Consider the following 72,089-nt stretch of genomic DNA (forward strand, 5'->3'; position numbering starts at 1 on the left):
CAATTCCACAATCCTCCTGATTTTTCTTGATCAACAAAGTTCGAAAACTTTGATTCAAGGAATACATGGTTATGTAATCTAAACTCTCATTTCAATCATTGAGACATTCTCAGAGGACGCTATGTAGCCGTTATTCACAGAACGATTCACGTCAGAGCAATTCTCAAAGTGATTGAAACTTTTCATGACTTTCGTCACTAGGTGAAGATAAACTTGATCAAAGCGAAACGCTTTACCAACACACGATTTCGAGATAAAAGATAAGCAATGAATGCTCAGCTCGAAATGTCAAATGTGTATGATCTAGTCTATATAGCATACGAATTTTGTCTCATAAGAAGTAAGAGATAGAAGAGATAGACTTTTGAGTGATAGATAAGTTCAAGTCTCCACATACATTTTTGTTGATGAAGTTCCACGGTTCCTTGTATAAATCTTCGTCGTTGTATGATGAATAGCCATGGAGTCCTTGAGCACAACTACACTTTTCTATCCTAGTCCGAGACTTAGCTATGTAGGCTAGAAATCAAGACTTATAGTTTTGATCACTAAAATTGACAAACATGCTTGAGATAGCAACGCATACGATGTTGACCGAGCTATGCTCTAACAATCTCCCCCTTTGTCAATTTTAGTGACAAAACTATTAATACATATGGAATACAAAAAAGATTATCTTTAGTGGCTCCTATTCCATAGTCTAATCTTCAACGTTCCTTGAAATCTTCGTCCTTCCAAGTACTCCAATGATCCCAAAGGTTGTAAGTTTAGCACCATCGTTGTTGAAGATCCGTAGCTATAACAATGAGAGAAATCGAGATTCTCGATCATTATTATACAGTGTCATAGTATTATTATATAACATCAAAGTCCAATTGTATCACGACTTTAACAATAATACTACGGTGATATGTATCACTCCCCCTTAGTCAATACTCCATCTCGATCATGGAAACCACTCCCCCTTACACAATGATCCGAAAACCATATGTATTTGTAGTGTGAACTACAATATTTCTCCCCCTTTTGTCAATAAAATTGGCAAAGGTACAAGAATGGGATCATAATGAAATTTCCACAAGAGACATTTCATGACCAAAAGAAAAATACATACCAACTTAATTTAGACGCAATCTAATAGACGAAGCTAACAACATTCATCAAGGAGTTTTAAGATACAAGATAACCCTATAAAATTCCACAGCCGCACTCCCCGCAAGATATTACCATTAAGCACAAGTTCAAAAGAACTCTCCCCCATTTGATATCATTCCCGAGAGAACAACAAGAGCGACCTTAGTTTCGAAAGAAAAGAAGGATTTTTTATTGGACACCAAAAACCGTAGGAATGATTTTCTATATCCAAAGCTCAACCAAATTAATCACAAGTAAACCCATGATTAATTCAATTTGAATACGCAACTAAATCAAACCACAAAAGTGATAAATTTAATTGAAAGTGCTCAACATAAGTAAATTCATGAAGCTACGACTAAGTCAATCACACAGAGATGACTAACTTAACCGTTCAAATACTCAACATAAGGAAAACCTTACGGAATATATGACTACATTAACCAAAGAACATGATAGTATAGCTTTCATATACTCAACACAAGAACTTGTGGAATATATGAAAACTCAACTAGATTAATTACAAGAGAACCTATAATTAATCTAATTGGAATACAAATAACCAAACTAATCACCGAAGTAATCAATTTAATTATTTTGGGCTCAACATAGAAGAACTTATGGAACCCCGACTAAGTTCATCATAGAATATGACAACCTTATCCGTACATGTACTCGACATAAGAAAGAAAACTTATGGAGTACAAACTAAATAACCAAACAGGTTGATTAATTTAGTTCTTAATGCTCGACATATAACATCTTATGGAACAACCAACAAAGCTAAGGTAAATCGACTTAGTTGTAAGGTGCTCAACATAAGACACACAATGGAGTCTTCACGGTAAAACATAATAAAATGGATCAATGAAGATCAAAACCGTGGATAACATACAAGTATCTATTCTATTTTCCATCATAACGACATAATAGACTTTATCCTTGATGAACAAAAGATTTTATCCTATTTTCCATCAAATTAATGATTACATAGGCTTAAATTTTGTATATGTCAAAAGTCCATTCGTCCTTTCATCAATACGAATACCGATTCATGAACGACTTTACTTTTGACTGCAATATGGGACCTTCAAGTTCACGGACGTAAACAATACATATCCCATAAAAATATTGCAATATCACAAACCATTAAAATACTACAATAAACATCATCCTCCAAATATTTTTAGAATTTAATACCAATAAACCTAAAAAATAACACAAGAAGATGAAAACAAAAATAGCCATGTGTAGTCACAATCATCGCTATTCAAAGCACTAGTTATTCTTCCTACTAATCCAAAAAGAAGACTTACTAGGCATATAAGACTCAGTTTTCCTTAATGCTTTCATACCTCTAAAATGGTCCATCAAAGTAGGAGTCACTGATATCCTTGACCCTGTTGACCGTAGAGACACCATGTTCAAAAGTTAGAACGTTAACTTTTCGATCAATAGTGCGAGCATAATGACGAGCCTTTGCACAGTCAATGATAACTTTCTTCTGATTTCTGATCAAGATATTCTGAGTACCAAGGATTTTCGCATGTCCATCAATCAGCTGGTTTATCTGCAATTTAAGGTTAGTCAGTTCGTTCTTAACTTCATCCTGAACACGAATCAAATCCTTGACAGATTCACCAATCCAAGTGTTATACTCTTTTCTTTCAAGCATCTTCTTCCGTATAAACTCTTGACCAGAATCACATCCTTTGAGATCATCCTCAACCATTAGGTTAACTTATTCTTTGGGAACAGTTTCCATAGAGCTCATTTCTGAAGAAAAATGAGGCACCTATAATATTTATATATGTTCGTGAATGCCCTGGCTAGAAACCCTATATTTCCTTGAGGAGATACAGGCATTTGTGGCCGACCAAGAATGACCCTAGAAAGAGATACTGTGCAGTTTCCAAAACGTCCACCATCCGAAAATAAAATGATACTAGAGAAGATCATTACAACAAGGGATATACAATCCTAGAGAAAATATAGTACAATACTTGAGCATCTCTCAAATCCTTATCCTTGTATCTCTCAAGTTAGACACAAGGATAGAACATTCTGCTGCTAGGTAGAAGAGGGAAACATAGTCTCACCATCGGTTCTGAGAGAGTACCTATAAATTCTTCTACGATATATTATCACAACAATTCTTATCCTCTCACTGCAGCTTCTAGGAAGAAAGGTGTGTCTCGCAGTCCTTTTGAGAATCACAGTCGGGAAACCCTTCTGATGACAAAGTCTATGACCTCTAGAAATAGGTTCTAGGGGATTTTCTGAAATTCGTCTCCACACACCAGACTTAGATTTATCAGATATGTTCTTATAAGCACAGGACATACTCTCATTGGTAGTACGAGAATTTACAAATGTCATGTAATGATTTCTAGGAGAGAGATCATTCTTATAAGATACCTGGTTTCCTATGAAAGGGACCTTCACTGTAGTAGTCGTTCGACTATTTACTCCATTGACAGTAGAAAGAAACAACTTGTGGAGTTCAGAAACACGTTTCTTTCTAGCAAAACAGTGGATAGCATAGTGATTTCCTTTTCCACAGAAGGTACATATTCGTGGAGGGGAAGCAACAACTGGCACTTGTTTAAACTTCATAGCCACAGGAGAAGATTGTAAGTTATGAAAACTTTTCTTGACACAATCTTCTCTTGGAGAAAATTTCATTCTGTACGGTAACTCGTGAGAATTAGTTTGTGCAGAAGAGTTTTTCTTTAAAACAAAGTTTTCCTTCCAAGGATTTGCATTGTCCATGGGCTAAGACAAGCGATGCTTCAAGTTTCTCCCTCTCAACACGAAGTCTGTCTAGATCAGATGAATGCGTATTGATCAAACAATTTTCTCTAATTGAACCTTCTTTGACCAGCTTTTCACGATCACAAATCTTTTCATGTTGTATGTTGTTTTCTTGAAGAAGTTTCTCAATTTCCTTAGAGAAAGACCCTATAATGTTATAGAGTACCTGTTCACGATCAATAGACTTTTCAAATTCATCAATGATCTGAATAAACACACACTGATTACAAGTTCGTTCTCTGATACCAATTGAAAAAGCGGGGGGTCTAACAACACCACCCAATATTTCGTTTGGCAATCTGAATAGACAAACTCCAATATACTTTCTAGAGAATCAACTAGACAGTCAGACTTAATCTAGAGTAAAGTATATCAAAGAGTTTAATATCTCTATTTCAACACAATCAAAGTTAAACAGAAACAAGTCCGTAAACCTGATTTTAGTGTGAAGCTTTTGAAACAAAAGTCTTTTGTTTTAATCACAACCTATTCAATATCCACCGTGCATAAACCTCTTTAAGCAACAATCACTAAAGGAATATTTCAACACAGTGTCCACTTGAAATAGGGTTAGTCCAGACTGGTCTAACAATGTGAAAATAAAAAAAACAATTGTTCAAGATCAATCAAGTCTTATCCAACAAACAAGGTCGGATTTAACAACTATGATTGACTAACGTACAACCTGTATTATTGCAATTATATAAATAAAATATAACACGGAAAAGAAATAACACAGACACCAGATTTTGTTAACGAGGAAACCGCAAATGCAGAAAACCCCCGGAACCTAGTCCAGAATAAACACACACTGATTATAAGTTGTTACACCAAATTCCTACTACCTATTCGGACTAGATGTAATACCTTCTTCAGCACTTGTAGAACTCCTAGCAGAATACCGATTCTCTTTAGGAACTCTTCACTCAAATCTTCTAGTAGAACCCAAAGTTCTCTTTAGAAGATACACCACAACGATCGATACGATTTGATATTTTGTTTGCACAAAACACCAGTTTGATTTCCCTTTAGATGTGAATCAAGGTTTTGGAAATTTTGTGTTTATTTTTATAAAAACAATTACTAGGTAAAAGTAATATCAAAACAAACTTGTAGATTAGGGTTTTAACTTACAATCAGTATGCGTACACATAAGGAGTCCGTGAACCTGATTTCCGTAAGTAAACTTGGGTGATTCCAAAGATCAATTTCCAAGTTTAAGAAAACCCTAATAAATCTACCACAAGAACAACTAGAATAAATCTAGAGATATATTGTTTAAACTTCTCAAGGATTTTTACGAGATGCCTCAAGAGAAGTTTTTCTTTCTAGTCTCCGATTTCGACTAACAAGTGTTGGTATACGATCGGAAACTGAAATCTATCAAAACCTAGGGTTTATGATCAACAACTCTTGAATGGTTTTATATCAGAAGAGAAAACCTTAAAATAGACAAGAGGTGAAAAACCTAGATTATAAGTTGTATGATCAATCACGAAGATTAAATCCAACTTGTCTTTGTGATCCCTAATACAAAGACTTTTATCTCACTCTCGTTCACGAAGAACGGAAGACGTGGAAAACAACCTGCAGAGCTTACGCCAATTTTCCAAAGGGATGAAAAACTTGTAAACTCACGAACTCCTTATTTATAATGAACAATAGCTTGGAAGCTAAGCAAAGCTATTTTCCTTTTACACGACTCTCCTAAATATGAGAGTCGTTCCTAAGTTAAAACTCTTGCCAAAATAATTAAATAAATAACTTATTTAGCAAAGATTATATTTATGTGAATAAATTACATTTTAACTTAGGCAGGTATCACAAACACTTTAATATGGTAATCAAAAGTGTTTGGACCAATAGCTAACTTGCCTAGATAAGGAAACATCACCAACTTGACCAAAAATCCCTTTTAGTCACGTATTGGGCCCAAGTTCGCGGACCGCTCCAAAGCCCATGGAATGTTTCCTACTAATGAACTTAAATCACTCATAACTTTGTCGTTATAACTCGGAATTGAGTGATTCTTGGCTCATTGGATTCGCAAGCTCATTCACTATAACATGAGATCCTTTATAGGGATAAAGGTTATTATCACCAAGGTCATGAATCAAATAAACTCAAGTATATATTACATAAATGTACATTTACCGTCATAGGAATTGTTCCATAGAGTGAGCATTTATCTCGATAGATTAGAAAGGTAGAATTGAACAAGAATCCAATTGAAATCAATCAAATACCTTTGTTGATGAAGTACTTGTTGATGTCTTCTTGTAGCCTTCAATCTTCATCCTTTAAGGATAGCTTCGATTCAACTTCTTAGACCTAAATTAGTCCGAAACTATCTTTAGTATGCTAAATCAAGAATGCATTTTGGCAACTAAAATTGACAACTAACTTGACATACCAACGCTAGTGGGTTCAACCGAGCAGTGCTCTAACAAGTATGTAGGAGAATGAAGAGGATATTGAGGACAACGTTGATGCATCTGATGGATATGGACCTGCTGCTTCTAGTGGTAGTGATGATGGTGCTGATACTGAGGAAGAAGGATTTGGTATTGAAGAGGATGGCTCTGAGTAGTCATCTCCAGGAAGTTAGAAACAGAAGGTTCTTTAGGTTTGGTGGTAAACTTAAAGATAACTAACAAGTTTTTCATCAACCTGTCTTTATGATTCCTTCAATTAGTCTTATTGATGCATGTTTCATAAAAAAAAAATTGACTTGTGGTCTAGGCAAACGATGTAGGAAGCAGTTTTCATGAATCTGTGATAGAAGTATTGAATATGTATGCTTGTTTGATGTTTGTGTAGCTGGTTTTTTGTGACGGACCGGAAAATTACGCCTAGCGCACCTGGCCGCGCAGGCCATAACTTCCCTGGTGCACCATTATTAAACTATTTACCGGGTCTTAAAGCTAGGAAAATGCACGTCCATTTGCCCTTGCAAGCATGCTCGAAGAGCATGATGTATCTAACTGAGCTTCCACACCATTCCATCTTACCCCCTGTTCTGCAAAGGGTTTAAAGCCATTGAGGCTATGGCCAATGCATTTTTATGTGCATCTCTGGCCTTTGGGTCCTTTCTAGGCATAAAACATGACGTGAGCTTGCACATAGGCCATTGCGGCCTATTTCCAACTCTTTACTTAGCTCAGGCATTGCTGAGTGTATGCACTTTCCTTGCTCTTTCCAAGGGTGCATCAATCAGGTTCATGTCGTACCCTCTTTAGGCTTATGCAAGCTCCTCTAACTTTCATATCGATGTAGCTTACTTTCGAGGCCATGCCCAAGGTGTCATTGTTATATGCCTAAGTCGAACACCTTGATAGGAAGTATGAGCATCAAAGAAATGGAATGAAACTTTCCTCATCAAATATGACCACAATCATCTCTTGCATCGCATTACCGAGCCATATGATATGAGAGGCCAATATGTCGCAATCATCTCACAATTAGATGATATGAGCGACAAAGTGTTGGATCGGCAATGTTGCAACTCATTGCGACTTCCTACGTACCCTTCCTTACTCAAAAGGGATCAAGCACAATCCGTAGTTCATCCTCGAAGGGACAGAAACTTTAAGCCAACTCGTTTGCAAGGCCGTGGCCAAGCAATAATAGTAATGGCCTAGTCTGTGTAGGCCTTTCTATCAAAATACATCCAAGTGATGCATATTTAGTCCGCGACATGGCATATTGATGCCTAATATCCTATGCCCCATTGGCAAGGCTGCACAACTATAATTGAGGCCTAAGCATCATTTATACTTTTTTGGCTAAGCTATGAAGCTTATTTGGTGCATGGTCCGCATATGCACCTTCAACCAACTTCCCCTCCCTATATATGTTAACTTCACATTTTTACAACTTAAATTAAGGGAGCAAAATTCATTCATCAACTCCCAAGGACGTGATGGCTGCACATGACTACCCTGGCCAAATGCAATATACGGCCGTGATGGCTGTATTTCCAGCTTTGGCCCATAGGTCACTCCAATGTCCAACCGTGATAGTTGTACATTGCTAAGGCCAGCCTGCTCTTGGCATGTTTCGATATTGGCCATAGGCCAATGACCTGCGTAATGCGCCATTGTGGAGCTACTTTGTTTAGTCCAGCCACCCAACTGGCATGAAGCACCTTTGGTGCGAGATTGACTCTTGGCCAATACAACTTACAACTTGTACCCTCTTAGTGCGATATTGGCCCTTGGACAATATATCTTCGTAATGCGCCTTACTTAGCGCCACACTAGCTCTAGGCTAATGTTCCTCTTAACATGCAATGGAGCTTGAGAAGAAGCTTCATCTCATGCCATGGCACATCATTGAGCATGCGCATGCTAAAAACACAAGGTGTTACATTTTTTCCGGGGTTATTTTGTTGTTGATAAAGTTTGTTGTTGTCAGTCTGGAGATCTCTTAGGTACTTAGGAAGAGATCTAGCATGAGGTTTATTGAAAGTGCAGATGTTGATTTCGGTTGTAATGAAATGGTTTTTTTTTTTTGGTACTAATGCTTTGATAATAAGATATTAAGTTATGGATGTTTAATGAAACAAGTTCAGTTGTTTTAGTTTGATATTGTGACTTGAGATAATGGTTTGATTAAATCAAAGGACTTATGAGGTGCGCAAGGTAACTAATACAAACGGATAACAAGGTATTGATTAATCTGAAGATGACATGAAACAGATTGTAGGTATGATTAATAGATGAAAGCATTTGAAAAATTTCTGGAAAACATACTTATGTCATGATAACGGAGCAAAGCTCAAATTTCGGAGGTAGTGGTGTATAAAATTTAGTAACGTCTAGTTATCTATCTTTCTACTCCCCTCCATTTTTTTTTTTGAAAACATAACAATTTTGTTTTATTGGTTATTATTGTGATGCAATCATATCAGAAATATAAACGCCTAGGAAAAGAAAAATTCGTTGTCGACTAAACACAGAAAACGTTGCGTTTGTAACCCATCAAAGACACATCGGTTACTTGGTTAGTACAATTGGAATGATTTTTTGGGCACTACTCAAAAATGGTGGGGGACTACTAAGTGATAAAATATCTACCCTATAATTATAAGGGGTGTCCTAAATTGTGGAAATGCCTAACCTACCCTTAACCTATATATATTTAACCACCTCCTTCCATCACCACCACCTATATTATAACCACCTCCTCCCATCACCACCGCCGCTCACCACCACTGACCACCTCGAACCACCACCACAACCACCTCTATGTATAACTTAATTTAAATCATTAACAAAACAAAATCAAAATCAAAATTATAACAAACCCATTAATTGTCATTCATTTTTGGTTGAAAAAATGAGAAGTAATCATCAAAATGAGTTGAAAATGGAAGTTGCAGAGAGAAGTTCGGTTAGGAATTATCTAAAAAACTTTGTCGAACTAGCCGAACTCAACTTTAATGGAGGTTTTTCTTTCAGAGAAAAGTTCGGTTACGTCGCAATTTTTTTTTCCTAGCCGAACTTTTAGTTCGGTTACGTCGCAATTTTTTTCTCCTAGCCGAACTTTTCTCCGAAAACCTATATATTGAGTTCGGTTACGTCGCAAATTTTTTCATTTTATTTTCCCAGCCGAAATTTTAGTTCGGTTGCGTCGCAATTTTTTTCTCCTAACCGAACTTTTCTCTGAAAGGAAAAACTCCATTAAAGCTGAGTTCGGCTACCTGTATTTTTAGAAACATTAGCCGAACTACACTTGCAGATGAGTTCGGCTACCTGTTATTCAAATGTCGTAGCCGAACTTTGTTAACTAAACCGAAATCAATTTGTAAATTTTTCATTTTTAGGAATGTTTTGGCCAATTCAAGCACCATTAACTAAATTTGAAGTATTCGTGAGTACGCAAAACATCATACTCTTGTTGTGGCTCTTAAAGAAAAAGATCTAACTTTTTTTCTTCCAAAACCCTCATCTTGATTATCATCTTCATCTTCTTCTTCTCCCTCTCAATAATTCTTATTTTGAAAAAAAAAACAAATTATTAATTTAATCTCACTAATCATTAATTAACTCACTAATCATTAATTAACTCACTAATCAATACGCTAACTAATTTTATTACCAAGGGCAAGTTTGGTATTAAAAAAATTAGATAAGGGGTGACTCAAAATTACTTCAAATATCCACCCAAAAAATGAAGAGTAGTCCCCCTCCATTTTTGGGTGATGCCCAAAAAATCGTTCTACAATTGAGGCAATCTCATTTGTGTAAGGTCATACAGTCTGAGCCTGGGGTACCATGTGGCGATAATGCGCGGGAATATTAGTAAAGGGAAAAATACGGTTTAGTCCAAAAATCAGTCCAAAAGTACAGTTTAGTCCAGCCCGAGTTAACTAGGTACAAATTAGTCCAAAATATAGAAAGTACACTAATAACCCTTATTATTTACAATTTAGTCCAAATATTTGCAGTTTAGTCATCAATGACTCATGATAATGTCAGCAATTTTAAATAATATATAAATAATATATAAATAATTAAAAAACAATATATCTTTCGAACCGCTCGTCCAAAATTCACAAAATTTATATATTCGGAAATCTCTTTCCGATATCTACAAAAAGAGTACCCATATGACTATATAATTTTCATTTTCTTAGAATTTTAATTTACACTTGTTGTGTACAACTATGTACACCGCTGCAAATATCAAGAAAATCGAACATCCATACCCATATAACAGGAAATATATCCATGAGGAGTTCCAAACAAATGTGCCAACACGTTATTAACGCTATCCATCTTATGCACGACTCGATCTGACAAAAGAAAAAATGGAAAAAAAATGAGGGGTTCCGAACAAATGGGAAAGAAAATAAGTAAACCAACAAAGGAAAATCCATAATGCCGAACGATAAATGTTATATGCATAGTTTTACTAATCAGTATGAATCTGGTAAAAAAGCTCGTCGCAAACCTAAGTTATTTCAAATCTCCCATGTATTTATTACATAGGAGCAACAAATTTTAAATAGTGGTTTATGTGGTCATGATAAGAAATACGAAATTAAAAATTCTACTTTAAAAGTTGAGGAGGAATGTATTTCGTAGGAAACTGAACTCACATGACAAAAACTCAGTAAACTTTCATCACATGACAAACTCAAAATACATTGGATAGATGATCCAGATGAATTGCGTCCTGCAAAGTTAAAAAATTGTTAGTTATGGAAAGAGCACCAACATCACTGTCTCTACTCTCAGCATCATTGGATTTCCATGCAGCAGGAGTAGCTTGTACACCCTATTTTTACGCAAGCATAAGCTTATGGAGTGAATTTTTTTACACGCGTACCCGTTTGTACACCCTAGTTATTTAGGCAACATTAGCTTACGAAGTCATTTTTTTCACACATACACCCTAGTTATTGATGCATGCATAAGCTTATGGAGTCAATTCTTGTACATGTGTAGCAGTTTGTACATCCAATTTATTTACCCTAGGATACGCTAATAGTCATTTTTTTCCACATGTGTACCAGTTTGTACACCCTAGTTTTATGCAAGCATAAGCTTATGGAGTCAATGTTTTACATATTTACCAGTTTGTACACCTTAGTCATCTACGCAAAGCATAGCTTATAGGCTCTTCTATATCACAGGTTGCACACATATCAAATTAACTCTATGGGGAAATGCAAAATTGAGAACAACAATAACCCGAAATCTATGCAAAATGAGAATATACTCGTAACATATTACTTATCATAAAGTCGTCACATTAAGCAAATGGTAGCCGCAATCTCAAAACTATATTGATTATAGTGTGTAACTTCAGTTTATTCCCTCAAATTTATATTTTAAACATGTTGGACCGTACTGTGTTTTGTGTGTAATAATTCTAAAGAAATGCATGCACATAGGACAGCTTCTAGTTTGTGTGTATCCCATATGACAAAATCTCAAAACCTACATTACTAGCAGCAGTTTCAGATCTAATATGCATACCAATGATAAAAAGAGCGGTTTTCCAAACACCAGTAGTGGCTCAGGAAAAAAATCCAACATTTGGAAGTGAAGAATTGAATTTTACTAACTTGCATCCGCTATTTTCCTTTTCACCCATGTTTTATCGAATATGTATAAGTACAACAATGAAGACTGCAATTCAACGAACACCAGCTACTATACATTTATAAGCAAGTCTTTACCGCCCAATTAAACTGCAACAAAGATAACAAGTAAGTGAATGCAGAAACTATCCAAAGTACAACAGTAGATATAATGACGATCAAAGAAGAGATTGCAGTCGCCGACATTAGTAGGCTATTAAAAAAGTAAATGAAATTCAAAATATCTGGCCAATTGGTCACCTCTTGGATGAGATAAAATTAACAAAAAGACCACTGAAGCTCCATCCGAAGTACACTAAACAAATGATTCTTAGACAACTCGCTAACCACAAATTTTAATCGTGACTGTCCAATTAAAGGATTCAAAGCAAAATTTGATGTACGAAATATAAGCGAACATGTATCTACCCACAAAAGTCTATCATCTATACCCACAAAACATGCATATATTATTGAGATAGCATAGTGGTGTACAACTATGTACACACCTATAAAAAATCTAAAATATCCATCCACACCCAAAAATTTTAATCTAATAAAGAAGCAAGAAAATCAACATGTGCATTCATCAACAATTAACAGGTTTACGATTATGTGCACATCAACGATCAACAGGTGTACAACTATGTGCAATTAACAATAAACAGGTGTACAATTATGTACACATCAAAATCAGTATGTATACAATTATGTACACACTAAAAATCAATATGGGTACAACTATGTGCACATTAAAAACCTTAGCATCAACTATGAAATTCATTTCAAAATTTAAAGTTCCTAAAAATGTAAGAACAATCCAAAGGAAAGGAATCAATCTAAAATTTTGTTGAAGATTTCATGGTTGCTAAAAGAGGTTACCAATATTAGCAGGTACCAATATTGCAAATAATTTGGCGGAAATCCATAATTAACATGAGAGACTGAGAGTCACGAGTCTACTTACTAACCAATCCCCGAAATAATCCCATTGTCTATGAATATTAAAAGACCGAACATGGAGTCATTTTACCTGCAAAGAGGTACTCCAGTAGTCATTAGTACTACATCAATAGATGGACAAAAAGTGACAAAAGCTTTAAAGCATCTTGAGACCACCAATATTAAATAGGAGGTAAAACTAAGAGAGTCATAGGAGGTATGCATTTGTCATGAAAATGAGGAAGTTGTATCTATTCGACATGATATTACATCCCTGCAAATGGCAACATGTAAAAACAATCAAAAAAACAAATGACAAATACACTTGACGGTATTCTTAAAAGTATACATGATACGTATGTGAATTCGCGAGAGCATGAGTTGGCTTCATGATTAGGATGGATAAAGAGGAGAGACATTTCATAATACCTTGGATACAATAAGGAAAATTTTCCACCATATTTGTAACCGTCCAAGGTCTTAAGGTGCAGTCAAGAAACAATTTCACAACTACTGTTTCTTTTTTAACATGTATCTTTGCAATTTCCTTATTAGTAGAAAATGACCTTCCAAAATGCAATACTAGCTGCTAAGACTCATAGTTCCCCATATTGGAACACTAAAGCCTTTGCATTCATAAGATTAGAATGACCGGGTAGATAGTTTAAATTTGCTCCCACAAATTTGGACTAAACAGTTGTGTTCCAGAATCAACAAAGACATTTGTTTCTATATATCAATTCTGGTCGAAAATGATCACATGCACCTGTAGTTAAGGATAAACCAAACTTTTAGAGAATTTTAATTTTGGATTCACAATAAAGAGTTTGAAATCAAATACATCAATTTAAGATTAAGTATGCTTCAAACAATTCATACTCTATTTTACCCTAAACAGTCTGATAGGATTTTTCACGGAGATAAAAAATCGTACAAGCACCTAACATATTTTTTAAACAATGAGATCACAGATCAAAACAAACCTATAATATATAATCAAAAATTGAATAAAAGGAAGAAGAAATCAGTAAGCATGCATCAAATCGAGAAACAGATCAAACCTAAAATCGAAGAAGAGGAAATCAATCAAATAAACATAAAATGAAAAGCTCAAACGCTAACCTAAAGTACGAATCTCTGGTAAACAAAAATGGCACAGAATCGCGTCCATCTCTCTTGCGTCTGTCTCTCTTTTTCTCCAATTTTTTGTCTAAGATTTGGAAAATGAATACGGAAGCATGAAAAGGGTAACGAGGGTAATAAGAAAAGACTGTATTTTTTAAATCGGTTGAAATTTGGTCTAACCCGTCTGAATTTGGATTAAACCGTACACACGTTGGAAAACAAGGATTAAAGAATACCGGACTTGAGGGGGGTAAGACTAGACTGTCTAAAGCCTAACTAATTTGGGATTAAACGTTAATTTCTACATTAGTAAAACATCTGCAGCTCATTCTTACGGGGATTGGCATGAAATGAAGTAAACGTTTGCAGATACATGAAAATGCAAACATTCACCTAAAAACTGAAATACTTGTTCAGTTCTTCTGCAAAAAAAGGAAAAGAAAAAGAAAAAGAAAACTCTCTTTAAATTCAGTCTCTTCTAAAAATCCAACGCTGTGGAGTCTTGTTAAGGATAATACATTGGAACGAACCCAAATCAACTCTCTGTAAGTTCAATATTCGTCAGGATTTCATTATAGAAACCCTAGAATCTGTAGTTTCTTCTTCTTCGTTTTGTTTTAATTACATAAAATTCTTCATAGATTAGATGTCCAATTGCGATCCTATAAACCGAATTGGAAATTAGTTTTCATGTTTAGGTTCTGCTTCATAATTGATGTTATTCAGAATGTGTATTCAGATGATCGTCAAGTGTTTGACTGGGTGATTTTGATTCTTATAGCGTCTTTGATTTTATAGGATTTGGATAACTCAAATTTGATAATGGATACGGTCAAGAATGTGTTTTCAGTTGATCTACTAGAAAGATATGCAGCAAAAGGTCATGGTGTTATTACTTGTATGGCTGCTGGAAATGATGTTATTGTATTGGGAACAAGTAAAGGATGGGTTATTCGACATGATTTTGGAATGGGCGAATCTTATGGTTTGTTTCTTTAACGAATTTAGAATTCTTTCTCTTAATTTGACCTGAAGTGTATTTTTGTCTAGTTAATTTTGTGGCTTTAGTTAATTGATATGTCTTTGTTTGCAGATCTTGATCTTTCTGCTGGTAATAGAACTGGAGAACAACCTGTGCATAGAATATTTGTTGATCCAGGAGGTAGTCATTGTATAGCTGTTGTATTTAGTGGTGGAGATGTTGATATATACTATACGCATGCTAAATGGAGTAAGCCTCGCATCTTAAACAAATTGAAAGGTGTTGTTGTAAATACGGTTGCTTGGAATAGGCAACAGATAACAGAAGGTAATTGTGAATAATTGGTGTTTGACTTTCCCTTTGGTTTAATTGGTCACGTTGGTTTTGTATTCTTAATTTTGTTTGTCACGTTTGATATTTTGATAAATTTAGCTTCTACACGAGAAATCATTCTCGGGACGGATAATGGTCAGCTTTATGAAATGTCTGTCGATGAAAAGGATAAGAAGGAGAAGTATATAAATAATTTATATGAACTGTCAGAGCTCCCTGAGGCCTTCATGGGTTTGCAGGTATTTATTTATATTTGTGAAACATTATAGCAAAAGCTAGTTAACCTTTCTCGAAAACCACAGCTATATGCAGCACTTGTAACAACATCCCTGGTAACTTAGCCTGGCTCAAGCCGAAGTAACACTGTAATCAACCAGAACCATATGCAAAAAGAACTCATTTTCTTCAGTTCCATGTTTTTTTTTTCTTTTGTTTGCAATGTTCTTTATCCTCTTGCATGCTCTCTTACTCCCTGGGAAGGAGCTATGTACTAGCTCGGGCTATAGCACTGCACACCCCATCCTGGGAACTTTGGTATTTACCAAAGATGTTTTTATGAATAGTTTGGATTTTAGTAAGATTAGTATAGCCCACATGAGATTTTCTTTCCAATTCAATAGTAACTTAGCCCACCTAGATTCAACTTCCCAGCTTCATCACTGCTTGCTCATACGGTAGAATTATGACCCGAGCTCATCTCACTTGTGAGGGAATTCTTCTGTATTTTCCAGTATTAAAAGTTAAGGAGCCTGCTTTGTCCTTCAACTTTTTGGGGGTGTTGCAATCTACATGTAGTTATTTCATTGGGCTTTGAATATCATGCTATTGTTGAAGTGTCTTCAAATTGCTATTGTGTTTTACAGATGGAAGTTGCTTCTCTCGGTAATGCAACTAGATATTACGTGATGGCTGTTACTCCAACACGACTTTATTCTTTTACTGGCATTGGAGCACTGGATGTAAGTATAGAAATTTCTTTAGGTTTCCGTTTCTGTATCAATGTCTACTTGGACATACTAGGAAGGTCTCTAGCTCTAACTGTTATACATCTATAATGAAGTACTATGTGGGTTTCTTCATTCAAAATTTTCCTAACTGTTAATAAGTAAACGCTTAATTTTTTAAATTTCATCAGCACACGAGCTCTGTTTCCAAATGAAAAGAATCTTTTTGAGATAATTGCTTGCGCAAAGATTCTGTGATAACTTTATGTAGACTCAAAATTTTAATATTTGCATCCAAATTTCACCAATATATTGATAATCTCCTTTATCATATGGAAATTTGATACTTGTTCTGAAACTTTATCTTAATTGATGCTTGTGAATCTGCAGACAGTTTTCGCCAGTTACTCAGATCGAGCAGTACATTTTATGGAACTTCCAGGAGATATACCAAATAGGCAAGGTTTTTGATTGACAGCTCTATATTGAAGTTATTAGAGCCAGAAACATTTCGCATGTTTGTCTATAGTATCTTACATATAATAGATGAGTATAAAATATTAAAATACTTATGTTAATTCTTACTCTTGCTCCTACGGTCTTACCAAATATCCAGTACATAATTTTGACTGTAAAGCAAAACATGAAACTCCTAGAACTGTTTCCATTTGTAGCATTTGCATTTTTATCAGAGTCCATTATATCTCTAGGCATTATCTATATGGTTCCAGATGTTTCGGGTTCAATGTTAGTGTTTAGAAACTTATACTATGCTAATGTTTTCAGTTTCATCTCTCATATCCATGTTCCATACTATTTCAACCGCGATTTTCAAACACACTTCTCTCTGTAGCCAGGGACGCTCTTCTTTTTAGTTGATTAACATTTACCTCAAGATCGACACTCCAAATCATGTTCAGTGTATTATGCTAAACGTGGTTGCTATTTACTTGATTTTTGAACTCAGTAATTCTTAACGATTTTCCTCTTATAATTTTTTGTTTAGTTTAGGAAACTAAAAGTTTTTCTCAATTCACCTGTGCTGCAGTGAGTTATACTTCTTTATCAAGCAACGTAGAGCTGTACATTTTGCCTGGCTTTCTGGGGCAGGTATCTATCATGGTGACCTGAATTTTGGAGCACAACACAGGTAAAATGACACGTTGTACTATCTCATGTAACATGTAACTGATAAATTGCTACGATATGGTAAATTTTATGTTTCTCACAGTTTAGATGGTTGCTTCGGGTTTGAATTGATTCTTATTGGTATTTAATTTTGGAAAATTCTTGAGCAGCTCATCCAATGGAGACGAAAATTTTGTGGAGAATAAGGCCTTGTTGAGCTATTCAAAATTGAGTGACGGTGGAGAAGCAGTAAAACCTAGATCGCTTGCTGTATCCGAATTTCATTATCTGATTCTCATAGGAGATAAAGTCAAGGTGCGGAATAGACACTGTTGCCTCTTTTTTTTGGTCTTGGACAATTGGTCAAAAGAGTAGATTTTACGTTATGAACCCTGTTTGTGAAACCTTGCCATGAATCCTCTATTTTTGAAAAACATGTCAACAAAGATAATTTATAGCCCTTTAAAAATTGTTTTTCATGGGTTATGAACTTTTAATGGTGTGTAGGTTGTCAACAGAATTAGCGAAAACATTATCGAGGAACTGCAGTTTGATCACGCTTCAGAATCAGCTTCAAGGGCAATTATTGGATTGTGTGGTGATGCCACGGCTGGTTTGTTCTACGCTTATGACCAGAATTCCATCTTTCAGGTTCATTACTTGAGTTAATTGAGGATCTGCTATTATATCTTTTACCTTCACTAAGATTTTAGTGTACTGAGCAAGAGAAATTGCAGGTATCTGTTCAAGATGAAGGACGAGATATGTGGCAGGTTTATCTGGATTTGAAGGAATATGCTACAGCTTTAGCCAATTGCCGAGACCCTTTCCAGAGAGACCAAGTATATCTGGTGCAGGTAATGAGAGAAATTAATATTCAGTTGCAACTTAATTAAACATCAGGTAACAGTGACCAAAATAGTTGAGAGAAAAGGAAATATAATTTAGGCAATCTTATTATCTTTATCATCAGACTTGTAGCTACCCTTCTAATCGCAGTCATCTTTTTATCTTCTCTCTTTTGAACATTCATAAGTGTCATAACTTGTTTGCAGGCTGAGGCTGCTTTCTCTACTAAAGATTTCTTCAGAGCAGCGTCCTTCTATTCTAAGGTAAGTCTTTTATTGTACATTTTTCTATTTATAATCGTTAGAAAATTCTCATATATGAGTTATATATTAGACTTTACACTTCAATAACCATAAGAAGTTGGGGTGCCTAGGTACCTTTTTTTACAGCTAGGTTTTAGACTATGATACTTTTACTGAGGAATTATATCAGGTTGTCTGGCTCGTTGTATTTAAGATGGCTGTTGGTTACACTTGTTGTGGGAAGAAAATACCAGTCTTAAGAAGGGATTAGGCAATAGAAAATACATCCTCCTTACCGCTTCCATAAGCATGCTTTTAAAACATGTTTTCTTGAAGTTGTATGGCTTGATTCTCTACATTTCCACAAGATGAATAGTTTTTGTAACTGTCATACATATTTGTTGCAGATCAGTTACTTGTTATCATTTGAAGAGATCACACTGAAGTTTATAAGTATTAACGAACAGGTAAGTGATCTTCCATTAAAAGTTGAAGTTACATGTCATGTCTTAATACCTCTCAGACATGAGAATATCACTATTTTATAAGTAGAGGGTCTAATCCATCTGAGGAAATTATTCTTTCTTATGGTGCATTATGCATTTGGGGACTTAATCTGAAAACGGTCCTTATGGAGTTCGATTGGTTATATATCCAGTTCTTCATGATGTTACTAACATGTCCACATCTTTGTTGAGACCCTCGTCTGAAACTGTAGATAGCAAAGGATAAGCTAAGTAACAAAGTATTATAAGGAGATTTCATCTTAGTATGGGTTTGTTACTTGGAGGTTAATTTGAACTTTATGAAGTTACTATTAAAAGTTAAAACACTAAATGGATAGAAAAATTCACAATATATAAGAGGAACTAAATCGGCACACATCTTAGGAAGGTCTAATAGCATCAGCAGTTAGCAGCATAAACTTGAAGAAGCGCTTAAAGTGTTTGCAGTCCTTGCTGAGCATCAATTGCAGTTGCAACTAAATTGAAAGATTTTGCTCTATCTGTGTTACTGTTCTAGAAGTTATCTTTCAACGCATTGAAAACCTAGTCTCAGTTTTCTTCATATCATGCTCGAAGAGATTAGTTGACTAGTACTTATTTCAGGTGGCAAGTATTCGTGGAAAGATAATCATATCGTATATGCATTATTATACGATAGTAGTCTTGCTGATGCCTCTTTTGGGCTTTAGTATTAGTTGTCAATTATTCAATCTTGATGTTACCAATATAAAACTATGTTAATGTTCAAGTGTCTTTGTTTTTATTGCAGGATGCTTTAAGAACTTTTTTATTGCGGAAACTTGACAATCTTAGGAAAGATGATAAGTGTCAAATAACTATGATATCCACGTGGGCTACTGAGTTGTACTTGGATAAGGTAAGAAACTGATTTCTATCTTGCATACAAACATACATTTGCACAGCTCCTTTGGTACTCATGATCACATATGATTGCTTTGGCTTAGTTTGAGGCTGTCTTGTGTTAGAGTTAAACCTTATATCAGTAAGCTTAGGCCTTAATCTTCATATTGATGGTATGAAACTGCTAGTTACACCCTTGGCTGAAGATACCAGGCCTGTAATGAATGATCGGAGTTATGCGTCAGCTCACGTCTAAGTTTCAATGAGGATGTTGCCGTTCAAATTGTCAGTTTCTGACTGATGCTTCCTTTATCTGTTGCAACTTTTTAGATCAATCGGTTATTATTGGAGGATGACACAGCTTCAAATAACCACAGCTCAGAGTACTATTCCATCATTCAGGAGTTCCGAGCTTTTCTCAGTGATAGCAAAGATGTACTGGATGAGGTGACCACTATGACGCTATTAGAAAGGTATGATTGTGTTGTACACAGTTTACTTACCAAACCTGCATATTCTTTCATGTAATGAGTATTCTCCATGGTTGACTGTTAGTTTTCTGCTGCTTATTTTACACGCAGTGCGTGATGGATCTAGACTTTTTCTCTTGGTTGTAACAAATGAGTTTGGGTCAATATTGGTTGAACTCCTCTTGGCTCTTGTACTTCTGGCAGAAGTGTTTCGAGTTGATTATTTGACGTGATTGTTATGACATGGATTAACTGCTCATTTTAACAGTTTAGAATTGGTTACTTGCATTCTTGTACTCCTTGTGTCTCAGTGATCGGTACTTAAAAACTCCAAACTAAGACTACTCACTATTTACACATTTTGTTTGATTTGTTTATTGAGACAATGATTGCTTTTTCCATTTGTAGTTCTTTTTTTTGTTTCTATTATTTAGTTATTTTCAACTTCTGAAATCGACAAGTCATTTTCTTTCTTGCATTTCACAATTCATGCAGCTATGGTAGAGTTGATGAACTAGTCTATTTTGCTAATCTGAAGGAGCACTATGAGATTGTGGTTCATCATTATATTCAGGTATGCATAGTGTCTGCAATACTACTAGAATGTTATAGAACATGATTGTAGAATATTGACTGAATATTTGATCTTCGGTACTGGAGGGTGTTCTCCAAGATTTGATCACAGAATATTGACTGAATCGTAACATCTGTCCTAAAATCAAGCAGGCTACCCTATTCCAATCATTGATTTTCGGAGGTGTACATTTTGTGAAGAGTGCTGGTTCTCTAACGTGGAACCTAATCACAATTTATGCCATTGTATTATACTGTTTTCTACATTTTTCTGCAATTAACTTCTGAGATTGTTATATGAGCTTGCTTTCCTTAGTTTTCATCATGCTTTTACCTGTTAATACTTGATGGCATTAAGATGACAACCTATACTGTGGCCTGTTTCATCCTGAGGTTCAGTTTTCATGGAATGCGTGGTTGCTTATTCATTGTGCACAATTTTGAATTTAAGACATCTTACTAGTTTGGCCATTTAGATATCAACATTTCTTTCTTTTAATTCCTTGGCACAATTTTCTCTTATTATCTGTAAAATGATGCTCCCTCGATACCTGAAACTCTAGGGAAAGTTTAAATTTCTTAAAATAAGCAGCGGTTGTATCGGTGAAGTGTTAGCGAATCTGTAGAATTGGATTGTATGATTTTTCACAAGTGAGATTTGATTAATTTTTTTCTCCTCTGTGTTCGGTTTAGCAAGGAGAAGCAAAGAAAGCACTGGAAGTACTGCAGAAACCAGCTGTTAATGTAGAATTGCAGGTATATGATGAACAATTTCTTCTTGTTTTGCTTTAAGGTTGCTTGATTCGTGCAGTTTATGGTTGACAAATGGACTGAGTATGCTGTTCCTTTATCTTGTGTTTAGTTATACTGAAAAATAATTATATTCTTTCTTTATTTGCAGTATAAATTTGCCCCGGATCTGATCATGCTTGATGCATATGAAACGGTAGAATCATGGATGATCACAAGCAACCTAAATCCTAGGAGACTGATTCCTGCAATGATGCGTTATTCAAGTGAACCTCATGCTAAGTAATGAGTACTTAAATATAGATTGCATATCTGACAGCATTTGCCATTTAATGTAGCTATGGATATTATTCAGCGGTCTACTACACTAAAAGAATATATGGTTAGACTAAAAGGTGGCAGCCTATAAATTTGTGTACAAGAGATGCCTAGTGCGTAGTCCCTTTGCTAGAATTATTGTCTAGACTGAGCTTCCCAAAGTTTCTGTTTGCTCAAAGTGGCCAAGTTAACTATAATGAGAGCCCCCTTACAAAAACAGATGGGGATTAGGCAATCTAGGTCAAGTACCCCGGGGAATGATAAATAGTGAAACAGCATAAGATAGTGGTGCACACCAACATCCCTTCGGAGAGTTCCCTTGGACAGTCTCATTTGACTTCCCTTTTTATCTCCTTAGCTTTTTTTAGTTGATCTGTTATGTTTCATACATTGAGTACTTTAAACCTTTAACTTAGAGTTCTTCCCTAGGAGATAATGTGGAAACAAAATGATTAGTGGAAATTAACTGCTTTCCCTTCCGATGCATGTGTTCGTGGAATATGTTGCATGTTGATTCTGACGACTTTCATGATCATATTTCTTACTTATTTCTCTGACGGTGGATTATGTTGTATACGAGTTTTGAACTTACCACCCAGCAACGTTGCCTACAGGAATGAAACGCACGAGGTCATCAAATATCTGGAATACTGTGTCCACCGTTTGCTCAACGAGGATACTGGTGTGCATAACTTACTGCTCTCATTGTATGCTACACAGGTTGGAAAACCTTACATTGCTAGATTTCTGCTGCTTCACGACTCTACTGTCTGTTTGTGCATTCTGAACAAAGTTTCAGTTCAATTAACTCAAAAACGTATTATATCTTATTCTTTATAACCTTATACTGCTTATTACAACATTATTATGTTTTCGCGAGGTTGCTATTAGGAGGATGATAGTGCACTTTTGCGTTTCCTGCAATGCAAATTTGGAAAAGGACGAGCAAATGGCCCAGAGTTTTTCTATGATCCCAAGTATGCTTTGCGCCTTTGTTTGAAGGAAAAAAGGATGCGTGCTTGTGTTCACATATACAGCATGATGTCCATGCATGAAGAGGCTGTTGCTCTTGCTCTTCAGGTGATAATAATATGTTCTAAGTTGGATCTCATTAACTTGTTGCCTGGATAACATCCTTAAACTAGAGCAATATAGTGCAATTAATTTGGTTTTGTTCAACGGAAGAGTAAGCAAGTGATTGATTTTTTTTTTTATTATATTTGTTTCCTGATTATTTGCATCATGCTTTCATGGTTACTTGTGATCTTTGTAGAAGTCATTCAACAATTTCAGGAGAATAAGATTGAGAAATTTTATATTATATTTATTATGTTCTGAGGGGGTGGGGAGGGTGGGTGGGTATTGTATTACGTGCTTCTGCAAGAAACTAGTAGTTGAAACATAGAGGGCATGTTGCACAATTCTTGAAAATGCTAATGGTGCATCGTAGGCAGCAAGTGTGCATACTCTTAATTTTTCTTTTCTAACCAACTGCATATCCATTGGTGCTCTAGGTTGACCCAGAACTAGCTATGGCTGAAGCAGATAAAGTCGAAGATGATGAAGATTTGAGGAAGAAGCTTTGGCTTATGGTTGCAAAGCATGTCATTGAGCAGGAGAAGGGAACTAAAAGGGAAAACATACGAAAGGCTATAGCCTTTCTCAAAGAAACTGACGGGCTATTAAAGATTGAAGACATTCTACCGTTCTTTCCAGATTTTGCTCTGATTGATGATTTCAAAGTAATGCATTACATAAACTTACATATCCAGCATGTAGTATATGCAATGGTCTTCGCATTTCCATAAATTCCATTTTTGAGTTCATTTGTTTGTTTGGGTATTCAATGTTTTAGGAAGCAATTTGTACTTCGTTGGAGGACTACAACAAGCAAATTGAACAACTCAAACAGGAGATGAATGAAGCAACTCATGGTGCAGACAACATAAGAAATGATATCACTGCCCTTGCTCAAAGATATGCTGTTATAGAAAGTGACGAGGGTTGCGGGGTATTGATCCACTTGATTATGTTCTTTGCATTTGTTTGGTTAGCTAGATCCTAGTGCCAATTATCTGTCAAGTATTTCAAGTTTTGTAGTTAACTCTAACTTGTGACAGATTATTTGGACATCCTTAATTCTTATCTATATCTTGCAAGTCATACCCACTGATCTCCTGAATTACTATTTTGCTACAGTATTGCAAACTTTATTGCTTGATCTAACATGTAAAATCTTCCTTTTGGTTATCAGGTTTGTAGAAGGAAAATTCTAACTGTTGGAGGGTTAGAACGCGTAGCAAGAGGGTATACATCAGTTGGTTTGATGGCTCCGTTCTACGTCTTTCCTTGTGGACATTCCTTCCATGCGCAATGCCTTATAGCTCATGTGACACAATCTAGTAACCTAGCCCAAGTAAGTCTGTTTCTTTTACTTAATGGAATTTTCAATAGAAACTTGAAGTTATTTTCAAGTTATTTCAATTAGTTATTCTTGACTCATGATAACTGCATGACAATGGTCTAATAATTTTTGGATTGTGCTATGTGAAACTTGCGGCCTTACTCTTTGTGGCAAAATGAACCTGTGAATTGAGCATGCGCGATAATCCAGTAAAATCTATGAGAAATACGTCAGTTGGAAAAGATTTCCTCCTTTTGGTCACTATTTACCCACATTTGCTTGGAAACAGACATCCGCAAGACACAAATATGTTGTTTTATTTTTCATCTAGTTTATTTGGGGAAATTTCAGGCAGAGTATATGTTGGATCTACAGAAGCAACTCAGTCTACTCAGCGTTGAATCCACAAAAGATTCAAATGGCATGGTCGCGGAAGAAGAATCACTTACCAGTATGACCCCAGAAGATAAGGTTGACCTTAAAATTCTGGCTGAATTGTTGATTTTGTTTGGATATATATATTTAATTTGGTATCTGTCATTGTTTTTTAAACTGATGTGTTTTCTTCTTGGTTAATGTGTATTGAGCAGCTCCGCTCACAGCTGGATGACGCCATAGCTAGTGAATGTCCATTTTGTGGTGATCTGATGATTCGAGAGATCTCCTTGCCGTTTATACTTCCTGATGAGGTAAATGTTTCTTCATGGGACATAAAACCCCCACAGCTTCTTTCAGGTCAGAAGAGCCTTTCTTTAGTTTTATAATAGTCTTTTCTTTTGTATATATTGGGATTGCAATTGTGTAGTGTGCATATAATTTATGTTTTATTTTACCTGCAACTTCTATCCTTATCTCTGAGTTTTGATGTAGAGCTTCAGATTGCACGGTCTTGTGTAGTCTTTCCTTGAGTATCTATATTTAGAATAAAAAACTGAACATTGTACTTCGTTTTTAACAATTGAATATTAATTGTATTGTACCTTAATATATTGACAGTTCATATGTGAAAATGCAAGTAAGATAGAAAACATAAGAACAGTGGCTGTTCTTATGATTTATAGCTTAGAAGTTAAACCAACAGTGAAGGGGATTGTATGAATAGTGTGCACTTTGATGTCTCACTTTTTCTTCCGTTTTCTCCCTACCTTTAATGATAGTAACTGATCGAATTCCTAACATCATTTATAGAGAGTTGAAACATGTAAAGCAGAGTACACCTTGATGGTTGCTACACTTGTCTGTAATTGTGTATCTAATGTCACTTCGTGGTACTCAATTTTTTTTTAATAAAACTAGTAGTATACATCTAGGTATTTTCTTTTTCCTTACTGGAGTTGATCATTGATGGTAAATGAAGGGGGACTAAGGGTATACTATCAACAACCCAACTTGGAGTTGGAACTTAGAAATGACGTGCAGTGATTGAATTTTATGGTACTCTCCTTGAAAACCCTGATAACTGTATATAGTACATTACAGTTCACTATGTTCAATAGCATTATGACCCTTCTTAAAAAAATATGTACATTGTACTTCCTGATTATTCTAGTACCTCAAAACCATATGCTATTCTTTTTTACAGCGCTGCGTATCAGATTAGTACATTCAGAGAGTTATTGTTATTCTTTTTTACTCTCATAAGTTTTGTCAGGCTTGGCAGGATTTTGTGCACCTGATGGTCGCTACATAGTCTGTATCTGTAGCTATCACGTCTTGTTATAAAAACATTCAGAAAAGTCCTGGGGATAGCAGCCATTAACTGGATGCTGGGTTGTTGTAGAACCAAGTGCTTCACCATCTTTCAGATTCCTTTTTAACCCTAGTTAGAAGCTGCTAGATTTTCACTCTTCTTAAATAACACAAGGTGTTTTAGACTTTTAGTTGTATGAATTATTGACTCTTTGTATGAAAAGGGGAGACTAAAGCTGTTCACCAGTTTTAACAGTTTGTTATGGGCATAAATTTTGTGTCTAAAAATGGGTTATATTTTTGGATGTCTTGCATATGTATTTTTCTTAATTTAGGGATTGTTAGGCACAACCTTAAAATGGATTTAGGTAAGTGATTAATTTTCCCAAGTTACCTAAATTTAGCTCAACAATTAGGACTTTTTGTTTGCTTTTTGGCTAAATTTTGTCTCGGAAGAGCAAAAACAAAAAAGGAGGACAGGAGTGGAGAAGAATTGGAAGGGCGGTGGGTTGAAGTTGATACCTAACAGATTAAAAGGTTTCGCTTTGAAGTAATGTTCAGTGTAAAGCAGTCAAAAAGTTCTTCTCATAAGTAGAAGACACAAACCACAAAATATACATGGACGGAAATTTAGTTAATAATTGTGTGAAGTTTGAAATTTTATCTCAAGAAAAGAAAAAGTTGTGAAGAACATTAATGGGAATGAGGGTGGCTAAGCCCATTTGATCTAATCCTATAGATTTGTCGGTTCACATCGACATTTCTATAGGGTTCACATTTATAATGACGAACTTAGCTTTAATCAAGTTGCATTAGCTTGAGAGTAGGTTCATTAGCTAAAGGTCCAGTTGTGTTTGCCTTGTATAGACCTTAAAACTTTATTCCAACTCGGTTGTATTGCTGTCGTGATTTGAGTCAATTTAGCAGGTTTTGTGCTTGCATCGCTGATCGCTCATATTTAGTTAGGTGTAGCCAATATTGCGGTTGCTAAGACTAATATCCAGTTAGTAAGACCTTGAGTTGCTGTGGTCAGCTAGATTTGTTCAGTGCTTTCACCAAATAATCTATGTCCCATAACTAGGAAATAAAATGACAAATATCTGAAAGTAAAGTCAGAAACAACGTTGATTTTTCTTGTCTAGGCTCTTTCCATTATATCATTTGAATTTGATTAGATGGGGACTCCATATGCGTCATATGCCGCTCGGCCCATCAGAGAATTTGTTCCAAGGAAACAGGTCCCCCTTGTGTCTGTATCTTTAGATGGCCGTTGTATTCTTGAGTATTTAAGAGGGTTATTTAAGCAAGATTCATTGGTTATTTGGTGCGAGATATTGAGTGTTCTTAATTCTTATTCGCTGATATTCAATTGCCAACACCCATGCTAACATAGTACTATGCATTAATGGCATGACATTCATTGGTTAAAAAAGTGGTTGCAACTTATACAAGGTTAAAACGGCTTAGAATTTGATGTTCTTACTTTTAAATAATCAGCTTAATTATTATAACAGCAGTTCTACGAACTACCAACTGAAGGCTCTCTCATAATGAATGGGCATAAATCTGAATTACCGATGATGCATTCAGGTCGAAAAAATCATGTGCCTCTCTTTATATCCATTTTATTTTTTTGTCGATAAAGAAAAGAATGGATTGAAAATCAAAAAAAGGAATACATCCTAGGGGGAGAACAAAAGCTCAGCCCTTTCTCTATCCAGTTTAGTTTTGAGCAATAACTGTCAACATGTTAATGTATCAGGTCGATGAAAGGTAGTTTTCCGCATGTCCACCATTGTACTGTTGACTCGGAAAGAGAACATTCGTGATATTCATGCTAAATCCGAGTCGGAGCCGATCCAGTTGGACTTCGCAGTTGGAAACATTAAGAATCGAAAGACACATGAAAGAAGGAATCGGTGCCGAAAGGTTTCACATAATTGACCTGACGTGTGCATTTTATTTGACACTGATCTTTAACCTTCAACTACCGCGGCCCTCATTCATTAACTCCCCTAATTAATTAAAACTTAAACAAGATGTCCCTAAAGTCATTTTTGGGTCTTTAATGAATAGTTGGCCAATTCCATGCAAGTGGGTTAGGGTACCTCTGTTGAGAAAAAATAATAATATTGGTACAAAGTTATTACACAGATGGTGGGTTTTTGCAGCTGGATGAGCTGGATAGGAGTGAGGTGTACATGTAAGTTTTCTTACTTTGGGTTTTCCATTTTCTTGAAATGTGATTACTTTTTATTGGTGAAGATAACTGTTTAAGCAAACTACCGCGTACAGCTTGTTTATCCAAAAGTACCAATTGATTATTATCTGTATTGGGTGAACAAAAGAAGATTTTCTTTGAGCTACATTAGCAATATTGTTGTTGATCTAATTTGAGAGTTGTTTAATACATTATTTATCATTTGATGGTACACTTGTTTAAGCCAGAACAGTTGATGACTTTTCTATGTCGGTGACGGTTCAACCTTTCATCTATGTATACACAAATTTTCTATTTCCTAAGAGATATTGATATTTAGCTGGTAACAGATACTAATATGAAGGTAGTAGCTGCATATTTTTTTTTGTTTTGGGTTTTAATAAAGTGTCACACTTCCAATTTGCAGTTTTAGAAAATGCCACCATTTTTTTCAGAGTTTTATTTAATGCCACACATTTGACCTTTTTCATCCAAAAAAACTGTTGTCATCAGTTAGTGCATAGGTGGCATTTATCCAGCTTAGTAAAAGACATATACACCCTCAAATCTGTCACCAACTCGGCATGTCCAGTTCAACAGCATCATACCCATCCGTAATCCATCACCGATTCCTCCTTGTTCTTGGGTTCACTGCACCTGCAACACCCACCTGTAAAACTCTCCAGCATCAACACTGTCATGTCACCTGTCCTAGCATTCATCTAAGTCACCAAATACCCATGGAACTCTGTAGCAACACTTCAGTTCCATGGCAATTCATCACCAACCATCACAGTCATTTTCTCTTGTTTCATCTCAAGAGCCTACAGCAACTCCCTGCAGCTCCTGTGACATTAACCAAGCACAAACCACCTTGTACACATGCTCAACTGGTAGAAACTGAGCTTGAAGAGGTGAAGAAAAAACCATTTAGGACTTTTATCGAACACCTAATGTGCCATTCTCATCTTGGTGTAACATTGAAATTTCTAGCGCTTCTAAACTCACCGAAACACCTGCAAATTCAATTCACAACAAAACCATTGAATCTAATCCCATGACAGTTCTACCATTTTATAGCCATATATCCCCTGGAAAACCATCTTCAATTTCATTCAACACCTATCAGAAAAAATGTCACCAAACCCATGGAACCGACATCATACATCTCCATTACCACCAACCAGTTCAGTCTCTGCAACTCCTTCTTCAACCTGCCATCACCTGCAACCATGGCCCAAGCCATGACATCACCACCAGTATCATCCACCAATACTGCTTCATCACGACAACCATCATAATCAAAACAATTTACAGTAAAAAACAATTAGAAACCCTAATTAACATACGAAACTGGAAAAAAAATGAAAATCAAGCTAAACCATATTCTTAAAACAACCTGAATTCTATGAATTAAACATAATTTTGACGAACCCTAAAATTATTTCCCAAAACTTTAAGAAAGAATTTTGACAAATCCTATATGTAGGTTTCACAAAACTGATTTTGATACCATCTCATCACTGTTCTTGCTTCATCACAAAATTCTAACCAATTCTCGATTTGATTCAAACCCACAATCATCACAGCATCCATCAGATCAATATCTTGATCTCTATCGGCAAATCAAACCCAATGTTCAATTTATTCTCAATTATCCACGACTGTAGCTCAGTTCAATTTCATCATTGTACCCTATCAATTCTTCTTCATCTTCCATTTCTAGAGATCGACAACAACATCAACTCCAAATGTTCATCTGAATCACCAAGAACACCTCCAATTTTAAAACAAATCCTCAATTTGAACCTTCACAATCTCAACAGATCTAATTCTCAGACCCATCTTCATTTTCTATTCGATTTCATCTCTCAATTTCTCTGTTTTTTTCTCGACCTAGTTCTCGGCAATAATAGCAGCAGCTGCTGCTTTTCTCCTCTCTCAGATTCTTTGTTCTGCTTTCTCCTAATTAGTGATTCACAAGTCTTTAAGGATTGTGAAGGGTAAATAGGGAATGATAACATATTTTCTTGACTTGTTCAACGCATATAGACCGGTTTGGTAGGCCCTGACGGAATATTTAACGGTTGTGGCATTTAATTAACTCTGAAAAAAACGGTGGCATTTTCTTGAATCGGGATTTGCAAGTGTGGCAGTTTGTTAAAAATCCCAATTTTTTTTTGTGAAACACTTGATGTTATAAAAGCTCATGTAGCTAATATGATTTTTAATGAAAATCAGCGGCGTGTGTAACGCTAGTTTTCTTTGCGAGTAGAGAACTTATAAAATCTACGGAAAATGGATCATTTGTCCAAATATTTTTAAATCACGGTTCAAATGGAGAAGTAAAAAATAGTTTGGGTGAAATGACCAAAAAAAAAGATAGCAAGGATGAAACTGGATTCATCCTAGCTTAAATTTAAAAAATAGCAAGGATGAAACTGGATACATCCTGTGTAAATTAAAAATAAGAAAAAATATTTGAAAATGGGCACGATGAAACTGGTTATATCCTGCCTATTTTTACATTTTTGTCCATTTAAACAGTATCAAAATCTAACTGTCCATTTCATCCAGGAATTATTGATTTTGATCTTTTTAATCAATTTTGTGTAAAATCTATGTAATGTTGTTCTAAATGACATAAATCCCTTCAATTCTGAAAAACATTCAGTTGTTTTAGAATAGAAGTTGTTGGATAGGTTAACAAATTCCTGGTGGCTAGGGACCATTATATCACGTCGTGTACACTGTTTACGCACTTTGTGCAGTGTTAATATGGTGTGACATCTTACTAATAAAAAGGTTAAAATTATCAGATTTTAATAAAATAATTAAATTAAATTAAATTCATTAAATACTACAAAATCATTTTTACGTGCTGCATAAATACCAACTAAACACCACGTACAATTCTCACACTCCGAACAGAAATCTCTTGGTCTCTTCATTCCATCCCTCTCCCATAACAAACCTAACTCATAAGCTGCCTATACCTGCATTATTATCTTCTCTCTTTTCATTCTTCTTCCATTCTTGATCCTTTTGCTTATTCAAATATGGGTTCTCTTGCTCATAACTCAAACCATGATCATAATTTCCCACCTATCTCGAAATGTAATCACGAAAACCGGTCGGAACAATCGGTGGCTGCGGATTTAGACGGAACCCTTTTAATATCTAACAGCGCCTTCCCATATTTCATGCTGGTTGCAGTTGAAGCTGGTAGTTTATTAAGAGGACTAGTCCTTTTACTGTCTGTTCCATTTGTTTACTTCTCTTACATTTTCATATCAGAAGCATTAGCTATCAAAACATTCATATTCATAACTTTCGCCGGTCTGAAAATCAAAAACATCGAAATCGTTGCACGCTCGGTTTTACCAAGATTTTACGCTGAAGATGTTCATCCTAAGAGCTGGAAAGTGTTTAGTTCATTTGGCAAAAGATATATTGTCACTGCAAATCCGAGAATTATGGTTGAACCATTTGTTAAGAATTTCTTTGGTGTTGATAAAGTATTTGGCACAGAACTTGAAGTGCTGTATAAATCTGGTAGAGCCAGTGGGTTTGTGCAAAAACCAGGTGTTCTTGTTGGGGTCCATAAGAAAGACGCATTAGAAAGAGAACTTTGCGATAATTTGCCTGATTTGGGTATGGGTGATAGGGAAACTGATCATGCTTTCATGTCCATCTGCAAGGTAAATTTCACCTCCTCCTCACTGTTCTCTACGTATTTTAGTATTAAATGAAATGTTCCTTTATGGGTTTTGTTAGAGGGCCACTTTAAGGTCCTCCAGTTCTAGGACCACTTGATTATATAATAGCTCGTGTCCTCTAATTATAGGTCCACCTAGAAATAAAAACCTTAAATGATATCTCCTAAACTTCATTGGTATTCATATTTTCGGCGTTCGGATGACCACACAAGACAAGGAAATCCAACAAACTTGGTACTATTTTCACTCACATGCAAGCTTGTCGTCCAAAACTTAGTACTTCTTGACTTGACTTGACGAACCTGAGTTCAAAACTCTTCCAAAACACTTGCCCTAAATAGAAATGTTTGAAATACAGTCTGTTGATACTTTTTTACCGGTTCAGTTCTTACAATAAGAGTGTGAGATGTAGCGACTCCTTTATTTTTTGCCGGTTTTCGTCATTGTAATAACGAACTAGAATAAGTGTCAATTGTATGTCATTCACACCGTTTTTGACATGCTGCATGCAAGTAAAAATATAACCACCTTATTTGAAATACAGTAAATTACATCAATGAAAAGGTTAAAATTCGAAATATTATCTGTTGAAGTGGTCCATTTTTATTGGGGCCTAAGATTAATTAGCTAGGACTGGATATGGGGTTGGGGACAGTAATTACAAATACAAGGTGATATCAGTAGATTCAGTACCAGATGTTCTTAATAGGGGGCAACCCTACCCTACTCGAATAGGGACCAAGTTGATAATAGTAATTGTTTCTTATACTAAAACTTAAGTAGGACATCTTCTTAACTAACAAGAAGAAACACTTTTTTAATGTAAGCGAAAGTCGTGGATTCATTTAGCAAAAGTACAAAAGATATTTGTTGAGAAGTAGCTGGCCTTCTTTGATGCCGTTAAGAAACCGATTTAGGTACTTTGGTCGTGATTATTAGTAGTTAGCAATTATTGAATAATTAATTGGTGAGCTTTTAATATAATATAATATAATATTTTTCAGGAAGGTTATATTGTTCCAAAGACTAAATGTGAACCAGTTCCAAAGAACAAGCTTCTAAGTCCGGTGATATTTCACGAGGGAAGATTGGTTCAAAGACCGACACCTTTAACTGCACTCTTGACATTCTCATGGTTGCCGATCGGGTTTTTTCTATCCCTTCTCAGGATCTACATCAACATTTTTTTGCCGGAGAGAATTGTGTGGTACACGTATAAGATCCTCGGTATAAAAGTGACCGTAAAAGGAACCCCGCCTCCTGCACCGAGAAAAGGCCAACATGGTGTTCTTTTTGTTTGCAATCATAGGACCATTTTGGACCCGGTGGTGACTGCTGTAGCCTTAGGGAGGAAAATCAGTTGTGTGACATATAGTATAAGCAAATTCTCAGAGTTGATATCTCCTATTAAAGCCGTGGCTCTGACAAGAGAAAGAGCCAAAGATGCTGAAAATATCAAACGCTTGCTCGAAGAAGGGGATTTGGTAATTTGTCCGGAGGGAACGACTTGTAGAGAACCGTTCCTTCTTAGATTCAGTGCATTGTTTGCTGAGCTCACTGACAGGATTGTTCCAGTTGCGGTTAACACGAAGCAAAGTGTATTTTTCGGTACGTCGGCTCGTGGGTTTAAGCTTATGGATCCATATTTCGTATTCATGAACCCGATGCCAACTTATGAGATTACGTTCTTGAATCAGTTGCCTACTGAGCTGACTTGCAAAGGTGGGAAATCTCCGATTGAAGTTGCGAATTACATTCAGAGGGTTTTGGCTGGTACACTCGGGTTTGAATGCACCAACTTGACTAGGAAAGATAAGTATGAGATGCTCGCCGGAACAGATGGCATTGTGCGGTCTAAGTAACAGAATAGTTCATTATATTGTGTAATTTGTTGTTGGATGGGAGTTGTTTAAACCAGATGATTATTTTTACTCGAATATTTGTAATGTTGTTAGCAAATTATTGTAGTGATATATATATAATATAATATAACCGGCAATTTTTATGAAATATATATACATTAGCAACATTGGTAATGCACTATATGCATGCCACGTCAAAGGTGAACCTAATTTTGATTCAAGGGGTATTTGGAATTGGAACCCCAAATGTACAAGATTGAGATAGGTGGCTGGAGTAGATATGGGGACTAACCCATCCATGTCATCTAGAAACCACGAAGTGGACAAAAGGCAACAAATCACACAACTATCCAAAATCTCATGTGTAACTTACATACTGATCGTGCAACCAATGTACACAGGTAAAATGAGGAGTCATTTCCTATGTGGCAGTTGATATACTAAAGTGTCATTGCCCATGTGGCAATTGATGTGGACAGCCATATGTAACCACTAAGCAGGCATTATTAACCCATCCATGTCACTAAGCAGCCATGAAGTGGACAAAGGGTGATAAATCACACAAATATCCAAAATCTCATGTGCAACTTATTACATTCTCCTGCAACACATCCTCCTGCAACGAATTTGGACAGGTAAGAAACCAAGCTACACCTCATCTTATTAAAGTGACGAGTCATTTCCCATGTGGCAGTTGATGTGGAGAGCGTAAAACCCAAGCTACACTCCCATGTGGCGATTGATGTGGACAGCCATACGTAACCAATTAACGGATTTATTCTGCAGGCACTAAGCTTATCAGAAGCACAAAAAAAACATGGTCATCTCAATTTCATGCTAAATGCAAAAAGAAAAACGAATCAAACATCATACAGTTAACTAACCCATCTCTACTTTTCCTCTCCTTAACTAACAACCTCTAATTTATATGATACAATCTCATTCATGATCATTACCAACTACCTGCACCTAGCTATTCTTCTCATCATTCACAAATGGGTTCTTCTGCAAGATTTACTGACACTCAAATCTTCAAACCCATCTCAGCATGTAACTCTGACAACCGTTCAAATCAGTCGGTGGCCGCTGTCCTAGACGGAGCCATTTTGATCTCTCCAAGTGCTTTCCCGTATTACATGCTTATGGCAATTGAAGGCGGCAGTCTCTTGAGAGGACTACTACTTTTACTTTCAGTTCCTTTTATTTACTTCTCTCACATTTTTATTTCTGAATCTTTTGCTGTGGAAACTATTATCTTTATAACTTTTGCTGGTTTAAGAATCAGAGATATCGAAGTCGTGTCTAGATCAGTTTTATCAAAATTTTATGCCGAAGATGTTCATCCAGAGAGTTGGAGAGTTTTCAATTCTTTTGGGAAAAAATATGTTGTTACTGCAAATCCAAGAATTATGGTTGAACCATTTGCGAAAAATTATTTGGGAGCTGATAAAGTTCTTGGCACAGAACTTCAAGTACTGCCTAAATCTGGGAGAGCAAGTGGGTTTGTTATGAAACCAGGTGTTCTTGTTGGGGTGCATAAGACAGAAGCTGTACTGAGAGAATTTGGTGAAAATCTGCCAGATTTGAGTGTTGGTGACATAGAAACAGATCATGGTTTCATGTCCATTTGTAAGGTATAATCTTTACATGCCAAACGGTAACTGTTGTCTCTGCGTTACAAGTTCCAGAATGGTGCCTCAGTTGGCCCTTTAGTCTTTACATGGTCAGTTAACTTATCACATATCTTTGGTTGTACTTGCAGGAAAGTTACATGGTACCGAGAACAAAATGTGAGCCACTTCCAAGAAACAAGCTTCTCAGCTCAGTGATTTTTCATGAAGGGAGACTGGTAAGAAGACCGACGCCATTAGGTGCACTCTTGACTTTCCTATGGATGCCAATTGGTTTCATCCTGTCCCTTCTCAGGATCTATCTCATCATTCCACTACCACAACAACTTGCAGCTAAGTACATGTTCAAAATCCTTGGTATAAATTTAACTGTCAAGGGAAATCCTCCTCCACTTCAACGCAAGAAAGACCAAAATGGAGTTCTTTTTGTTTCTAATCATAGAACTGTGTTAGACCCCATTCTCACAGCATCTGCCCTTGGAAGAAATATTAGCTGCGTCACATACAGCGTTAGCAAGTTCTCCGAATTAATCTCGCCGATAAAAACAGTAGCATTGGCAAGAGAAAGAGAGAAGGATGCCGCCAATATCAGACGTTTGCTTGAAGAAGGTGATGTAATGATTTGTCCAGAAGGAACGACTTGCAGGGAACCCTTTCTACTAAGGTTTAGTAGTCTCTTTGCTGAGCTCACTGATAGGATTGTTCCGGTTGCAATTAATACCAAGCAGACAGTGTTTTATGGTACATCGACTCGTGGGTTTAAGCTGATGGACCCTTATTTCGTGCTAATGAACCCTTTGCCAACTTACGAGATTACATTTCTGGATCAAGTGCCAATTGAGTTAACTTGCAGAGGCGGGAAGTCACCGATTGAGGTTGCAAATTACATTCAGAGGATGTTGGCTGGAGTGCTGGAATTTGAGTGCACCAATTTGACTAGAAAAGATAAGTATAAGATGCTTGTTGGAACTGATGGCCGTGTCCCAACAAAGAAATAATGGATTTACTTATGAACAAAAATTGAGTTTAAGATTGTTGCAGGGGATGACAGGTGTTTTAGATTAGATATGATCTCTAATTTTGTTTAATGGCTTTATTTTATAGTAAACAATTGTTGGTTCTTGGTTCTAAATTTTGGTCATTTAGCCTATCTTTGTGATTTTTACCCAAAATTTGTAGTCGCCACAGAATTTTTACCCACAGATTTTCACCTGAAATTCTTCTTCAACCCAAATTCTGAATCCAAAACCAAAATATGTGCCAAAAGGGGATACAAGACATAAGCTAATTAAGAAGGTGGTAACACAGTACATATGTGGCAAAAGTTGTTGATCCACATTCTTCAGGACATAGAAGCAGTATTAAAAGTGCAGTTAATAACAAATTGAATCTCTTTGATAGCTATGCAATTATCATAAAAACATAATGAAAAGTGGGATATCCACTTAGGAGTATCAGTTTAATGAAATTTGCTCTCGCTATGCACATGAACTACCTTCTCAAAGATTCGGGTTGGAGCTCCTCTCTTCATCAATCCCTTGCAATAGACTCCATACATCTGCATGAACCTGGGGAAGCCAACAACGGCAGAAAAAAAGAACGAGGTATCAACCACAACCAGTTTTTTTATTACTATGTGCAGCTGGGGGAAAACTCAGCGTAACCAAACTTATAAAGGCAAAGGCTTACACCTGCATCTGCACACAAATTCCCCGGACTATTTTTCTCAGCTATCTTACCAGTGACATTACGGTCCCAGAGTAGTCTTCAGGTTTTGTGACACAATCAAAGGTTTGGCTGACTTAGTTGGTTATCTTAGTTCTGCCGGTTAGGCAGGAGCTACTGGCTTGGAATGGCAAAGGTCATTGGTGATCATGGGGTTAATTGGGAAGACTTGATTTGCTTGTAATCTGTCAGAACAAGTTAGATTATTTATGAAATTCGCATAATACACGGATGAACATCCCAGTAGTAAAGTAAACACCTGGATTAGCATCACCCACCCCCAGCCTCAAAACTGGAGCTCCTGAAAGTAAAACAGAAACAAAAGCAGGGAGATTCTAAGTATTACCTACAAACATAGATGAACTTCGCAGAAGATGGACAGGACAATTAGTGAAACTCAAATGGTGCAATGGAGTTCTATTTTGATCTTGAAGTGAACATTCAAGTTAGCATCACGGACCCACAGCTTTAAAAGTTAAGACTCTGTAACTACTGAAAGTATAAACAGAACGGAAAAAAACAGATACTAAATGTTCCTGCAACATGGATGGCTCAACTCTTGTGTCACTCACTTTAGCCTAAATGATATTGTATGAAAAAAATGAGATATGCCCCTATCACTCCCAAATCTCGGGCTGATAACCTGCTAACTAGCCTGAGCCTGACACTGAACTACCATGCTACAGTGCTTTAGTATGACCCCTCATTTTTGGAGTCTTACGGAGTCAGTTAGCTGCAATCAAGCACAGGGGAACATCATAAATGAGAAACAAATGAACCAAACAAAGAAGAAAAATTTAGAGGACAGAGAATAATTTAAAGAAACAAATAAAATTTCTCCATTGATAATTGTAGGCATACATACATGTGGTTCCTTCGCAAGGTGAAAATTGCAGAAACTGTGTTCAGACTTCATACAATTGTGTTCGGTTAGGGTCTTAAAGTAAAATAAGACTGGGTGAAATAAGCATACAGACGATGATTTATAACCGGATGCAAGTGGAATTGGTTTGAAGTGCTGAGCATAGGTTCGTATCTTAGGTTTGTTGGCCTCCCTCTCCTCCTTCAGCTGATAATATATGTATACATCAACCCTTCCCTAAAGCTTTTAATGAAACAAAACTGTTGGTGTGAGGAATCGCTTGAAAATCTTTGAAACCCAAATCATCACCTTCCATTAGTTTCGTAACACCTCTTGCTTTAGGGTCATAAAGAGATAGAATAGTTTTATTATACCAGAATAAAACATGACCCCTTTCTGTGATGGCAAACGGCTCGTATTCACTATCCCGCTTGCCTTCCCATGGTATCCTGCACTTCTTTCTCCAACACCAAGACTGCTTTGTTAGGGAGCTATCATCCAACAACCATATGTCCACATGTTTACCTCTCCTTTGATGAACAAAGGTCAACCACCCGCCCAACACCTGAAGTTGATAGCCATGAAGCTTACCTCTACGGAAACATGATGGTGCTGACATGACATAAAAGTCCTCTTTTGCCAAATCGAAAGCCACAATACAATTTTTCCTCGAAATTCAGCCAATAAAGAGATCCATTTGCATAGACACCCGATGATGCAGTCAAATTAGAAGGCATTAAACAATCGATATTTCCTTTACACCTTTCCCACCCGTTGCCACTACCAAGAGTATATACCTCCCCCTAAGGCCTCCGTGCTGTAGTAACAAATTCTAACCACCTTGTATTCATTAATGAAAGGAACATAACCAAATCCAGATGCAATACCAACTTTGAAACAAACTTCTATAGGTTGATAATCTTCTACCATGAACCTTGGAAGATTCAACTCTTCTCCTGTGATTGGATTACATACACAAACAGGATCCTCGCTGACGTAAAATTCCCAAAAATAAGATGTGGAGAAACAAATGAGACCATTGCATGAGCCAACAAGGGAGTAATCCGAATTGGGGGTAAAAAGGTGGTTGTTCATCTTTTTTTATTTGAGTTTCTTATATGTGAATTCCTGCTTCTCATCAGAATAATTACCATAATAGAATGATTTGTTTTGACCTTTAACATATGAACCTCCCAGAATAAGGAAACTCACCTTAGATGTAGTAGAATTGGAGGCATCTTCACTATTACGGGAACGAGAAGAACCCTTACTGACTGCATCTTCTTCACTGTTACTGGAACGAGAAGAACCCCTCTTCTTATGGAAGTATGAATGATCATCTTCCACTCCATATCCTGCGTTCGATTGACGACGTAGGTGAGCATCAATAAAGTAGTTATCATTGAAGAGACCTCGCCAGGTCTTGCACACTCTTTTGGAGGGGATGAGAGTTTCAGCCGGTAACCGTGAAAAAATATCTACTTCGATTTCTCTAGGCAGAAGTTTATCCATCGCAAACCTATCAATTTCTCTCGCATCAACCTCCTATAAATACACTAAATTGGGTTTCGATTCCCGGTCTTATACAGATATCAGGAGGGGAATTTGGAAGCCTCCAACTCCAAAGATATTTCCAGATCTAGTCAGTCACGAATTTGGAAGCCTCCAACGATTAGGACTTTCCAAAAAAAATTATTCAGATTTTTGGCTGCCCAAGAATCGTTTCTTTTTTCGGAGGAGTTAAGTGCATTCAAAAAGAACTAACTTAGGAAGTTAGAAATCCTTACATCACAGGAAGTAGATTTATCCAATGTAGGCATGACTGAGTTCATCCTAACATTAGATTTATCTGCTTCAAGAGCATTTGTAATACAAGAAGGTGGAGTTCTACTCCAATTCGAAGTTTGTCTAAAAGCTTTTGCCTCTTTTGTTAAGAGGTCTGCTACACTATTTGCAGCTCTTGAAACATAACTAAAACCCAAAAAAGACTAACACAAACTAAAATCATTCTTGATTTCTTCCATTCTGGTCTGGTTTCGCCATTCAATCTCTGGTTCTTTTCCATTCAGGTAGTCCATTAGACATTTGCAGTCACCTTCCACCAAAAGATTCGATAGTCCCAATTCCATTGCCCATTTCGCTCCATGTTGTAAAGCTATTGCTTCCGCTTCTTCAGAGGAAGTAGCTGAGACTGACCCTGCTCTACATTGTTGGAATTCACCTGCATCATTTCGTAAGATTAAAGAAAAACCTGTAGGCATAGTCTTTGAGATCCATGCTGCATCAATATTAATTTCCATTGATTTTTATTAGGAGCAATCCAAGAATTAGGAATTTGTTTTCTAATTTTTTTCAGAGGCTTAGAATGTGTATTCCAAAAGTCTAAATGTCTCTGGATTTCTAAACTTAATTGAGAGCTAGATAATGAAGTTTTTTCGAAAACTCTATTACATCATTCTTTCCATATAAACCATGCTTTGGTTAATATGATCTCTAAAGAAATAGTTTGATTAGGATTTTTCATCCAATGTTTACAAATATCTAAGAAAGAGATAGTATTTGGAAAGCAAGCAATCACATGATTTGGTTCAGATGCCCAGATCTCTTGAGCATAGGGACAAAAAATTAAGAGGTGTTCTATTGATTCCTCATCCAGGTAGCCAAAGGAGCATTGAGGATGTACCTCCTCCATAAATTTAGACAATTTCTGGTTCGTTGATAAAGCGTTTTGTAAGCATTTCCATGCGAATTTTTTATTCTGTCAGATATATCTAGGTTCCAGAGTTTTTTCCAGAAAGAGTCTGATTGTCCTAGATTGTAGTGGTTCATGGTCTTCTCATTTAGTTTGTTATATATACATTTAACAGAGAAATTCCCAAATTTTGTAAGAAGCCACCTCAAAGTATCATGTTTACCTTTTGCTATTCTAGTATTTATAATCTTTTCAGCTATATGATTGGGGAACATTCCAAAAATTAGAGTATTATTCCACTTCTTTGTGATGGGATATATAAGATCTTCCACAATGGTTGTTAGTTGTTGATTTCCAGTTACTAAGATTGTTTTCCAGATTAGGGATCCAATTGTCATCCCAAATACTAGTTTTTTTACCATCCCCTATTTCCCATATGCTATTTTGTTCAACTAATGTTATACCTTTAAAAATACAACTCCAGATCCAAGAACTAGTGGTAGGTTTTTTGGCTCTAAAGGGAGAAGTATGTCTAAAGTATCTTGGTTTCAATTGAGAAACCCACAGTGCATTAGGTTCTGATAAGAGTCTCCAGGCTAGTTTAGCTATCATGGCCAAGTTAAACTTATGTGCATTTCTTAGACCTAGCCCCCCTTTATGTTTAGGTTTACACAGACAAGAGTATGATCCGGGGTAATAACCTTTATAGTTAGTTTCTTTACCCCACCAGAAATATCTTTGGAGTGCATCTATTTTATTAGTAATTTTTTTGGGTAAGATGAAGCAACTCATTTGGTAGCTAGCATACTAGCCAGAGTTGCTTTATTGAGAACAAGTTTGATTGTTTGAGCAAGTAATTTTCCCATCCAGATTTTTATTTTAGTTTCCATCTTTGCAACTAAGTCTTCAAACAATTTAATTTTTGCTTTAGTGATAAACGGAGGTGCTCCTAAGTAAGAGTCAAGAGGATTAATTTTCTTTATTTTTAGAATTTTACTTATCATTCTTTGATGTTTAGGTTGCACTTTTTTACTAAAGAAGATTCCAGATGGCGTGTTGTGCGCTACACACTGTAAACCGCCAGACCAATACCCCAGTATGTATACCCCAGTTTGTGACATGATTAATGTCTCGAGTGTGTGGATCGTGGGACCCACAAAAGGTAGCATGTGATGCTAGATTAAATAACTAAGTTATTTAGGAAGTCGATATTTGTGAAATACCGTTTGTATTCTATGCAGGTAATGCATCGAATGTAATCCGCATGTGTGAAGCATCGTTGTTTTAAGGCTTAACAGAGTAAGTCACGATTAAGCGTCTTAAAATAGATGCATGTCTATCCATCTTCGAGTGATCGTTTGGAGGCTGTACAGATAAGTTCTGACTTGGCCGATCACTTTGTGTGGAAGAGTTGTGGACGGTGATTGTGGTGATGCCTCACTGGTCTCCTAACTCCTGTCTTAGGTTGTACGTCCAAGCTGGTGAAGTTGGACGGACAAGATGGATTGCGACCCACATCTGCGACTGTTGGATTAGGGTTTAGGAGGTGCTCAAACACCAACCTTTAGCTTGGTCGAATCCAAGCGTGGGAGACATATTTGGCAGGGCCGATCGGGCATGTGTGTAGACGGCATGCTGGCGTAGGCGCCTGTACCTCACTGTCTCATGAAGGTGCAATCTAGACCACTGAATTTGTCAGGAAAAGAGGAATGGATGAGATTGATTTGCGACAGAAATCTCATGCCGCAAAGGCCGCGCGTCATGCCTAATTCGTGCGCGTGTTTCGAGACGACCAAGCCTGGTCGGTCTTGGACGATCAGTCAGGCGTGCAGAAGGCGGACTGGTGTACACGTCTGTACCTTATTGTCCCATAGAAACGTGATATAAGCCACTCAATTTGTCCGGCGAAGTTGAGTGGTCGAGATTGGTTTGCAATTGGGAAGTGTTACCACGCCTAGTTTAGGCGTGCGAATCGAGGCAACCAGTCATGGTATGCCTTGGCCGATCGGGTGTGGAGATAGGTGGGCCCACAGTGATCGTGTTGATACTCACCGGACCTGCTTTCTATTCCCGGACCCTTCATTCGAACAGGAGAAAATGTACGCTCGTGATCGATTTGCGACACAAACCCTAATTAGGGTTTTTGGTCGGCCGCGTGTTAGCTAGTTTGGCTAGCCGAAAATACGTGTTATATACCTCATCAGGAGAGGCCGATTGTGTGGGGCACTTATTAGGCCGGTGATGAGTGCGGTGGTATGTGTCCGACCATCTCAGGGTTAATCTAAGCCATCCAACCATGCTGGTGAAGTTGGATGGTCGTAATCAATTTTAGGTTTTTAGTGGACTTTTCTGCGACCCTCAATTCTCCATGCTGACCCAACTTCGGACAATCGTATATTGCAATCTGGGCAGGTTAGGGAAGAGTCGGTCATGCAGTTAGGAAGAAGGTCCGTCGGTGTACAGGACAAGCTTTGCCTAACCGGTCATGGGATAATCTACGCCGTCCAATTATGCTGGTGAAGTTGGACGGTCATGTTGAATTTGAGACTGTCGTAGGCGGTCTTGTGCGCACGAGCTTTTCCAAGCTGCTCCACACCAGTCTGGATATCCCATTCTGGGCTGGCGTTTGGTGATTATTTTGTCAGGCGTGACTTTGCACCTATGTGGCCGACTTGCGTGGTCGTGATTATTTCCAAGACTGACGTAGACAGTCCAGATGCTCGATCGGGTTAGTATAACACTATGAGAATTGCAGCCTGTACGGGTATTTCGTATATGCTTCATTATTAACGCTTGGAGATTCGTGTTGCTCTGTTGATAGCAACACTCAGTCGTCATGCCGCACCAATAATGAGAGTGGAGCAGTACAGAAAATACAAGGCTGGTCATGCATTAATTGATAATGCTATAAGTTTATAGTGAGGAAGTATTCACCATTTTATGAGTGACTTTATCTTTTGCAGGATGTTAGCGCATAATTTCGTCCTTTACAATTTTAGCCTTTAAAGAAAATCCACCGTCAACACTAGGTAAATTAGCGAAGTGAAGAAGTATTCATCACTTATCAGTGGCTTTATCCTTTACATGATGTCAGTGCATAAATTTAGTTTTACAATTTTAGCCCTGAACTAAAATCCACCATCAACACAACCATAACACAAGATACAAATGTGGTTCACCTTTACAAGGTAAGTCCACGACCGACACCACCAGAAATTTTTTTATTAAAAACAAAGATCATTGCATAAGAAAACTTATAAACAGAATAGATAACAAGACATACCCGAGAATACCATTGAATAAACTATATGAATCAACTCTCTAAACCATTCTTCGAACTAGTCTCATGTCTACTCTTCCATGCCCTTCTTCACAACTGCTAGTAACAGAGGATAAACATGAAAACTCTAGAAACTTGATTTAAAGCAAAGCCCGAAACCCTAAAATGTAGAACACCAAAATCCTCTCCTTATAAGTTTTTTCTCTCACTGATATTTGACCCTCAGAGTAGCACTCGAACCTCCCTAACAAAGAAACAAAAAACCTATGCACAATATTTTACCACTCTTTTAGGTTGGATGTCTACAAACCTACAATTATCGTACTCTATAAAGAGAACACAAACCTAACCCTTAAAAAACCTTTACTTTAGAACAAGTGCTCCTAAGATTAATCACCAAGTAAACTCTTTCCAAACTGGAATAGGAAACACATAAACCCATCTCATTGTGGAAGAGGCTCAAAACAAGAAATCAACTTATTTTCGTACAATGTTAACTATAGTTAGGTTTACCAACCAAATAACTCTCAATTAAGAATGAAAAACTTAAATATACGTTTTCTTCTTATCCCTAACGACAAATTATATGATCTGTTAATATATATATCACATCAGGCAACTTACTCTCTACCTTCCATGTAGGACACCAACTAAGGGCATATTCATGTGTTCCTGTAATTGAGGAAATTTTTTATGGTTTTCAACGACATTCCTCAATATGGCCATCCCAAAGGTTAGATCACATCCATGCTTGAATTACTATTTTATTACCAATAGCTTTAACATTGGTTTTTACACTAGAATATCATTAGTAATCGCAGTAAAGATTACCCCGATAAGTCTTTTTTTTTTTTTGGGGGGTTGTAGTCGGGTTTTATAAAAATTATGGTTTTTATGTTTCAGATAAAATAAATAAACACGAGTACAAATGAACTACTAGGAAGCCAAGGATCGATAATATTTATTAAGGGCATGTTGCTTATATGAAAATATTTACTTATTTCCATTGTATTGACTTTGACTGCACATTGGCTACAATCCTTCCCTTTTAATTACATGACTCGGTTATTTTGAAGTAAAATCAAAAAATCCATATCCACATATTTTTATTAGAGCAAAGATAGTGGAGGGGAAAAGTGGGAGAATTTGCTCATTTCTCTCCAGAATGGGTTGGACAAAGGCACAAATGGCAAACACTAAAATATGAGTACTTACGCAATCCGACCAATCTTGAGCCGAGTGGTTCAATCTTGGACGAACGATTTAAGCTTGGATGAGCATCAAAGCTTTAGTCGCTCGTCAAGACTTGATACTGTCTATAAAGTTCAAGACTATTTTCTCTTACCTTTGTTTTTGGGAGACCATTTTCGAAATGTTCGTCGCAGAAAATCAGAAACAGGTGAGAAAGTGATAATAAATAATGGATTTTGTAGATTTAGTAATACGAACTAAGTAAGTGAGATTGGACGGTGAGGCTGATCAGGAAGTGCAAGAAAAAAGTTAAAACTTTTTACAAGTTCCTTAATTTGTTAACTTATTATTATCCTTTAGAAAAAATTGTTATTGGAATTGCAGGTATAAAGAACTCATCTGGTATAACAGTCATTTAGTTTCACCTTCCTAGATTCAACCATTTTTTGTCGCCAGATGATCCACCATCTCCAGCTGAATAAGGGCGTCGATTGAAGAGTTTTAATTCTGATTTGTTTTATGTAGTTTTATTTAATTTAAATTTAATACAACGGTGTAGATAATATGTAACTTCAGTTAATTTTAATAAAACGTAATTTACTTTAAAATAAAAACTCCTAACATTAAGATATTCCTGAATGCATTCCATTTTAGTATTATTTGAATAACACTTAATTTTACTTGAAAAAGAAAGGGTACCAAGTACACCACACCAGATGGACAAAACCAAACATAATACAATCACAAAAAGGTTAAAGCAAAGACCCTTGAAGAAAATTGTATATAGATTTTTTTCTCTTTAATTCTTCACAGTCATTATGTATAAACCAAAGATACGTGAACCTGGTTGTGTTGAAGAGTTCTTTGACGTTCTCAAAAATCAATATCCAAGATCAATCTAGTCGTATCCATATTAAAAGGATCTGAATTCTAACAAGTACGAAACTTGCAATCTATCTTTCAAGATATGAATTCAACAAGAACGGGTTTTGTTTTTTTATCTCAAATAACAAGGACTTAAACTATGTATATTGATTACGTACTACTTGCGCTATTCATATTATAAAGATAAACAATATAATGCGGAAAAGAAAAAAAAACACAAGACACCAGAAGTTTGTTAACGAGAAAAGTTGCACCTGCAGAAAAACCTCGGGACCTCGTCCAGATTTGAACACCACATTGTATAAAACTTCTATACACACTAGCATATAATCAAAGTTTGAACTGGAATATAAGATGGGGCCTAATTAATAGTCAAAGCAATTAAGCTACAGCCATGTTCCTTACGTCTCTTGAACCTCTCAAGGTTCTACATACTTGATTCCCTTAGCTGACGTCCTTTACAAACTAAGAGTTGGTTCAACATTAGTGAAGGCTTTTGAAACCTGTCTGCCTCTAACAAACAAGCTTATTTGATTCCCTTTTGATTTTACAATCTAGATTTAGAAATATGTTTGCAGTATCCAAAGTCCATCAAACTTCACAAATCCGGTAACTTATACTCGGTTAGATGATAAGCATGGATTATTAACCACCTCTCAAGAACAATTCAAAAAAATCTGAAAATAGCTCAACTATTTATCTTGAGAAATCACAAAGTCTGAGACAAAGAGAACTTTGTGATTTTGATCTATCTCGTTCCTGATATGAGATTACGAAAACTCAAAAATCGTTAAGAACAAGATCTGAATACATGAATTATCGATAGTCTTTTCTGGATTCACGAATCCTTAATTGAAGTCTTTAAAGTCATAACCTAATTATGTTTCCAGGGGCGGAAGAACTACAGCCAGGCTTCTCCCAAAGAAGCCCAAGTTCGTATTTCCTAAGCTTATTTTCTGTTGGGCGGTAGAGAGTGTGTACATTTTTGGCCTAAGCCAGGGCTAATAAAATGCTCAATCCAGGGCTAGACTAAATGTCTAGTTCTGCCACTGTATGTTTCTTGGAGGAAACCTAGGTTTTAGAGGGCGCCTCTAACTTGACAGCTAGGACACAAGAGTGCCAAGGATTAATAAATCATGTTGCAAGAGTCTCTCAGGTTAGATGAAATTATTATTAGGAATCCATGAAAATATGTGAGATGTCGGTCTTGAAATTACACAAAAGAATATGCATTATGGTCCAGGTTTCTGAAACCGTGTACAATGATATTTCGGGGTGGCTAATTTGTGTGGGCCGGATTGAGGGGCTTAGCTGTCCTCGACTCACCTATTTCTTTCTAAGAGAAAGTAACTGATAGGATTGTTCCGGTTGCCATTAATACCAAGAACACATTATTTTATGGCACATCGACTCGTTGGTTTAAGCTAATGGATCCTTATTTCGTGCTAATGAACCCTTTGCCAACTTACGAGATTACATGTAACTATGAACCTCTCAGAATAAGGAAACTCACCTTAGATGTAAAATTGGCGGCATCTTTACTGTTACTGGAACGAGAAGAACCCTTTATTGACTGCATCTTCTTCACTGTCACTAGAACGAGAAGAACCCCTCTTCTTATGGAAGTATGAATGATCATCTCCAACTCCAAATCCTGCGTTCGATTGATGATGTAGGTGAGCATCAATAAAGTACTTATCATTGAAGAGACCTCGCCAGGTATTGCATACTCATTTGGAAGGGATGAGACTTTCAGCTGGTAACCGTGAAAAAATATCTACTACAATTTCTCTTGCCAGAAGCTTCTTCATTGCAAACCTATCCGTAATTCAGTATATCCCATTAACCTCTTATAAATACACTAGATTTGGGTGGGAAATTTAAACTAGGGTTTCCAAAAAAGACATATACCCCCAACATTATTATGGATCTAGTCGGTTACGAATTTGGAAGCCTCCAAACTTCAAGGTAGAAGTTATTCCCCAACTCCTAACTTCAGTTAGAACGGTTTTTTGGGCACCACCCTGTTTTGGTGGGGGACCAGATACTAGAAATAATTCTAGGTCATCCCATATCTAAGTATTTATGTTAATACCAAATTTACCTTTTTTAGTTAAAATAGTTAGTGTAATGATTAGTTAAATAATTAAGTTAAATGAATTAGTAATTAGTGAGGTTAGATTACTTAATTGGGGATTTTAGAAGAATAATTTTTGAGAAGAAGAGCGTTTTGGTTTTTCTCTTTTTTTTTTAAGATGGTTGATTTCGAAATGAGGGTTTTGGATACTTAGGTATACTTCAAATTTAGTTAATCTTGCTTGAATTGGCCAAAATATTCAAAAAAATGAAAATTTTATACACTGATTTCGTCTATGACAATAGAGTTCGGCTACGAAATCTGAAGAACAGGTAGCCGAACTATTCTGCTAGTGTAGTTCGGCTAATGGTTCTGAAGACACGGGTAGCCGAACTCAGTTTTGATGGAGTTTTGCTATCAGAGAAAAGTTCGGTTAGGAAAAAAAATGGCAACTAACCGAACCAAAAGTTCAGCTAGGAAAAAAAATATCGACGCAACTGAACTAAAAGTTCGGTTAGAAAAAAAAACTGCGACGTTAGTTCGGCTAGGAAAAAAACTGCGACGTAACCGAACTTTTCTCTGAAAGCAAAAACTCAATTAAAACTAAGTTCGACAACCTGCACCTATAAAAAAAATTTTGAAATAGCCGAACTGTTCTTCATGTTCTTCGTTTCCATCTGGTTCGGCTAGTTCGACAAAAATTTTCCCAAAATTCCTAGCCGAACTTATGGAGGTGGTGGTGGTGGTGGTTGATTTAAATTAAGCTATATATATAGAGGGAGGTGGTGGTGGTGGTAGTCGGAGGTGGTAGATGGTGGTCGGTAGTGGCGAGCGGTGGTGGTGGTGGTGGTTATATATATATATATGTGGTTATTAAGTTGGTTTTAAATTAAATTAGGTTAAGGGTAAGTTAGTCATTTCCACACTTTAAGACACCCCTTATAATTATAGGATATATATTCTTATCACATAATGGTCCCCATCAGAAAAGGGTGGTGCCCGAAAAACGGTCCCCCGTCAACAAGTCATTAGGACTGCCCAAAAACCACTCGAAACCGTATGTGGGGTTGTTTTCTTTTATAAGGTAATGCAGTGGTCCATAAACTAATCCAAACTCCTTCCTTCAAATTTGGAATCAGTTTGTTATTCCGCTACTCCTGACTTCAGTTAGGACTGCCCAAAAACCACTCAAAACCATAATGGGCTAATTTCTTTTATAGGATAGTACAGTGTCCCCTAGACTAATCCAAACTCCTTCCTTCAAATTTGGAATCGATTTGGCAATTAAGGGGATCCAACCCCTTCCTCCTTGATGGAGGGTGCATGAGAACCTTCGGACCACTTGATGGTTCTCATTGGGGCATTTGACTAAAACAACATAGGAGAGTCTTGTTATTAAAAGAAAATTAATTGATATAAGGAACATTAAGAGGACAAAATTAACAGATTTAAGGAGGGATTGACTTATTAAAAAACTTGTATGGGGAAGGAAATACATTATAAAGAAATTGAATATTGAGGAAGAAAATAACAAATTAACTCGAGATTAATTCACAGAGAGACTTGTGGATGAAATAGAACTGAAGCAAGGCGAATTCTCCAAAGAGCTAGGGTCAAGAGTTTCAACGATGGTGACAAGAACACGACATTGCTACACAAAATTGCTAATGCAAGAAGGAAAGCATACACTATAGTGAAATTGGTCTTTGAGGAGGAAGATTGTTTCTACTAAGGCAAATTAAAGGAGGAAGTGCAAATTTTTTATTCCAACCTTTTCACAAAAATCATCATTATACTCCTGAACTGTGTGGTTTAAGTTTTGACGTTATTTCTAATGAAGACTGTCAAATGTTGGAAGCTTCCTTTGAAGAAAAAGTGTACTACACTGTCAAGCATTTGGGCACAACAAAGCCTCCGTACCTAGTGCGTTCGTAGCGGAGTTCGATGTGGTTTATTGGACATAATCAAAACTCACTAGCTTAATGTTTCGCAGGAATTTCACTCATAAGAACTGTAGGTACACATTTCATCTTCCGCCACGTGCCCACAAAGACACACGTGGAGGACGTGCGGCTAAGGGCATCAAGATATAATATCACACGTGGACAGCTAAGAGTCATTTTATCCTATCTCTGGAAAGATCTAAGATTTACGGTTGGGGATAGTCAGACTGACGCAGACAAGACAGGGGCAGAGGACAGCTGTCTACCGCGGACAGATATCTCAACTACCCGCATTAAATACCCTCAAACAGCATACGTGTCAGTCAGCCTGTATTGGAAGCGCAGATAATACTGCGTATCCAGACAGAACACGCAGATACAGCCGAGAACACGAAGACTTCTGCGTGAGTGGCACAAAACACAAGAGGATAAGGTTATAACGGGCTTCAGAAGTGGACCCCACGTAACCTCCCTATAAATACCCCTCTCTCCCAAGTGAAGGGGAGGCCGAAAAACATTGAGGAGAATAGGAGAGAGACAAAGAGATAGAGAAAGTGTAAGTGAAGTTCCTCCTGCTACGCAGGCTTATATTGGTCTCAAAGTCATTCGACTATTTCTGTAACCTTCATACATATAATGAAAAATCCAAACCCGTAGACAGAGATCTGAGTGATGAATCATATAAGTTAATCGTTTCATCTATATTCATGCATTTACACTTTATATGTTCAATTCGATACTTATGGTATATCATGTTCGTACATTTTATATTTCATCCACTATTTATCTTATTGTATGAGCCAACAACAATGATTGTAGTTGATGAGACGGGGAAGAGTATTAGAACTCTGAGTCAAGGATTCGACATAACCTTTCCATTCCCCTCAGGCGCAGCATATTTACTATATTATCATGAGTCTGCGCGCATTATTTGTGAATACTCAGATGACACCAGATCTTTGTGTTCAGAAGAAGATTTGAATTAAAGGCTAAATTGTTCCTTCCTCACTCTGGTCTCAAAGAAGGAAGACTCATATTCCCCTAAAGGATATTGGCTACTAGGTCGAATTTGATGTGCTTGGAAGCTCTTATCTAAACTGTTCACAGAGAGACAAAAGAAAGTAATGCCAAAAATGATTATTTATTACTAAGGAGCCTTCGTAAGAGACAAAAAAAATATTGGATAATTTTCTTGTAGATGAGAAAGTATGGATGCTTGATTTAGAATAAAGAAGCCTGGGATTTTATGCAGAGTAGATATATAATTATTTTTTTCATATTGTCAGACGGGTAACTTTGCACCCAATTTATGAGAGATATGGTTTTGGCAAGAAGTAGATGAAATGGATCGAATGGTGTGTATCCACTGTTATCCTCTCAATACTGGTTAATGATAATTCTTCTGAAAGATTCAAGCCTTCAAAGGGTTTGACAGAAGGTTACCTATTTCCATCATTTCGTGTTCCTTCTCGTTGTTGAAATACTCACCAAATTAATTCAGAAGACAACAACACAAGGAAGAATTGAAGGATTTCGAGTTTCACCTAATGGAGTTCTCATCATCCACCTATAGTTCGTCGATCACACCATCATTATCCTAAATGTAATCTCGAATTAGGTGATCCTTATTGTCACTTGGATGATTTTTGAAACATTGACCGGCTAAAACTCAATCTAAAGAAGAATACCGTGATAAAGATAAGCACATACAACATTATTACTGAGATAGCTAAAGAAACGACATGTAAGAAAGAAACTTTGATAATCAAGTATCTAGGTTTGCCTATAGGTGCAACTCCAAAAGTCTATCCAGTTTGGAACATAAATTGGCACATTGGAAGACCGAATTCCTCATTAAGACGTGTAAAATACAACTAATAAAAAGTATTCAATCTAGCTTTCCTATATATTATTTTTCTCCTCTCACACTTCCAGTGCTAGTTGAGAATAAGATGGACAACATTATTAGAAGATCTCTTTCGGGCACAAAAGAAAATAAGTTGAAGATATGTTGGATTTCATGGGAGAAGATTTCTAGTCAAAGAGGGCAGGAGGACTAGAAATTAGAAACTTGAGAAGTGCGAGCAAAGTCCTCCATGCTAAATGGGTATAGAGATATGCACATGAAAGGAATACCATTTGGAGAAAATTTGGTAGATTTGAGTAATGGTTTTATAGAAACATATCATGGTTTCATGTTCATTTGCAAGGTATAATCTCTGTTAGAGCATCACTCGGTCGAACTCACAAGTTTTTCTATCTCAAGAATATTGTCAATGTTAGTTGCAAAATACTGTATCTTGATTTCTAGTCTACTAAAGTCAAGTCTCGGCTAGATTAGAGCATGGTAGTTGAGCATCAGATATCACTGATTATTGGAGAAAAATGAGTTTTAGTTTAAATATTTTGGTCTTGCTGTGGTTTGATCTTAGGACCTAAGGGTCTTATGGATGCTCACTCATTTCTTTGAGTGAATGAATCTCTTTAGTCCCACATTGGGTATACTAAATAAGGATCTCCACTATGTAACCATATTCCTATGGATATACTGACAAACGAGGGTGAAGCGGGTGGGCCGAAAGATACATGGCCCAACACATGAAATGTGCGGGTACACCATACACCAACTCGTGTGTCTACTTGATACTAATTTTGCTAGTTTTTTCTCTAAGAATTTAATTCCAAAAATATTTTTCTTAAGTGTTTTATTTATAGGAGAATTCCTTTTTTCGTTTTTTTATTTGTTTTACAAGAAACTTGTTTTATACGGAAACCTAAATCTAACTTGATTTACAAGTAATCTTCTCCTACAAATATTACTCAAAAATATGTTTAAAAAACACACCAGAAGCGGCTACCTTCTAGTCTTCTTTTTTATCTTCTTCTTACTTTATTTTTCACGGCGTGTTCCAATCCCTGTTGCTAAGTTCAAGAGTGAGTAACTTGCATTGTGCTAACTCAAGTTATATCGTGCAGTCTTATCCTGGACACATCTTCGCTGTGAGGGGTTTAACATTATTCATCTCGAGTATACCCGCGAACTAATGTGTTAAGGACAACTTGTTGAACCTGTGATTCTCCCCTCGTCAAGTTGTTTCGGTAAAGTTGATTCAGTTATTTACATATTATTTTGATTCATCTAACGTGCTATTAATGTAAGATTCCAACACTGACTACCCTCGAAGATTGAAGATGGAAGGAATTTATTTGCGAGGAATTCATCAACAATGGTATGTGAAGAGTGACTTATCCTATTTACTCAATGTATCCACCATTATATCTTATGAGACTGTGTCATATGCTTTTAGTAGATTTTACATTGCAAAGAAGAAACTTCGAGTTCAAGCATGTCTTGATTTAAAATAAAAATATTATTCAAGCAATGGTTGTTCATAGATCTTTAACAATCTTAGTCGAGATAATCACAAACTATTTTTTCTTAAATTGATCTTTCGAATATGACCCAAGTAAAAAAAATCACGAACTGATTTGGGTATGCATACCTAGTATGTATACCTATGGTCGTTGGGTATGTTTTTGAGCATAACTATGAAAGACAAAAGTACACGAATTGTTTGGTATATACATATCATGTCTCTTTAGACATATTTTTTAGCCTTTATTTATAAAGGGTTAAGTACACGAACTGCCAAGAGTATGATAGCATGTCATATTTGATATAGTTCTAAAAACAATTATTAAAGGCAAAAGCACATGAACTTCCTAGAGTAAGCATACCTTGTCTTCTAACAAAGGAAAAAGTTCACTAGCTGTCCAAGGGTATGCATACCATGTCAATTTGGACATTGTTTTGTACAATTTTTGCAAAACCAAAAAGGATACTAATTTCTAAACAGACTTGTATTTTTGTACACTAATTGCTGAGGCATCCTTGCACTTTTGTTAAATCTCTCATAACACTTCTAAGACACTTTTATTCACATAATCTTGTTGGGTTTGCGGACTATTGTTTAGTCTTCAGTTTACTTGAACATCATTATTTCTTGAAAGTTCATGACCTCACTTGGTCATGGTGAACCATCTATTGTGGACGGTTTCATAAACAACCGGACTATGAGTGCATATTCTTCATTGTGATTCAAGGCAAACTTCTCATATGCTTACATGATTTCCTAACTAGGAATTCCATTTAACTAGATAAGTTGTTTAGATTGAATTCTAATCAACCTTAGCTTGAATTCAAAGCCTCCTTAAGCCTTGATAATCTATATAAATAGAGGAATCTTGTAACTGGAATTCTTAAACCCTGGCATTCTGTTGTCCAAGTTGCTAAGCTAAAGTCGTCCTTTAGAACCTAGGTTTCTTCGTGAAGCCGTGTTAGGTTACACGACTTTGAAGATTTCACTCAGGGATTGGTGAAGCCTGGTCAGACTATCTTTCACATGATAGTTCTTGAATCCGGATCTTGTTCTTAATGGTTATTGTAGTTCACGAACTATAGATAAGATAGATAGTAAGCACAAAGTTATATTTGTGTCAGAATTTATTATTCCACAAGATATATATGCTTGTGTGATTTGTTTGTATTTTTCTTGTGATGGTAGTGATCTAGGGATTTTTTTTTTAAGAAAAGTATAAGTGTTTTCGGATCCTTGTGGTTTGCGAGACTTTGTTCTACTCCAAATAGATTTTCGAACCTTGATTGAAACATATATGAAGGGAAATCAATGTCAACATCATCGCAGCAAACGCAGTAAATGTCGCGGCAGCCAAAGCAGGAGCTTCAAGAGATGGCGGATCCAAAGTTGGAGCTCCCAGAGTAACCAATGCTCAACTACAGGAACATCAGGAAGTCGTGGCATAGTCAGGAATACAAAAACCCCTCTATGGGATGCCCTTAACCAACGAACAAAACATACCCTTTCCATCCAAGCAACCGCTTCTAATAGCAGGCCAACCCACACAACAACCGTCGAGGTCCCAAGGCGCACAGTTAGACCCACCAGAACCAGTAATACAGATCGTGGATGAGGAACAAACCATAGCTGCTGATGAGCAATTGCGGGCAGGAACACCAAATCAAGAGTCAAATTATTCCGCTCAGATGATGGCCGAGCTGACAGAATTAAAGAAGAACCAGAAGGCATACACATATGTTGTGGAGATATTAGCACAAGAGAACCGAACACTAAAGGAAAGAATCATTCATAGCACAGAGGTAGAAAACCAACGCGACGAAGCCAACTCCAAGGCTGTAGCACCTAATCAAGATAGAAGAATGGTGATCGCAAACAACCCACTTCCATTGAATCGACGAGGAGCATGGAGCATCCAAAGATCAGACCCTGATTACAATCCCGAGAACTCGGACTACTACGACGGTACCACCTTCCCACGAGAAACATCTACCATACATGAGGAACACCAGATCGTAATGGAAAGTCTGCGTGCTGAGATGCTGGCAGAAATCAAGGAGCTAAAGACTAGGCAGGGAGGCGGAAGGTGATAGACGCATTTATGTGTCTAATATGTCTCTATTGTATGTATTGTTAGTGCTCAATTTTGTATTTATTGTGTTCTTTTATGTCTTTGTAGGAATTTATAGAGAAATAAGCCCTTGCGGCGAAATGGGCTCAAAAAGCAGTATTTTACACCCCGGAGAAATGTATCTTAGGCACCCCAGAAATACACCGGAAGCATCCCAGAAATGTCCCGGAGGAACCCATAAAAATTACTATTTCCACCCAAAAATTACTATTTCCACCCAATTGTTATTCCCACTCAAGCTCTGGTTAAGGGGCATCCATCTTCTCTTTAAATTCAAAAACACCTTTTTGGCGGGAAAAACATATTCAAAACTGGCAGATTTGTGATCGAGAAAATGAAGGTGTTTTAGTGTGATTCAATCGCTGAAATTTGGTGGGAAGTTGTGATATGGGATAGGGAACACATTGCGGGCATCGGATTCGATCGGAATTGGCTGGAAATCCTGGTTTGAGTCACGAGCTCAAAACAGAGCAACGTGTCCTGTAACACGAGTTTGATTGTGTGTTTACCATGCATGGAGTGTTTTGGAGGAGTTCGATGACTTCGGAGGCGTCGGGAAGGTTAACTAGAGCGTGCAGGATCAAAGTTTACGTGTGTAGAAGCCAAAAATGGAAATTATTGTTAAATATGGGCAGCGAGCAATGACGGAATTAATGGGAGATTATACGGTGTTATGGTCGGATATTTTTGTTCTAAAATACTATAAATACAAGGCTAAAGAGTTTAGAAGAGTTGAAGAGTCTTTGAGAGAGTTTAGGAGCCGAGAAGAATCGAAAGAAAGTCACGCAGGAGAAAAGCTTGCTGCTGGTGCAAGGAAGAACACGAAGAACATAATACCCTCAGGGAAAGTCGTTGATTAGTGTCGCTTAATTGCGACAATACTCAATTCCTTTCCCCGACTTCGGAACAACATCACCTCTGTTGTATCGTTCTTTTTGAACGCTCTATATGTGTCGCAAACACTGTTGTAAACCGTTTTTCTCCATTTTCTCTTGATTGTAAATAACTTTTGAGTATCAATGAATCAATTTGAGAGGTTTTTCATCATGAGTAGCTAAACCCAATCCCAGGGGTGACGGAGGAATCCCTTCCAAAAGTTATGTGGTAAAATTTATTTAAATTTATTTATGCAACTCTTTTATGATTAATTGCACCGAATAAAAATGGAGTAAATGATTATTATTAATCAATTGTGTTTTCTCTTGATGGAGTATGCTTAGTAAATTGCTTTTGATACTTCATGCTCGCGATTAACAGTGGATGTTTTCAAAATATAATTTAGGCAATGATTAGAATCACAATTTCCTTTGAATGGAGTTATATTGTCTAGAATTGCATGATAAGAATTGTTATTGAATCACATAAATTTTGGTTAATGGTGGAATCCTGATCCCCGGTAAAAATTCTCTCCCATATTTTTTTGATATTGGGCATATAAAATTATTTATTTATTTTTATTAAGTCTAAAAAAAAATTATCCTTCACAAATCCGAGAGTTTGAACCTTCACTACTACAACCCCAGAAAAATCATAATCATTTTGGCGCCGCCGACACGGAATTGTGTTTAGGTAGAATTTTTTTTTTTAGGTTTATTATTTTATTTTTTAGAATTGTTTGTTCCTTTTTACGTTTCTTTTTGTCTTTATTTTGCAGGTTCAAAGTGAAAACTAAGGACTTGGAGAGGAAAAATCTTAAAGCGAAAAGCGAAAAGAGAAGAAAAGAGGACAATTTTAGGATTTAATTTTTAATTCTTTTTGAGTGTGTGAGGAAAACTGTAATATTTTTTTTTCTTTTTGAACTTTAAATTGGACTGGACATTTGGACTTTAATTTTTAAACCCTACGGAAGGGTACCCTTAAATACAAACTGTGTGCAGGGAAGGACGGTGATTACAATATCACCTCGGCCCCTTGGGTTCGCACACGGCATAGGAGTCGTGGCCCGAGTCGACGACAACGGTTCATCCCCGTCTAGTACGGGAGGTAAGTCCAATCGAAACACTCGCGAATCCCCTGCAAGCGAGTTACTGTACTCCTTAAGGTGCTAATTGTTTGAGGACGAACCAGACTGTCTTTATTTTCCTAGTAAAGGGAAAGGCCTGGCCTAAACAAGATAAGGGTTCGGATTTCATCACCTCTCCCTTCTTGCCCGCTTTAGGAGAACAAAACCTAACGTGAACCCAAGCTTTAAAATCTGATTAGAAAGAGACCGATAGGGTATCGCGCTTATCATGAAAAAATTTCGAAGGATATTGGTTACTTTCTTAAGCACACCTCGAAGTTCATGATGGTTTCTGTGATTTAAATGCGTGACTGCGCCACCTTGTGATAGCGGTGAGGCCTTGGGTATCAAAGCTCCACTGAGCTTTCCTCGCCTCAATTCAACTTACTTTGACTCGGATTGATTCCAGAGGGGTTTGCTTAAATTGTAACGAATTCCCCTTCGAGAGATTGAAGCAAGTTTAGAAACAATCTAAGTGGAGCCATCATGCTTGTTGTTTGCTAGATTTTATAGGTTTGATTTGGTCGAGTCAGCCTTGTTTGTGGTTGTGTAGAATTCCCTTGCAATTAAGAATGTCGAACTGGTATGATAGAAGTCAATACAATGAGTATCGACCTGAATTTGAATATGGACATCATCAGTTTTATGACCATGGTGGGAATAGTAGTTGGGAATGCCAACCTTTTCAAGGTTATGGTTCATACCATAGTGATCCCAATTACTATCCACACACGAATTGGTCTTACGAGCAAGAAAATCAGGAATATTATAGTACTAGTCATGCGTTTTTGGAAAATTACTTAAAAACTAGTCCTGATTATGACATTTCTAAACCTGTTCAATATCTAGAAGAAACCTACCAACAAATTCGAAGGGAGTATGAACGTGCAGTTAGTTCAAGAGAAGAGAGTACACAACGGTCTAAGGTATTCAATGAGACTTGTGAACGTATAAGTGTTACGCTCAGTGAAATTCAAGCACGTTTAGAGGCAGAAAATGAACAGTTAGCTAATGCTGCTCGAAATAATCTAAATTTCCAAAATAGTGTTTCCAATTCTACCCTTGATATCAATAGTGAATATTTGCCCAATTTAGAGGACGAGGTTAGAATAAAAGACACTACTTATTTAGATAAGGTTCAATCATCTTTGTACTATTATGATGATGAGGATAGTAGTAATGAAGAATCTGAAATATGTAGGCATAGTGATCAGGAATCTATTAATCCAAATGAGATTTATAATGATTATATTATTTCTAGTTCAAATCCAAATAATTTTTATGATTATTCACCTATTCAAAAGGACGAGGATTTGATTAGGGATACCACCGTTTTAGACGATGTAGTTTTTCCTTTTGATTACGAAGCCGATAGTGGTTTAGAGGAACGGGCTCATTTCGAAAATACTGTTTTAGAGTCTAGCGACTTAGAAACAATAGTCTTGGAAGAAGAAGATAGACCCGTAGAGATGAGTAAAGATGCACTACCTGATAATAACTTAGAAGAATCTCTTGAATATTTTAAGGACTCTGAAGATACGGAAATTCAAGAAATAATTAGAGGTCTATCTAGAGATACTGAAAACTCTAAGTTTGGGGGTGATTATCACTTCCCTAGTGCCTTACCTTAACTCTCAGAAAGTCCCCGCACTTAGGACTTGATATCTGTCCCTCGACCGTTTTACAAGATTACCATCATACTCGTTTTCCCGAGCCTAATGATGTCCATGAAGGAGTTCAGTCGTTAGAAACCCATCATCTGGTTGATGTGGTTTGCCCAGGCTATGATCCCCAGATTGACTTTGTTTTCCCACCAAATAGTTTTCTTCCAACTGTGGGAACGTTTATATTCCAAATGTGTGAATATTAAGTTGTTAGACTAAACCTAAATGCTTTAGGAAATTAGAATCGACACATTTGCTTAAGAATGACCATTACTCTCATTTTGGTCAATTATGTAAGTCAAATCTTATTGACTTAGAGGATCCTCAGTTATTTAGGTTATTATTGTGCGCTTCTAAGATCATATTTGAGTTTTTCCAGACTCTAGGACCTAATGATTCGGATCCCACCTATGAAGAAACGCAGCCAATGAAAATTTTCTATTTAGACCCTTTTATAGAACCTGAACCACAATTAGGTATAAATTTCTTAATCAGGAAACTAAGTAAGGGCATGCTAGTCTTGTTCACTTTCTTGGTTCATTGCAGTTTCCTTTGGTCAGCTCTATTTAGTTTTGAAGACCCACAGTTATTTCGACTGTTATTTTATGGTTCGAGTTGACTAATCCTTTCCTAAGTCTGGCTGAAGACTTTAAACTTAGCACTTCTTGGGAGGTATCCCATGCTCATGCAACACGGTAATATCTTTCCTTAACTCTTCCGTTTCAAATGGTAACAGTTTCTCCTTGTTCATGCTTTTAGTTTCATCTTTAGAACATTGAGGACAATGTTAGATTTAAGTTTGGGGGTATGGGAGAAACTTTTTAGTTGCAATAAATAAACTCCAGAGCCTAGAAATTTATGCGTATTTAGGATGGCACTAACCAATCTAAGTGGATGGAAGCATTTTGGTTGTAGGAGTTGAGGAACCAATCTGAATAGATGGAAACATCTAAAGAGTCTATTCATAAAAGCACAGAGCTCAGGTGTTAGAAATAACATGATAGTTTCACCATATTTCGTTGAGTCCTTTTCACTTCTATTTTTATTTTTTTTCATGTATCTCTAAGTGATTAGGTGGGGCACACGATTCAAGTTGTTACCACTGCTAGGGTGAATTAGAGTGATTGAGTTACTATATAAAAAAAAAAAAAAAGTTAAGACCGGACGAGTTAGACCAATCGGAATAAGTATTAACACTTGGATAGCAATACGCGTGTGTTCTCCCTGTTTCCGTCGCCTAAGAAAGCGTGGAATGCAGGACCCGTGGGAACTATCGTGTAATCTGCTGACAAGAAGCATGCGCTTGGATCAAAAAGATCTATTCATGCCGTTAAGTTTAAAAAAAAATGGTTATTGTTTTATGTAGTCAACTGCTGGTTCCCTTGTATTTGCCAGTTTGTTGATCTAGATTTAAGTTATTGACCGTTGGTTCCCTTGTATATGCCAGCAGTGTTGATATTAGTCAGACCGGTATCTCAGTCCATTAGGATAGGTTCATTTTAGCAGTGGCCTTCAGACAGATATGTGAAACATTGATCATTTGGTCAACATCAACACCATCTATGTTTTTCTATATCCATCTCTTAATCTTTCCATGTGATTAGTTTGACTCCGAATATGATGTCCATAGTGCAACTATCTGAGTGGAGCTCTGTCACTTATATATGAATTTTAGTATGCTTGAGTGCAAACTCGTGTACATCAATTGGAATTTCGCATCAGGGTACTTCCTCTTGTAGTCAATAAGTATGTCAACCAAGGAGATTATTTAGTGCCTTCCAAGGTTCGTTGTAGATAGCTAGGGTCTGGAGTATCAAGGTTTTGTGGGTATATCTCTTGTAAGCCCTCCCGAGACTATAAATCGTCCACTAGGGCCACCTAGGGGTTCAAATGATTTTCCTTTCTAGAATAAATTTGCTCGAGGACTAGCAAATAATAAGTTTGGGGGTGTTGATAGACGCATTTATATGTCTAATATGTCTCTATTGTATGTATTGTTAGTGCTCAATTTTGTATTTATTGTGTTCTTTTATGTCTTTGTAGGAATTTTTAGAGAAATAAGCAGTGTTTTACACCCCGGAGAAATGTATCGTAGGCACCCCAGAAATGTACCGGAAGCATCCCAAAAATGTCCCGGAGGAACCCATAAAAATTACTATTTCCACCCAAAAATTACTATTTCCACCCAATTGCTATTCCCACCCAAGCTCTGGTTAAGGGGCATCCATCTTCTCTTTAAATTCAAAAACAGCTTTTTGGCGGGAAAAATATATTCAAAACTGGCAGATTTGTGATCGAGAAAATGAAGGTGTTTTAGTGCGATTTAATAGCTAAACTTTGGTGGGAAGTTGTGATATGGGATAGGGAACACATTGTGGGCATCAGATTCGATCGGAATTGGCTGGAAATCCTGGTTTGAGTTACGAGCTCAAAACAGAGCAACGTGTCCTGTAACACGAGTTTGATTGTGTGTTTGCCATGCATGGAGTGTTTTGGAGGAGTTCGATGACTTCGGAGGCGTGGGGAAGGTTAACTAGAGCGTGCAGGATCAAAGTTTACGTGTGTAGAAGCCAAAAATGGAAATTATTGTTAAATATGGGCAGCGAGCAATGACGGGATTAATGGGAGATTATACGGTGTTATGGTCGGATATTTTTGTTCTAAAACACTATAAATACAAGGATAAAGAGTTTAGAAGAGTTGGAGAGTCTTTGAGAGAGTTTAGGAGCCGAGAAGAATCGAAAGAAAGTCACGCAGGAGAAAAGCTTGCTGCTGGTGCAAGGAAGAACACGAAGAACATAATACCCTCAGGGACAGTGGTTGATTAGTGTCGCTTAATTGCGACAATACTCAATTCCTTTCCCCGACTTCGGAACAACATCACCTCTGTTGTATCGTTCTTTTTGAACGCTCTATATGTGTCACAAACACTGTTGTAATCCGTTTTCTTCATTTTCTCTTGATTGTAAACAACTTTTGAGTATCAATGAATCAATTTGAGAGGTTTTTCATCATGAGTAGCTAAACCCAATCCCAGGGGTGACGGAGGAAGCCATTCTTCCAAAAGTTATGTAGTGAAATTTATTTAAATTTATTTATGCAACTCTTTTATGATTAATTGCACCGAATAAAAATGGAGTAAATGATTTTTATTAATCAATTGTGTTTTCTCTTGATGGAGTATGCTTAGTAAATTGCTTTTGATACTTCATGCTCGCGATTAACAGTGGATGTTTTCAAAATCTAATTTAGGCAATGATTAGAATCACAATTTCTTTGAATGGAGTTATATTGTCTAGAATTGCATGATAAGAATTGTTATTGAATCACATAAATTTTGGTGAATGGTGGAATCCTGATCCCCGGTAAAAATTCTCTCCCATATTTTGTTAATATTGTGCATATAAAATTATTTATTTATTTTTATTAAGTCTAATAAAAATTATCCTTCACAAATCCGAGAGTTTGAACCTTCACTACTACAACCACGAAAAATCTCTAATCAGAAGGCTAGAGAAAGTGATGAAGGAATCAAACACTACCCCGCTGATACCACACTTGGCCAGGGCTTCCATACCGCAGAAGTGTTCGGTTCCTTCTTTCGATTGCTATGACGGATCAACTGATCCTGCGGCTCATCTTCGATATTATAATCGAATGTTGGCCCGTTGGGATAACGAAGACTCCATACTGTGCAGATACTTCCCATCAAGTTTAAAAGGGTCCGCGTTGTCATGGTTTGATAACTTGCCATCAAACTCCATCGACTCCTACGACCAACTCATAGAAAAATTTCTAGCAACATACATGTACAACAAGGTTGTCAATACCGGCATGGACAAACTATTCTCGCTGGAGATGAAATACAAAGAGACCATCAGAGAATATACTAATAGATGGCACAAGATTTGCCAAGCTATTGGCAAAGTAGATCCCGTGGTTAGTATCAACTGCTACAAATGGGGGATGGACAGGATGAGTCCTTTATTTGTCGAGATCCACGGAACCATCCCTACCACCGAAGGAGATCTCCGGATAATCATAGAAAAGCATGCAAGGTTAGAAGAAATTCAGCGTGAAAATCCCAGAGCTCATACTCAACGTCCCACACACACAAATTCCGTGGATCAAGCCAGCGGGTCCAAAAGAGGAATCACAGAAGAACGTACCAACGAAGAAAGAAAAGAACGAATGGATGATAGACGAAGAGGTGATCGAAAATTTGAAGATCAAATCTATACCAAGCTGAATACCAGTTATTCACGCATCCTGAGAGAGATCAAAGGGAGGGAGAACTTCGATTGGCCATGGTCCGAGGGAAAGCAGCCTCCTAGAAATCCAAGGAATACTGTGAATACCACTGTTTCAACCGTCATCAAACAGAAAAGTGCAAAAATCTCAAGATAATGATTCAAAAACTAATCGACGCAGGAGACCTGAAGCAATATATACAGAAGATTGATAACGAAGATAGAACCAAGAGAGGAAAGCAGGTTCAATTACCAGAAGGCAACCGCACCCTCAACACGATTTCATGTTCAGAGATTCAAGGACCATCCCTAACCGCCCATATTGGGAAGAGATTGAGAAAACAATTCGAAGATTATTGTGAGCTTTATAAGATCGATGGGAAAGAGGTAAACGAGCACGAACAATGGATGGACGCGCCCATGACTTTCGATGCAGACGATGTGGAAGAAGACATGGAAGACCATAACGATCCTCTAGTCCTAACACTCCCAATAGCAGGGTGCAATGTCAAGAAAATTCTCATCGATGGAGGAAGCTCAGTCAACGTCCTGTTCTATGACACGTTCAAATGTATGGAACTCAACGACGAGCAACTGCTGTCATCTTACTACACCATCTACGGATTCAACGGCGCAACTACAAAGACCCTAGGGGACATTGTCTTACAAGTAGACGCAGGGCCCATGAAAGTGGACACTCGATTCAGCGTCGTAGATGCACCTTCACCTTACAACGCCATCATCAGAAGAAGATGGGTTTACAAGCTCAAGGAGTAGCGGCAACCTACCATCAATATCTCAGATTCCCAACACCCCAGGGAGTCATGGAAATTAAAGGAGACCAAGTAACTGCGCGGGAATGTCAAACCTCACAGAATCAGATTAACAATGAGCGGGAAGAAAAGCTCCAGTCCCGAAGAGCCAAAAATAAGGAGATGACCATAGATACATATCTGGAAGAAATCTCCAGAAAAAGCCTTCTGAACGTAAGCACAACTGGCAGCGCAGAAACAAGCACCTCCGCGACAAAAGAAGACGGAGAGCCCACCAAATAGCAATCAAAGAATGTTCCTCTCTTGGGGGAACCAAAACCCACGTTTACACCTGTCGAAGCAGCTAAAGAAGTCAACATAGGTACTGAGGGAAACCCGAAGATTATCAGAATAGGCACCTTGATGGATGAAGAAAGAGAAGCCACACTAATCAAACTTCTAAAGGAATACGCGGACATCTTTGCTTGGAAATTGGGGGACATGCCGGGAATTGACCCAAAGTTAGTTCATCACGAACTTGGAATAAAACCAGATACCCCCCCCCTTTAGGCAGAAGGTGCGCAAAGTAGCTCTAGAATACCATCGAGCAGTTGAAGTGGAACTCCGCAAACTACTGGATCTCTAACATGGTCATCGTACCGAAGAAAAATGGTGGAGTAAGGATATGCATCGACTTCACCAACCTCAATAAGGCTTGCCCTAAAGATAGCTATCCACTGACAAGCATTGACCAACTTGTCGAGGCAGTTGAAGGATACAAAGAAATGTCATTCATGGATGGATACTCTGGATACAATCAATTAATCCTAGCAGAAGAAGATCAGCAACATACAGCATTCTATACACCACACTGATAGGCACATTTTTGTGTCTTATATAATCTCAATTGTATATATTACTAGTGCTCGATTTTATATTTATTATGGCTTTTTATGTCCCTGTAGGTATTCATGGAGAAATAAGCTTTTGCGGCGAAATTGGCTAAAAAAGTGGTTTTTGCGCTCGTGGGAGAAAATTACTATACGGACTCTCACTTTGGATAAGGGGTAACCTAATTATTAATGGGTGACCCATTTCCAGGCATCTGCTAAAGGGAGACCAGCACAGGATAGGGGGAGGTCACTTTCTTCTCAAATTCGAATGAAATTTTGGCGGGAAAAATACCCAGCAAAGAACCAAAATTTGGGTTGAAGTTCGAAGGTGTTTTAGAGAGATTCAATCGCTGAAATTTGTTGGGCTGGACGTGATTGAGCATAACAGGCTTGGTATGTGCGCTGGAATCGATCAAATTGGGTTGGATAATCCAGAAAAAGGAAACAGAGTTTGAGTTTTGCACGGAAACTTTGTGGAATTATTTTAGGAATTTCAGGGATACTAAAGGCGTGATATTGTTTCCTAAGGTGAGATTCTATCTAAGGAAGAGTTTCGGATGATTTGGAAGTCTTAGAAACGCGTAAGGAAGTTGGCAGAGAAGATTATTGCCGTGGCTTGCACGAAAAGAAAAAGAGAGAATTAATCGCTATTTTTAGGTTTCTGAGCAGTATAAAAGGTGTGTTCGAGTCCCAGGGAAGGTTACGAAGTTATTGGAGCAGTCGCAGAGGAGTTTGTAGCACTACAGAGTTGAATTGATCAAGTTGCAGGAAAACCCGAGTTTCTGCTGCTGCTGCTGAAGAAAAAACGTTGCAAATAAGAACTGCGTCTCAAATTTGTAACGCTGCTACAATAACTTCTTTGTAACAGTCAGTCCTTTGTTTTGCAACGCCATTACACCGTTGCAAACAATCAGTTTTATAGTTTTTCATTCTTTTAATCAACTTTTGGGCTAAGAACAAATATTTTGAGCAAGTGATTAATAGGAGGAGCTAAACCCCATTGCTGAGGCGGCGGAGGAAGCCATTTTTCCAAATATTATGTGGTAAATTCTATTTAATTTAATTTTTGTAATTCTTTTATGATTATTTGCACTGAACTGAAATTGAATTTATGATTCTGATTAAGTGGTTGTGTTCTCAATTGATGGGTCATGCTTAGGTTAAGTCTTTTGATGGTCCATGCTTTCGATTTACAGCTATTGTTTTGAGAATCTACTTGTCTAGGCGAATATTAGAATCACTTCAAACGTAAAAAGTTGCATAATTATTGACTAGATTAAATCACATAAAAATTGGAAATTGGTGGAATCCTGAGTCTCAGTGCTTTTTATAATCTTGATAACAATTTCTTTTTAAGTTTTCTATTTTAATTTGAGTCTAAAATCGAGTCTACACAATCCGAGTTGAACGAACTTTACTACCACTTAAAAACTACATCAATTTTTGGCGCCGCCGACGCGGACTTTTATTTAGATTTGTTTTAGGTTTCTTTTTATTTTTTGTTCTTTTTTACGCGTTTTGGTATTTTTCGATTCTTTTCAGATTTGGAGCGAAGCTACAAGGGAAGAAAAAGTGTTATAAAAGGAAAGCATCGCCAAAGAAGGAAAGAAAAGAGGAATCCAAAAGGAGTGAAGAAGAAGATTTTGTATATAGTTATTTTGTTTTATTTTTTATAATTTTTCTTTTTATTTTTGGACACTTTTTGGACTTTATTTTTGGACTGGGACATTATTATTTTTAAACCCTACGAAAGGGTTGGTGTAAATAAAAACTGTGTGCAGAGAAGGACGGTGATTACGATATCGCCTCGGCCCCTCGGGTTCGTACATGACATAGGAGTCGTGGCCCGAGTCGACTTCAGCGGTTCTTCCCCCGTCTGGTACGGGAGGTAAGTTTTTCGAAACACCCGCGAATCCCCTGTCAGCGGGTTTACTGTATTCCTTCGTTTGCATATATGTTGAGGACTTGAAAACGGCTGCTTTAATTTCCTAGTAAAGGGCAAGGACTGGCCATACAAGATAAGGGTTCGGATTTCATCACCGTTCTCTTCTTTCCCGCCTTAGGAAAACAAAACCAAACGCGAACCTAAGCCTAAAATTTTGACTAGAGCGAGACCTATAGGGTAACGAGCTTAATAGGAAAGTCGTTCGAAAAATATTGGTTACTCTTTTGAGCATACTTCGAAGTTCATGATGGTTTCTGTGAGTTGAATGCGTGACTGCGCCGCCTTGTAACCGGTGATGCCTTGGGTATCAAAGCTCCACTGAGCTTCCCTCGCCTCGATTCAACTTACTTTGACTCGGATTGATTCCACAGGGGTTTGCTCAGATTGTAACGAGTTCCTTTTCGAAAGAATAGAAGCTGGTCTAGAAACAATCTAAGTGGAACCATCATGCTTTTTGTTTGCTAGAAAATTAGTTTTGATTTGGTTGAGTCAGCCTTGGTTTGTGATTGCATAGCATCTCAAATATCGCGATAGATCCAAAAATGGCAACTTTAAAAGCTTTGTTGAATCCTACTAGGACTACTCGTCCCTCTTGTATCAGGTTAGCTGAAACTGAAGCAAATTATGAACTTAGGCCTGGAACCCTACAGATGCTCCCAATCTTTTTAGGGAAAGAAATTTAAAACCCATTCTTCCATGTTAGGGACTTTGAGGAAATTTATAGAACCCTAAAGATTAGAGACCTTGATGATGATGCTTTGAAACTTAGGTTATTTCCTTTTTCCCTGAAAGAGAAAGCCAAATCATGGCTATATAGTTTGGCTTCCGGTTCAATAGAAACCTATGAACAACTTACATCTGCCTTTTTGAACAAGTTTTTCCCTAGGCACAAAACCTCGTCTATTAGGACGCAAATCTGCACATTTTCTCAACAAGATGGAGAATCGTTATATAGGTATTTGGAAAGTTTCAATGACTTATTAGCCCAATGTCCTGATCATGGTTTAGAAAAGGTTAGGCTAGTTCAAATCCTTTATGAGGGTTTAGATTATTCGACAAAAACCATGGTTGAGTCTCTATGCACTGGTGGTTTTGAAAACCAAACTGTTGATGCGGCGATGGAATTTTTGAATGAAATCGCCGAAAAGACCCAGCAGTGGGAATATTGTAGGGACCCCAAGAGAAAAATTCTTCTAGGTAGAGGAAACGTTAATAGGGTAGAAGGAGGCTATGAATCAGATGCCAAAATTGCTGCTATAGCAAAAAGATTAGAAGCCGTAGAATTGGGTCACACTAGTGGTAGAGTAGAGCCTTTTTGGGAAGGCCAGACTATTGAAGAGCGAGCCAATGCTCTTTATAATAATGACACTAGACTTGATCACCGTCAAAAGTTTGACCCATATTCAGAAACCTATAATCCTGGTTGGAGAAACCATCCGAACCTTTCATGGTCTAAGTACCAAGGTCAGTTTAGTAATTCTAATGTTCCCCCAGGTTTTGGCTATACTAAGAATACTTCAGGATCAGCTCACTTTCAGAATCAGTCTGATAATAAAATCTTAAGTCTAGAGGAAACTCTCACCTCGTTTATTCAAAATACTGAAAATATGCGTCAATTGCTTTCACAAAGCATAGAAGCTAGTAATAGGATAGGACAAGAACATAGTCAGGCCATTTCTGAATTGAAAGACCAGGTTAGTCTGATCAATGAGTCTCTAATAGAAAAAGGTAAATTCCCTAGTCAACCGATACCCAATCCTAGAGGATATAAAACATTTAATCAAGTGAATTCTGTCACAACCCTTAGGAGTGGTAAAACGGTAGACAATAAGGTAGCCAAGCCTAATAGTGGACATACTGTAGATCCACCTTCTAGTTCCCAAGATGAGCCCCAGAAGGATCCACTAACTGAAGAAACCGATAAAATTTCTAGTGATGCCAATGTGGTTCCCGACAGGTCTCATTTTGTACCCAAATCCCCATATCCACAGTTGTTAGCTCCAACAAAGAGAGAGTCGACTTTCAACGAAATACTAGAGATATTTAAGCAGGTAAACATTAACATCCATTTATTAGAAGCAATTAGGCAAATGCCTGCTTATGCCAAGTTCCTTAAGGACCTTTGTACACGAAAGTGTAAGCTTAATGTCCATAAGAAAGCCTTTTTAGCTGGTCAGGTAAGTTCAATCCTTCTGAACCAAACAGCCCCTAAGTATAAAGATCCTGGATGCCCCGCCATATCTTGTGTGATCGGTAATTATTCAGTAGATAAGGCATTACTTGACTTAGGAGCTAGTGTGAACTTACTCCCTTATCATGTATACAACCAGCTAGGTCTTGGTAAGTTGAAACCGACTACAATGACATTGCAATTAGCTGATAGGTCTGTCAAAGTACCTCGTGGTGTCATAGAGGATGTTCTGATTGAGGTTGATAAACTTATTTATCCAGTGGATTTCGTTGTTCTAGATACTCAGCCTGTTCAGGATCCTAGTGCTCAAATACCGGTGATTTTAGGTCGCCCATTTTTAGCCACAGCTAGCGCTGTCATCAACTGTAGGAACGGACTTATGAACATCTCCTTTGGTAATATGACCACTGAACTAAATGTCTTTAATGTTAGTAGACAACCTTCTGACGATTTAGAGGAAGTGAATATGATTAGCACTTTAGTTCAGGATCTAACTCAGGATAATTGGGACGACACTTTATTTGGTGATTCCTTAGATGAACTTGATGAAGAAATTCTCTTAAGTCAGTTAGGTGACCAAACTTTTGAACTAGAAGAAGCTCTTGAGTACTTTAAAGACTCTACGGACCCTGAGATTCAAGCCATAATGCTAGGCCTTACGGAGAGTAGTGTTGACCCTAAGTTTGGGGGTAATGAACTAGAAGAATCTCTTGAGTATTTTAAAGACTCTGAGGATCCAGAAATTCAAGCAATAGTTAGAGGTTTGTCCGAGAATACTGACTACCCTAAGTTTGGGGGTAGTAATGGTAAATTATCCCCATTAGAAGTCCCTAACTTGGGACTCGATCCTAGTGTACCTGAGGTATTACTTGAGTCACTTCCGACTCCGCAACCGGATCCTCCTAATATTGTCCAGGAGGAAATTCTAAAAACTTGTTGTACGAATGAGTCAATTTGTCAAGACACTCATATGAAGCCCAAATGGGCACCACAGAAAAACCCAGTTGTCTTGCAGGAAACCTTGGATGAGGATGTGCTATTTCTATTCATTTTTCTGATTTGGTGCAGTTGTCTAATAATTGTGGCGGTTTTATTTGGTTTTGTTGACCCACAGTTGTTTCGACTATTGATATATGATTTGAAAGGTAATTAGTCATTTTGTGGTATTTGACGTCTGGCTGAAGACTTTAAATTTAGCACTTCTTGGGAGGTAACCCAATCTCATGCAACACGGTAATATCTTTCCTTATCTCTTTTGCTTCAAATGGTAACAGTTTCTCCTTGTTCATGCTTTTAATTTTATCTTTAGAACATTGAGGACAATGTTAGATTTAAGTTTGGGGGTATCGGAGAAACTTTTTAGTTGCAATAAATAAACTCCAGAGCCTAGAAATTTATGCCTATTAAGGATTGCACTAACCAATCTAAGTGGATGGAAGCATTTTGGTTGTAGGAGTTGAGGAACCAATCTGATTAGATGGCAACATCTAAAGAGTCTATTCATAAAAGCACAGAGCTCAGTTGTTAGAAATAACATGATAGTTTCACCATATCTCGTTGAGTCCTTTTCACTTCTATTTTTATTTTATTTTGTTTTTAAACTTTGTTTCTCTAAGTGATAGGTGGGGCCCACGATTCAAGTTGTTACCAATGCTAGGGTGAATTAGAGTGATTGAGTTACAAAAAAAAAAACCAGACCAATTAGACCAAACGGAAAAAAAAATTGAATGAAATGAAAAAGCTGGAAAAAAAAATGTTCAGTGAATAAAGTCGACCATTGGTACCCTTGTATATGCCAGTTGTGTTGAACTAGAATTAGGATTATCGATCACTGGTTCCTTCGTATATGCCAGTGTGTTGATATTAGTCAGACTAGTATCTCAATCCATTAGGATATGTTCATTTTCGCGGAGGCCTTCAGACAGATATGGGAAACGCCGTTCACTTAGTAAACATCAAAACCATATATGTTTTTCTATATCCATCTTCTTGATCTGTCCATGTGATTAGTTTTTGACTCCGGATATTGATGTCCATAGTGCAACTATCTGAGTAGAGCTCTGTCACTTTATATGAATTTTAGTATGCTTGAGTGAAAACTCGTGTACAGCAATTGGAATTTCGCATCAGGGTACTTCCTCCTGTAGTCAATAAGTATGCCAACCAAGGAGATTCTTTAGTGCCTTCCAAGGTTCTGCGTAGATAGTTAGGGTCTGGAGTACAGGTTTGTGGGTATATCTCTTGTAAGCCCTCCCGAGACTATAACTCGGCCACTAAGGCCACCTAGGGGTTTAAAGGCTTATTGCATACGCTAAATGCAATCGACGATGCCTGCGACAGTGAGTTAGGATATTATTTTCTATTTGATTTGCTCGAGGACTAGCAAATAATAAGTTTGGGGGTATTTGATAGGCACATTTTTGTGTCTTATATAATCTCAATTGTATATATTACTAGTGCTCGATTTTATATTTATTATGGCTTTTTATGTCCCTGTAGGTATTCATGGAGAAATAAGCTTTTGCGGCGAAATTGGCTAAAAAAGTGGTTTTTGCGCTCGTGGGAGAAAATTACTATACAGACTCTCACTTTGGATAAGGGGTAACCTAATTACTAAGGGGTGACCCATTTCCAGGCATCTGCTAAGGGGAGACCAGCACA

The 72,089-nt window shown here is 37.1% G+C and overlaps 3 protein-coding genes across 3 annotated transcripts; all 3 read left to right on the plus strand.

The window, feature by feature from the left end:
- Positions 1-14,479: 14,479 nt before the first annotated feature.
- LOC113309917 (vacuolar sorting protein 18-like) lies at positions 14,480-25,477 on the plus strand. The gene is made up of 24 exons (XM_026558437.1): positions 14,480-14,652; positions 14,906-15,092; positions 15,201-15,416; positions 15,522-15,661; positions 16,286-16,381; positions 16,757-16,824; positions 17,415-17,516; positions 17,665-17,809; positions 18,002-18,145; positions 18,232-18,351; positions 18,550-18,606; positions 18,993-19,052; positions 19,861-19,968; positions 20,283-20,425; positions 20,918-20,996; positions 21,689-21,751; positions 21,897-22,027; positions 22,678-22,783; positions 22,955-23,143; positions 23,578-23,805; positions 23,919-24,074; positions 24,318-24,479; positions 24,819-24,938; positions 25,058-25,477. Exons 2-24 carry the CDS (start codon positions 14,930-14,932, stop codon positions 25,229-25,231), a joined length of 2,970 nt encoding a protein of 989 aa, XP_026414222.1. The 5' UTR covers positions 14,480-14,652; positions 14,906-14,929; the 3' UTR covers positions 25,232-25,477.
- Positions 25,478-31,274: 5,797 nt separating this feature from the next.
- On the plus strand, positions 31,275-34,089 carry LOC113313917 (glycerol-3-phosphate 2-O-acyltransferase 6-like). The gene is made up of 2 exons (XM_026562692.1): positions 31,275-32,057; positions 33,080-34,089. The coding sequence occupies exons 1-2, from the start codon at positions 31,416-31,418 to the stop codon at positions 33,935-33,937; spliced, it is 1,500 nt and encodes a 499-aa protein (XP_026418477.1). The 5' UTR covers positions 31,275-31,415; the 3' UTR covers positions 33,938-34,089.
- Positions 34,090-34,869: 780 nt separating this feature from the next.
- Positions 34,870-36,647, plus strand: LOC113314170 (glycerol-3-phosphate 2-O-acyltransferase 6-like). Its single transcript, XM_026562931.1, has 2 exons — positions 34,870-35,571; positions 35,700-36,647. Exons 1-2 carry the CDS (start codon positions 34,933-34,935, stop codon positions 36,564-36,566), a joined length of 1,506 nt encoding a protein of 501 aa, XP_026418716.1. The 5' UTR covers positions 34,870-34,932; the 3' UTR covers positions 36,567-36,647.
- Positions 36,648-72,089: the final 35,442 nt, after the last annotated feature.

This window comes from Papaver somniferum, chromosome 9 (assembly GCF_003573695.1).
Source record: "Papaver somniferum cultivar HN1 chromosome 9, ASM357369v1, whole genome shotgun sequence".
Taxonomy (NCBI): domain Eukaryota; kingdom Viridiplantae; phylum Streptophyta; class Magnoliopsida; order Ranunculales; family Papaveraceae; genus Papaver; species Papaver somniferum.

Bases quoted from the DNA above. Each gene is read 5' to 3' on its own strand.
- LOC113309917 (XM_026558437.1), top strand. From the start codon at position 14,930: ATGGATACGGTCAAGAATGTGTTTTCAGTTGATCTACTAGAAAGATAT. The intron at 18,352-18,549 runs GTAATGAGAGAA...ACTTGTTTGCAG, and splicing joins ACCAAGTATATCTGGTGCAG to GCTGAGGCTGCTTTCTCTAC. The intron at 23,806-23,918 runs GTAATGCATTAC...TCAATGTTTTAG, and splicing joins CTCTGATTGATGATTTCAAA to GAAGCAATTTGTACTTCGTT.
- LOC113314170 (XM_026562931.1), top strand. From the start codon at position 34,933: ATGGGTTCTTCTGCAAGATTTACTGACACTCAAATCTTCAAACCCATC. The intron at 35,572-35,699 runs GTATAATCTTTA...TTGTACTTGCAG, and splicing joins GTTTCATGTCCATTTGTAAG to GAAAGTTACATGGTACCGAG.
- LOC113313917 (XM_026562692.1), top strand. From the start codon at position 31,416: ATGGGTTCTCTTGCTCATAACTCAAACCATGATCATAATTTCCCACCT. The intron at 32,058-33,079 runs GTAAATTTCACC...AATATTTTTCAG, and splicing joins CTTTCATGTCCATCTGCAAG to GAAGGTTATATTGTTCCAAA.